General features: G+C 37.1%; 3 protein-coding genes and 1 pseudogene across 3 annotated transcripts; 3 read left to right on the top strand and 1 right to left on the bottom strand.

Annotated features, from left to right (window-relative positions):
- The first annotated feature begins 25,961 nt into the window (after window positions 1–25,961).
- On the top strand, window positions 25,962–26,063 carry LOC112787705 (small nucleolar RNA R71; annotated as a pseudogene).
- A 12,319-nt stretch (window positions 26,064–38,382) lies between these two features.
- On the bottom strand, window positions 38,383–39,222 carry LOC140182927 (uncharacterized). Its single transcript, XM_072230898.1, has 3 exons — window positions 39,159–39,222; window positions 38,621–38,804; window positions 38,383–38,557 (listed from the first exon to the last, which is right to left on the bottom strand). The coding sequence occupies exons 1-3, from the start codon at window positions 39,220–39,222 to the stop codon at window positions 38,383–38,385; spliced, it is 423 nt and encodes a 140-aa protein (XP_072086999.1).
- A 17,603-nt stretch (window positions 39,223–56,825) lies between these two features.
- LOC140182925 (uncharacterized) lies at window positions 56,826–57,143 on the top strand. Its single transcript, XM_072230897.1, has one exon. It carries the CDS (start codon window positions 56,826–56,828, stop codon window positions 57,141–57,143), a length of 318 nt encoding a protein of 105 aa, XP_072086998.1.
- A 69-nt stretch (window positions 57,144–57,212) lies between these two features.
- On the top strand, window positions 57,213–59,860 carry LOC140182924 (uncharacterized). Its single transcript, XM_072230896.1, has 3 exons — window positions 57,213–57,923; window positions 58,020–58,100; window positions 59,030–59,860. The coding sequence occupies exons 1-3, from the start codon at window positions 57,213–57,215 to the stop codon at window positions 59,858–59,860; spliced, it is 1,623 nt and encodes a 540-aa protein (XP_072086997.1).
- Window positions 59,861–72,089: the final 12,229 nt, after the last annotated feature.

Here is a 72,089-nt window from a genome sequence, read left to right as displayed (position 1 = left end):
TGTGGAGTCTTATATATGTGAATATAGAATACATTATTACAAATTAAAAGAAGAAGATAAAAATCATTATCTTAGCATGTATATAACAAAACTTCCATATCCTGCTAATGAATTTATAATGGGAAGATTTATAAGAGAAATAAATAGAGGAACAATTGAAAATAACTTTGGTGGAGCAACCTCTGCAATAAGAGAGGAAATAAAAGAACGTTGTATGCAAGAAGCAACTCAAAAAAGATTTGCAAACATAATTAGAATTTGCTGTCAAGATAATGAAGAGATACCTCAAAAATATGGTCTTAATAAAAATTTTCAAAGAAAAAGAAAATACTATCCAAACTGGAGAAAAAAGAGATATTTTAGAAAGAAAAATAATAATAAAAACAAAAGACAAAGAAATAATTATTGCCCGAATAAAAAAGAAAATTGTAAATGTTGGTATTGCCAAGAAGAAGGACACTATGCAAATGAATGTCCGAAAAAGAAGGATAAAAAGGATCTTACTAAACAAATAGAAATTGCTAAGTCTTGTTTCATGGAACCTTTAGAAGAATCTGATGATAACTTAGACTATATTTTTGAATATGTTTCGGAAACAGACTCAGAGACTGAGTAATAATACTACATTTATTACTATAAAAATAACAGAAAAGTTTATAAATGCTTTCATAGATTCTGGAGCAACACAATGCTTTGCTAGTTCAAATATAAAACTTGATTGAAAAAAATTAAAGAAACCATTAAGAGTTAGAATAGCTGACAAATAAATACATAAAATTGACCAAAAAGCAGAGATGGTTGAAATTTTTATTCAAAATTATAGGTTCATTGTTCCATCTATATATATGTTAGATTCTGGAATGGATTTTATCATAGGAAATAATTTTTTAAAGCTATATCATCCATTCATTCAAGAATTAACATATATAGTTTTAAAAGCTCCATACGATTCTTCAATAAATCAAAAATCAAAACGTATAAAAATACCGACTACTACTATAGATAAGATCTTAAAATTTAAAATATTTTCTATATTAGAAACATGTTATTTAAATTTATACTTTCAGATAAATATCCCAAAAAATAATCTTGAAATAAAGATAGAAGAACTTTTAGATGAAATTTGTGCTGAAAATCCTTTAGATATTAAAAATACAAATAACGAATTAGTAAGTATTAAATTAAAAGATTCTATAAAAGAGATAAATGTTCCAAATAAAATTCCTTATTCCGCAAGAGATAGAGAAGAGTTTTCACTAGAATGTAGAGATCTTTTGGAAAAAGGAATTATAAGATTAAGTAAAAGTCCTCATGCGGCTCCAGCTTTTTATGTTGAAAACAATAATGAAATTAAAAGGGGAAAACGAAGAATGGTTATTAACTATAAGAAGATGAATGAAGCAACTATTGGTGATACTCATAAACTTCCAAGAAAAGATTCTATTTTAGAAAAAATCAAAGGAGCAACTTGGTTTTCATCTCTTGATGCAAAATCAGGATATTGGCAACTTCGTTTAGACGAAGAAACAAAGAAATTAACTGCTTTTACTTGCCCAACAAAAGAATCAACAAGTGTGTTGCTCTATGAATGGAATGTATTGCCATTCGGATTAAAACAAGCCCCAGGTATTTATCAAAGATTTATGGAAGAAAATCTAAAAGAGTTAAATGAATTTGTTTTAGTGTACATTGATGATATACTAATTTTTACAAAACAGGATAGAGAAGATCATCTTCAAAAATTATTAATAGTTTTAGAAAGATGTAAAGAAAAAGGATTAGTTCTTAGCAAAAAGAAAGCAAGAATAGTAAAACAAGAAATAGAGTTTCTTGGATTAATTCTATCCACTCATGGAAAGCTAAAACTTCAGCCAAATGTCCTAGAAAAGGTAAATTTATTTCCTAGTAAAATAGAAGATAGAAAACAATTACAAAGATTTTTAGGGTGTATAAATTATATTTCTGATCAAGGGTTTTTAAAGAATATAACAGAATACACTAAAAGCTTATTTCCAAAAATAAGTACTAAAAAAGAATGGAAATGGGATGAAAAAGATAGTATGCAAATTCAAAAGATTAAAGAATTATGTGAAAAACTTCCAGAACTTTATATTCCAGAAGAAAATGACTACTTAATAGTAGAAACAGATGCTTCAGACATAACCTGGTCAGGATGTCTAAAAGCTAAGAAAGCTATAAAAAGTTTGGAACAAGAAAAAGAATCACTAGATTCTAAAGATTCTCCAAAGGAATTACTTTGCAGGTATATTTCAGGGACTTTTACTCCAACAGAACAGAGATATACCACTCATGAAAAGGAAACTCTAGCAGCAATTAGATCTCTTAAGAAATGGAAAATTGATTTACTACCCAGAGAATTTACATTAAGAACAGATTCAAGTTACCTAACAGGTTTCATACGATATAATTTAAAAGTTGATTATAATCATGGACGATTGGTAAGATGGCAATTATTTTTGTTACAATATCCAATAAAAATTAAATATATTAAGGGTGACAAAAATGTTATTGCAGATACATTAACAAGAGAATGGAGTTCGTCTACAACGCATTAGATCAAGAAATTCAAAAATATGAGCAAGAACTCGAAAAATGCAAGCATTGTCAGCAAATAAGGACACAGATCCAATCTCTCAAGAAGGCCATCGAAGCAATGAAATCAACACAACAAGCAAAACCATCAGAGTTCAGCCAGCTAAGCGTGGTGAACAAATCAGGTGAAGAAAAAATTTCAGAAAATAAAACAATTGCTGAAATCATTAAAAAATCCACCCAAGATAAAAAATATTATGTAATTTATAATGGCCCCATGAAAGGAGTATATGATGCCTGGGAAAAAGCAGCACCATTCACACATCAATCAAGGATAATTCATAAAGGAGGGTTTCTAACACTGGAAGAAGCAAAGGAATCCTTCAGGGAATATGAAGCTCTCCATCCAGAGCAAACCCTAAAAAGAGCAGATAAAGCTCCAATTTAAACCCAGAGAACAGGGATAATCAGAAACATTCCTACAAGGGCTGAAATCAAGGAAAAGAAAAGGGTCTGTAGATTAAATCTCAGAGAAACCCTTAACATAGTCCTGAATTGGACTGAAGAAAAAAGGGCAATTTTGGGATATTCTCCTATTGCCAAAGAACAGCTAACAAAGCTGGTTATATTTCCAGATGCTTCCCCATCTGACACCTATCAGTTTTTCCAGTATGGATTAATTGATACAATCTTAATTTTTAATGATCTAAAAATTATTAGTGAGTTTCCTGCAGGATTCGTTGATGCAGTAAAGAGATTTAAAAATATGATTGACAATGTAAATCCAAGGGATATATCCCTAAAATTTACAAACAGTCAACCTATTTTTAATGAAGAAGAAGAATGCTTGGTTCCAGCACACCAAGTAATATTCATGTCCGTCTTCCCAGGAAATTTTCAACCAATTGATCATATTCAAGATTTAACAATTTACAGTCATGAGGGAAGGCTAGCCAGCACATTAGCAAGGGTCTTTGAAAGAACTCAAAAAATAACGAAGGAATCTCACACAAGGATTAATTATAAAAGTAGAAATACTCTGCTTGTGTCCAGTAAAAGAAATGAAATTGAAGAAAGAGAGATGAGACTCTTGGTGGAATTTGAATCAGCATTCTACAACTTATCTGGACTTTTAGAAAAGTTCCCTGAAAGGATAAAGAGGAATCTCTGCTATTTGATAAAAGACAGAGAAGACCACAAGTGCCAGCTATGTGCCTCAGAGATATCTGAAGAAAGCAATAATGAAACGGAATCAACTCACATGATGAAGGAAGAAGACAATGCATCTGACGGTCACATGATAAAAGAAGAGGACAGCGCATCTGAAGCATCTCTCAACATTATTGCATAGTGACGTAAGCAATTAGGTTATAGAGCACCAACAATGTAGCTGGTAAAAGAGAATAAACAATGACGTAAGCAATGACGTCATAAGAAGGGTAAGGATGGGAATTGTCCATCAAACCCAACTACTATAAATAGGTTGCTTAGGCAATTGTAAAGGATGAGACAATAGGAAGCAGGAGGCTAAGAGTACTCATATGCTAGGAGAGCAAGGAGGAAGCTGCCGAGGCGATCCTATAGTCTGAGGAAGAATCCCCTTAGGGAAAAATAGTTCTAAACTCCCTTCTGGAGTTAGTATCTACAATCTCCCCTCTGGAGATAAAAATCCCTTTATGTGAAATATACTGAATAAAGGAAGTTTTTCTCCAGAAAGGTACATCTTCATTCTAGTCTTTCAATTATGAATTATTTAGAAAGTTTAGAATTAACAGAAGAATCTGATTATTATAGATTAACTGCTTTATTAGATAATGAAAAGCAGGGTGTTCTAAAAACAGAATTAAATCTCAAATCAAATGAAAATTTTAATAAACAAAATCTTTTAAAAGAAGTTTTTAATAGAAAAAATATAATATACTATGGAAAAATTCAACTTGAAGCTCCTATAAAGATAAAATCTGCCAATGGAGAACTTGAAATAGCTTTGATAAATAATGAAGAATTAAGTAAACAGATTGAGAAAATTAAGGATCAATAAAAAAGATCTAAAATTGGATGGATTCATATTAGTACTATACAAGTCTTAATCAAATCTACATATATGAAAGGAATTAATTCACCAATAAGTTTAGCAATCTGTGACAAAAGAATTACTGATGACCCGATAGATCAAATAATTGGAATTGTTCATGGAAATTTGGCAAACGTAAATGTTAAATTTAATGCCCATCTTGGATATGCTATGCCTTTATCAACTGAAAATATTAGAAGATCTATAAGTTTGGCTTATAAATTTCATAGAAAGAATCTAATGGAACAAGATGATGAACCATTTTCAATAACATATGCAATAAATTATGCTTTAACAAATAGCCATCATAGTATAATATTTAAAAACAGAGAAAGAATTTATGTCGATGAACTATTTCAGAAAATTGTAAAAACAGAAATATCAAAATATAAAGCTATTGAAAACTCAGTTCTAAAAGAACCATCAGAAAAATTGGTTTCATCAAATTTTCAAATAAGAGAATTTAAAATTAATAGCCCTTTAAGTTTATCTAAATTAAAGATTAAAGAAGAAAATTCTGAAATAAAAGAATTAACAAAAAAGCTCGAAAAATTAAATGAAACCCTAAATACTAAATTATGACAATAAATAAAGAAGAAATATATGTAACTTATCAAGATAAGAAACAAGAGCTCTTTGAAAGAGAAAATCGTTTGAATTATTTGCAGTTTTCTGAAATAAATCAAAGAGCATTTGAAGCTCTAAAAATAATCTATGACAAGTTAAAAAGAGAAGTTGAAGAGCTAGAAAATTAATAGAATTTCTAGAAAATAGTGATAAAGCGATGATAGAATTTGCAGAAATTCTAAAATAAATAATGAAGCATACAAAGATTGAAAGATCAGAAAATAAAATAAAAAGAAAAAGAGCGAAAAAATTAAAAAGTAAAATAAAAGAGTATAAAAGGGAATTAAATAATCTTCAGATCGAAATTGATGACCTTATAATAAAAAGGATAGAAATAAGAATAAATATAAACAAGTTGGAGTTAAACTTAAAAAATTTATAAATGCCTGGAAAACCATATTATGACTTAAAAGAATTAAAGCTGTTGAAAGAAAAAATGGAGAATGAGGTTGAAAAATTAAAAAGATATTTAGAAACAACAGAAAGTGTAGAAATAAAAGAAGTTCTTGAAGATTTGAGAAATTATATTAAAGAAAAAGACAAACAGATAAAAGATTTTATATACAATAATCCTTGCAAAAAAGAATATTATAAACTAAAACAAGATTAAAAAAAAAAAACTATACAAATGAAATCAGAATTATAAATACTAGTAGAAATGGTCAACATTTTTTATGAATTTGCAAATTATAAACTTATTCGAAGTAAAATATGAAGAGTAAAATTGGTATCAGAGCCAAATTAACGATTAAGGGTAACACTTTCTCTTTAAGCAACACTTTTAGTGATACGCTTTTAAACCAAATAAAAACAAAAATCTATAAATCCGTACCAAAATGTATCTGTACACTAGATGGACCTTTGATTAAATTTGATTTTATGTTCAACTATATTATTTTAATTATAGATTTTGGTCGGCCACTTTATGGGAACACACCATGTAAACGGCGTTATGTATTGAATCCTGTACGCCAAGTAATATCAGGATGACATATATAGATAGATTCGATTTGTTGGCTTTATGAAGTGCCACCTAGGAACTTTATCTCCCGGGTATGACACACTCATCAAACCTAAGGCCACATTTCTCCACGTTCCTTACACACACTTTTTACTTTGTATATGGTTGGTAATTTTTATAAAATTAGTGTAATATCATTTTTATTAAATTATGATATTCAAAATTTGTTATTGACGTATTATACTTTTACAAAAATCCTTAAAAAATGAAAAGACAAAAAGATATTTCGGCATCAGCAAATTCACTTTCTAAAATTTAAAATAAAAAAAATAAATTTTTATCAACAAATTTATTTTTTAAAATTTATAATTTGTTCGGGTAAATTCTATTTACTTTCATATTTTTAAAAATAATAAACAATTATCCATGCTTTAGGATTTGACCTCCCAAGGAATCATATAAAGATTTTTTTCCTCCTTACACGTAAATTCATAATCCTCTCGCACCATCTCTCAATCATGCTGTTTTGATACATTATATTACTAAAAAATATTAATCGATCTAATAATTTTTGTAATAATATAAGTTTATGAATTTAAAAATTTAAAAATTATTTTATAAAATGTGAAATTTTAATAAGTAATAATGTTGATTATATTATTTTAACTTTAAAAATAAATATGATACTAAGTACTAATAAATAAAATTGTCCCAAGTAAATTTTAATAAAGACAAAAGTTCATAAGTATTGTTATTAATGAAAAATTAATCTATTTTAAAGACAAATATAATTTTTTTCTACGGATTGCCTAACTCAGCAAATCGATGACTAATCCATCACATATTGATACTCTATTTATTAAGGGTTTGTTGCTAACTAATAGATTATTATACACACAAGACGAAATTTGAATTTCAAATACTTATTTAAACAAACAAATAAGATGATCATTCAACTAATTTAAATTAATTAAAATAAATATTAATTATTTTTTATTTAAATTTAAATAAAAAATTTTATATAATTTTATGTAATAGCTCGTGGAGGTACCGGAACATACACTAATTTAATTAATTGTAATTGAAAATCGAAGAGTTAGACACAAACAAGTATCACGGGTTTACTAATTACTATCAATTACAAAGTCTTAGAGAGAATTATCACCGACCTTTTTCATTTTTGGTTAAAATTTTTAGCATATAATCTTTTTCAGTTAATATGAGCTTTCAACAAAAGTAATAGATGAGATTTTGTGAATTTGAAAGAATTATCACTAGTTTTTATATATAAAAAATCTAAAATTTTATTAAATTCTTCCCCCAGATTATGACTATTTTAATTATATTTTTTTTGTGCAAAAGTAAACTAGTGTTAACTTAATTATTCTGTTAATTTTTATAATTTTATCAAAATTTTTTAATTAGATTTTTATGAAATTTGTCATTGAATTGAATCTTTATAATAGATAAAAAAATATTAATTAAGTATTTTTAATTATTTTTTTAAAAAATAAGTTTTTAAAATATTTATTTTTATATTTAATATAAGATAAATTATAAAATATTTTATAATTATTATATTTTTATGAAAAATAAGAGAGAATTCAATTACAAATTTTAAATTATAAAATTTTAATTAAAAATTTAATAAAATTATATATAGAAATTAACATGATAATTAAACCACTAATGATTTTACTATTGCAGATTGCAGGGGAGTGCTAGGGGAACAATGAAAATTTTGAACAATATGAACAATCACCAATTAAATAAAAATACACTACACCCTAATTTAATGCTACTAATTAAATTTACTCTTTTAACCCTATTAATTCACATTGTTTACACATTATTCAAAAATCTTGTTGTTTATCTATACTTTTCCTTGCAGAATATGGTAGAATTTCCGCCAAAAGCAACAAGTACTCTGTATATATACCGACCTAGCAACCTTTCATATACCTGAATTAACTAAGCCGTGTTGAGCTATTTTATAGTATTAAGAAGTGAGAAATCATGATGTTGCAGGTTCTTCCCCAGGCCAATAATCTGCACGAGGAAGAAGTTGTTCCTTACCATCATCATGAATGGTGCACTTCCAACCCCGTAATAGTACTGCCTGAAGGAGATGATGACGACGACGACGACGATGACGGTGGCTACGATTACGCTCCTGCAGCTTAAACTATAACAGATCACCTGCTATAGTGATGATTACTGACATAATCCTATGCTAATACTGTATATATATATATATATATGTCAAACCCTAGCTAGTTGTTGTTTGTTTAGAAACATAGGGTATGTATATATATAAATATATAGTTTGCTACCATAGTCAACAATCTTCAATATATAGAGAGTAGTGTGCTTGAATTGTGGAAAATAAACTTGTATTGTTGTGCTATAATGTAGCATATAATCTTGTTACAAATTAAATATAGGAAAAGTCTAGGGCCAGCAACTTTGTTCAATTTTGGTCAACATGTAACCAGTAAAGAAAAGTGAGACATTGGATGAAACTTCACACCAATTTCACACCATTAAAACCATCATTGATGGCTATTTGATGGCTACAAATGACAAAAATTGCTGATCTCCTAGCATTCCTCTTAAATATAATATGCCACATACATGCGTGCGTCTTTATAATTTTTTCTTAATTAATTATTTGTTGATAGTTCTGTTTAAAAGTAAACTGCTTGCGTTTCCGTCAAAATAAAACTGATAGAATTGAAATAATATGAAGTGAGGTAATCAAATTAAGTTTTGTTAATTTTTTCTTATAGAGGTCTAACTGATGATGATGATGATGATGATGAGTGGAACGCATTATGTGGAACGCATTATGTAGAATAATACAAGGTTTCTGACCTCATCAGCAAACACCACTTATACATAACTAGGGCATACTTACATGCAAAGTGTATGTCGCCATATTTATTAACTAGTGTATATATTATTAGTTTCAATCATTTACCAATATATTAAAAACTGATTCTCTATTTCTTTATTAGGAAAACAACAATTTTTTAGTTAATATCAATTAATTTTTTAAAATTTATTTATTCTTTTAAATTTTAAAACTTAAATCCTAAGGCTAAATTCTAAAATTTCAAAAAACATAAAGGTTAAAAGTAATTTTGTAATAAAAAATGATTAATTAAAAATTTGTTTTCTATATTTATTTTATATATAATATGTAGATGCTAAAATTGTAGTAGTGTAAGTTCATCAATAACTTGCCTCCTCCTTTTATAGCAGTATATAATGTAATAATCTTTTTTGATATTCTGTATTTACAAAAATTAAATATTTATGAAAACGTTTTGAATATAATCAACAAAAATACATTATGTATATATAAAAAATTAATTATAAAATCAATTATTATATATTTATAAATAAATATATATTATTTATTTTATTTTATTATATATAAATTTTAATATATATTTTATATCCATAATTAATTTAGCGGATGATTGTTTAATGATATTACAAAGCGGAGAGATGTCTTGTCAATCATGTGTGAGAGAGAGTAATTCACTTGTGCTTCTCACTTCTTCTATAACATGGAAAAAAGTGCAAATTTTGTTGTCCCTCTCTTCTCTAATCTAAAAGTCAATTTAATTCAAGTAATTTTCCTTGTCTTGTGTCCCCAAAGATTGAGGCTGACACAAAAGACTTGATGCCTTAATTTATTATATTGTTATTATTTCTTATTTCATAGACTTAGTTCCACTCATTATAGGATCCATGGCTTGAATGTTAAGTTTCTGAATTTTAAGGTGGCTTGAAAAAAAAAAGTATTTTATGATTAATTTTATGTACTTTTGATGTATTTTTATTATGATTAATTATTATTAATATTAAACTAATAAAAAAATATTCTAGATAACAAGAAGCAATATACAATATTAATAACTAGTGACATAGTTGAACAAAAAATGTTGAAGGACACTAATTTTCATATAAAAATTACATAATATTATTTATATATTAAAATAAAATTTATAAATATAATTTTTTTAAAATGTATTATTAATACAATAATAAAAAAATACTTTTATAAATAAAAATTATAAAATACTTTATAATATATAGTATTTTTCAAGTCTTGAGTGATTTAAAATCTTTAATTATTGAATGAGAACCAAATTTTTTAACAATATGTTTTTCAATAATCTAAATAACAAAACTATCCATGAAAAAATAATTTTTTATTTGTTCTTTAATCTTGTTTATTCATTATTTTCATTGCTAAAAATGATCATTTTGTAGTATCTATAAAAATTAGAAGAGTTAATATCAGACGAATTAATCTATTAATCAAGTAATACATTTTTGACTTTTTTTCGTTTCTCCTAAGTATATACACAATTCATGAATAGTTGATAGATTTTTCATTTTTGGAAGTTGATAAGCACTAAGAATAAAATATTGAAATTGAAAAGGCAAATTAATCTTCTCTTGTTATTTAGTAAAATTCTTGGGATAATAACGATCAACAAGAGTAAAAATCTTAGTAATGTCAAAAATTTTGTAAGCATCCTTAGGCATGAGAGTAGAGCTCATTCTTAGTAAATCCATGCATTGCTTGATCATTGAATTTGTTATTCAACTCCTGTAATTGCTTATCAATTATGACTAAAAATATCTCCATTCTAAAATAATACTCAACTGTAATATGATCTGTTTGATGATGTGAGTGTCCACGCTTTACTACATAAGAAGCATTTAAATAAGGAATTAGAATATCATGTTGCTCACAAAATAATTTCACATTTTTCAGAGTTAATGATATATGTAGTATCTTTAACATGTACAAGATAAAAAAAATTAAAAGAAAATCATACATATCAACAAATCTCAAAATAAGTATCATTTGTTCTTTTTTGGATTTACCACGAGTTTCATCTACTACAATGCAAAATTTAAAATCTTCAATTTCTTCACAAATATACTTTCTCATCTTATCTAAAAGAATATGCAAGATTTGTTTTTGAATTTGATGTGAAATATACTTAACATTATATGAAGTGTTTTCTAACATAGTTTTTATAACTTTATCATTATAAAATATTATGTGTTCAGTTGCTTGCTGGGATGGATGGTCAGTTGGATGGTTAGGTGTGAGCAATGGTAGGATGTAAGAGATCTGGACCTGGGCACGAGCTGGTCGAGGAGAAGTGAGGCCACGATTGTCGGTAGGTCTAAAATAAGTGTCCGTACAATGAGGGAACTCATTAAGGTAAAAGGATGACGTATTTGGGGAGGGGTAGGTCCCCTCCCTTTATCTATAATTGTTGGGTGGACCCTTTTGTTTGGGCCCCTGTGTCTGGAAGCATCCACCAGCTGTCCAGACCGCTAGCTGTCCATACCCTCACCGAGGATGACCACACGAGAGGTGAGTTCGTTTGGGCAGGTTGGGGACCCGCCGAGTTCAGGAGTAGGTCGGGTGGACCTCCAGCCCTTATTGGGCTGGACCAGAATAGTGCTCATAATGCGGCAAGTTGTGAGAATCGTGGTTGGCGTATTAATACTGGGCCGCTGTCTTCTTGTGGAGTTGCTCCCCTTTAATTACGAGTTCGGCTATCCGAGAAATGCTTCTAGTACCTTCCTCGTGCACGTGAACTGCCCCTTGCCATTGCTTGGAGAGGATGCTTCGGTCGAGGGCATTAAATGCTCTTTATGAGTGATTTGAAAGTGGAAGGAAAGGTCAATTTTGGCCTTAGCTTTTCACACTCCCCCCTCGACGATTACCATCTTCTTAATCACATTTCACTTTTATTTTTCACTCACCTCATAACTGCTACTCTCATCTATTACCATTTATTCTTCTTCCTCCTCTGGGATTTATTGCTTCTTTCCCTGGGTCACTCGTGGATCTTTGCATTGCTACAATTTTTCATTTCATCCTTCCCTGTTTCATTTACTAGTAAGTGGGCCTTTTTCGTGCTTACTTTGATCATTTTGATGCTTCCTTTGTTGTTATTGTTGCATTTTGTCACTGTTTGCTTGCACTAAACTAGTGTCTGTTAGCTAGCTCATAGGGGTGCCATAAGTGTTTCTTTTTTGAATTTTAGGCCTAAATATAGTGTGGTATGGTGTAGGACAATAATAACGTAAAACTTAGTTTAGTTTTGGCTTTCGCCAAGCTTTCGACTTCCTATTTTAACTTAAGTGGTGACCCTACTATAGGTATAGCGCAACATCATCCCGTAAATCGTTACATCTGGGTTACTTTTGTCGTTACGAACAAGTCCTCCAGGGTGACCGAGGAGGATTTACATGAGTTTTGGAATTTGGGAGCACTGTGTGGGGGTGGTCCTGAGGAAGCCAACTACGACATCTTCGTACCGGGTGCTTGGGAGCGTATTTGCCAACTTAATCTATCGTCTCCCCGAGTCTCCGATTGGCTATGGGTGTACAAGCCCATATTTACTATACTGGGCGTTCGAGTTCCATTCTCCCCCTTCGTCATGGCTTTCCTAAGCTGGTGCGATGTTCTACCTTCATAACTCCATCCTAACAGCTGGGCTGCCATCTGATGCTTTGAGATGGTATATGAGTATTTGGAACTCTCGGCTTTTGTCGAGGTCTTTGGTGCACGAAATTGTGATCTCTGAAATGGCGCCAACAACTTGGTACGCACGACCGTAATCTCAACTCTTTTCACAACTCTGCACAACTAACCAGCAGGTGACTGGGTCATCCAAGTAATACCTTACGTGAGTAAGGGTCGATCCCACGGAGATTGTCGGCTTGAAGCAAGCTATGGTCATCCTTGTAAATCTCAATCAGGCGGATTCAAATGGTTATGAGTTTTGATAATTAAAATATAATTAAAACAGAAAATAAGATAGAAATACTTATGTAATTCATTGGTGGGATTTCAGATAGGTGTATGGAGATGCTTTGTTGCTTCTGAACCTCTGCTTTCCTACTACCTTCTTCCAACCATGCGTTACCTTCTTCCATGGCAAGCTGTATGATCCTCTCGGATGAAAACAAATCCATCTGCGCTGTCACCGCAAGGCTAATCATCTGTCGGTTCTCGCTAGCGTCGGAATAGGACCATTGTCCTTTTACGCACTGTCACTTGCGCCCCACATTCGCAGGTTTGAAGCTCATCATAGTCATCCCTTCCCAGATCCTACTCGGAATACCACAGACAAGGTTTAGACTTTCCGGATTCCAGGAATGCTGCCAATGGTTCTAGCCTATACCACGAAGACTCTGATTTCACGGAATGGAAGGCTCTGTTGTCAGGAGAGGCAACCATGCGTCGTGAACCAGGAGGCTAAGAGATACACACTCAAGCTATTGCAGATAGAATGGAAGTGTTTGTCAGGCATGCATTCATAAGTGAGAATAATGATGAGTGTCATGGATCATCATATTCATCAGGTTGAAGTGCGAGTGAATATCTTAGAACAAGAAGTGGGCGTGAATTGAATAGAAAAACCGTAGTAATTGCTTTAATTCATGAAGAACAGCAGAGCTCCACACCTTAATCTATGGGGTGTAGAAACTCCACCGTTGAAAATACATAAGAACAAGGTCTAGGCATGGCCGTGAGGCCAGCCTCCAAACGTGAACATACAAGTTCCAAAGATGAAAAGGTACGAAAATACACTAGTAAAAGGTCCTATTTATAATGAATTAGTAGCCTAGGGTTTACAGAAATAAGTAAATGATGCAGAAATCCACTTCCGGGGCCCACTTAGTGTATGCTTGGGCTGAGCATTAAAGCTTTCACGTGCATAGGCTATTCTTGGAGTTAAACGCCAGCTTTGGTGCCAGTTTGGGCGTTTTACGCCAGAAATTTTAAGCTGACTTTGAACGCCGGTTTGGGACATTAAATCTCGGGTAAAGTATGGACTATTATATATTGCTGGAAAGCCCAGGATGTCTACTTTCTAACGCAATTGAGAGCGCACCAATTGGGCTTCTGTAGCTCCAAAAAATCTACTTCGAGTGCAGGGAGGTCAGAATCCAACAGCATCTGTAGTCCTTTTTCAGCCTCTGAATCAGATTTTTGCTCAGGTCCCTCAATTTCAGCCAAAAAATACCTAAAATCATAGAAAAACACACAAACTCATAGTAAAGTCCAGAAATGTGATTTTTAAATAAAACTAATAAAAATATAATAAAAATTAACTAAAACATATTAAAAACTACCTAAAAATAATGCTAAAAAGCGTATAAATTATCCGCTCATCACAACACCAAACTTAAATTGTTGCTTGTCCCCAAGCAATTGAAAACAAAATAGTATAAAAAGAAGAGAATATACAATGAATTCCAAACTTATCAATGAACTTAGTTCCAATTAGATGAGCGGGACTTGTAGCCTTTTTGCTTCTGAACAGTTTTGGCATCTCACTTTATCCTTTGAAGTTCAGAATGATTGGCATCTATAGGAACTCAAAATTCAGATAGTGTTGTTGATTCTCCTATTTCAGTATGTTGATTCTTGAACACAGCTACTTTATGAGTCTTGGCCGTGACCCTAAGCATTTTGTTTTCTAGTATTACCACCGGATACATAAATGCCACAGACACATAACTGGGTGAACCTTTTCAGATTGTGACTCAGCTTTGCTAAAGCCCCCAATTAGAGGTGTCCAGAGCTCTTAAGCACACTCTTTTTGCTTTGGACCATGACTTTAACCGCTCAGTCTCAAGCTTTTCACCTGACACCTTCACGCCACAAGCACATGGTTAGGGACAGCTTGGTTTAGCCGCTTAGGCCAGGATTTTATTCCTGAGGGCCCTCCTATCCATTAATGCTCAAAGCCTTGGATCCTTTTTATTTTACCCTTGCCTTTTGGTTTAAAGGGCTATTGGCTTTTTCTGCTTGCTTTTTCTCTCTTTTTTTTTCGCCAATTTTTTTTTCTGCAAGCTTTTCACTGCTTTTTCTTGCTTCAAGAATCAATTATATGATTTTTTCAGATTATCAAATAACATTTCTCCTTTTTCATCATTCTTTCAAGAGCCAACAATTTTAACATTCATAAATAACAAATTCAAAAATATGCACTGTTCAAGCATTCATTCAGAAAATAAAAGGTATTGCCACCAAATCAAAATAATTAAACTAATTTCAAGATATAATTCGAAACCATGTACTTCTTGTTCTTTTGTAATTAAAAGCATTTTTCATTTAAGAAAGGTGATGGATTCATAGGACATTCATAACTTTAAAGCATAGGCACTAGACACTAATGATCATGTAATGCAAACATAGATAGCACATAAGGCGGCATAGTAAACGAAAAACAGAAAATAAAGAGTAAGGAAATTAAAGAACGGGTCCACCTTAGTGATGGCGGCTAGTTTTTCCTCTTGAAGATCTTATGGAGTGCTTGAGCTCCTCAATGTCTCTTCTTTGCCTTTGTTGCTCTTCCCTCATGGCTATTTGATCCTCTCTAATTTCATGGAGAATAATGGAGTGCTCTTGGTGCTCCATTTTTAGTTGCTCCATATTGGAACTCAAATCTCCTAAGGAGGTGTTGATTTTCTCCCAATAGTTGTGTGGAGAAAAATGCATCCCTTGAGGCATCTCAGGAATTTCTTGATGAGGGACTTCCTCATGCTCTTGTTGAAGTCCATAAGTGGACTCTCTTGTTTGCTCCATCCTTTTCTTAGTAATGGGCTTGTCCTCTTCAATGAGGGTGTCTTCTTCTATGACAATTCCAGCTGAATTGCAGAGGTGACAAATGAGATGAGGGAAGGCTAACCTTGCCAAAGTAGAGGTTTTGTCAGCCACTTTGTAGAGTTCTAGAGATATGACCTCATGAACTTCTACTTCCTCTCCATTCATGATACTATGGATCATAATAGCCCGGTCTATTGTAACTTCAGACCGGTTGCTAGTAGGAATGATAGAGCGTTGGATGAACTCTAACCATTCCCTAGCCACAGGTTTGAGGTCAAGCCTTCTCAATTGAACTGGCTTGCCTTTGGAGTCTTTTTTCCACTGAGCTCCTTCCACACATATGTCCATGAGGACTTGGTCCAACCTTTGATCAAAGTTGACCCTTCTAGTGTAGGGGCGTGCATCTCCTTGCATCATTGGCAAGTTGAATGCCAACCTTACATTTTTCGGACTGAAATCTAAGTATTTCCCCCGAACCATTGTAAGCCAATTCTTTGGGTTTGGGTTCACACTTTGATCATAGTTTTTGGTGACCCATGCATTAGCATAGTGATGCACGGAAAACTTGTCTCTCAAAAAATTTTCTTCGGCAAGTGTACCGAATTTGTCGTCAAGTAAAAACTCACAATAGAGTGAGGTCGAATCCCACAAGGATTGATTGATCAAGCAACTTTAGTTAGAGGAATGTTCTAGTTGAGCGAATCCAGAATTTGAGTAGAGAACTGCAGAAAATAAAATGGCGAGAAAGTAATTAACAGAAAAGTAAATTGCTAGAAATAAAGAACTGAAAGTAAATTACGGAAAGTAAATTGCAGAATTGTAAATGGGAATGGGGTAATTGCTCATAAAAGTAAATGCAGAAATTTAAGAGAATGGGTAAGATCAGAAATGGGGAGTTCATTGGGCTCAGGAGATGTTGCATTCTCCGGATCAATTTCATTTTTATCTCTTCCTCAATCAATGCACTCATTGATCTCCTTGGCAATCTTAAGTGATTGAATTACAATTTCTTGTAATTCAATCTCTCAAATCTTGATCAATAGCCAATTCCTTGGTCAATTGCTCATGAGAAGAGATGAAGTATGGTCACTAATTATACCACATGCATTTCCCAAATCAAGTGTTGAGAGGATTATAGTCACATATCCATCCAAACCCAATTTGGTCCAGCATGAGAAAGCATTTCTAGCTTGATCTCTTCATTCCTCTTTCAAGGTTCAGAAGAGATCCAAGTATGAATAGCTCTTTTCCAAGATAACTACCCAATTGGATGAAGATCGAAAGCTTTCAAGTAAAATCAAGAGAAAAGATAGAAGAAGAACAATGAAAACTAGTATTGATCCATCAAATTACAACAGAGTTCCCTAACCCAATGAAAGGGGTTTAGTTGTTCATAGCTCTGGAAAATGAAAACAAAGATGGAGAATACATGATGATACTAGAAGTGCAGAGAAAGTAAATACAGAGAGTAATTCTATGCCAAGAGGCTCCCTATATTTTCCCACTCCCTATTGAATTCAAAGCTACTCCTATATATACTACTCTTCTACTCTTCTAGTTGGTTCTTCAAGTCTTGGGTCTGGGCCTTTGGATCTTGAGTTTGAAGCAGTTATCTTCTTCATTGGGCTTGGCTTTACTTGCAGAGAGAAAGTGTGAAGTGGGCAGAGACTTCAGCTCAGGACGTTAGTGGTGTTAACGTTTAGTGAAAATATGGGTTCGAGAACGTTAGTGACATTCAACTTTTTCACTAACGTTCCTTACCCAAGTAAGAGCCACGTTAACCTCAACGTTAGTGGCACAAACTTTGCTGGGCACGTTAACTAAGTTAACGTGGTGACTAACGTGGCCACTCATGAGCTTGGTCCAACGTTAGTGATAATGTTAAGTGTCACTAACGTTGGCTCCATTTCCTTTCTTCCACGTTAAAGTTCACGTTAAGTTAGTTAACGTGACTCTTAACGTGGGCAATGATGGCTTCGAGAGCGTTATTGGCAATCACTTTTCTCATTAACTTTGCAAGTTACTCCCATTCCACGTTAGTGTTAACGTTAGTGTAACTAACGTAGCCACTAATGTGGTTCTTCTTTGCTTCCTTTGTCCTGAAATCAAGCAATAAAGTGCATCAAAGTTTTAGTCCAAGTCATGGGAAATGCAACATCCAATTTGTCCTTAAATTCATGCAAAATCCTCATGAAATCATGTAAAGTGCACAATGTATGCTTGAATCAAGATGTAAGTGAATATCTACCAAAAACTAGCTTATTTCCTAAGGAAATGCATGAAACTACCCTAAAAACAGTAAAGAAAAGGTCAGTAAAACTGGCCAAAATGCCCTGGCATCACAACACCAAACTTAAAGCTTGCTTGTCCCTAAGCAAGTACTGGAACAAGAGAATGATGAATGGAATGCCAAGAGAAATGAGTCATTCTTGTGGAAGTCATGTCCCTGGTTTTATGGTGGTTTCATGCATAGCATCTTAGGTTCATTCCTGGCTTTCAGATCTTTATCATGTCCTAGAATACACACTGTGATTGCATCCCATGAAACTTTTATTTAATGATCCTTTTGTTGTTATTTCAGGGCTTATTTGTGTTCTTAGGCTAAGTGTTCTGTTAGGGGGCAACTCTTTAAAATAAGCTTTCAGCCAACACTCCCGAACCAGTTGGTTCAAGGTGCTAGGTGTTGAAGCACCCCTAAGGACTTACTTGCTCAAGTCTCTCCCCCATACATACACACCACAGGCACATAGTTTATTTATTTTCTTTTCTTGAGACCTTGGTGTCCAGCACCTCTTTGAGTTACTAAATGCTCTGTAGTGAGGGTTACTCTTGATAGTGGACTTTCAGCTGATAATCCCGGGTTAGTTAACCCAAGTTACCAAGTGATAAGGCACTCCTAAGAGCTTATTCATCCAAGTAGATCCCTCACACAGGAGCACTGATGCGCATAAACTTGTTATGCTACGATTTAGGAAATTTCACGATCGGCAAAATTCCTTCCGGCAAGTGCACCGGTTATCGTCAAGTAAAAACTCACAATAGAGTGAGGTCGAATCCCACAAGGATTGGTTGAGTGAGCAATTCGGATTGAAAGTGTGTTCTAGTTGAGCGGAATCAAGATTTAGATGAGAATTGCGGAATGTAAAATTGGCGGGAAACGTAAATGACAAGAAATTGAAATGACAAGGAATTTAAATGGCGGAATCTTAAATTGCATGAATTAAAGAGCAGAAGCTAAATTGCTGAAAATTAAAAGGGAGTGGGGGTGATTGCATGAATTGAGTTGCAGAATGTAAAAGAAAGTGGAAATCAGAAATGGGGGATTCATTGGGTGTTAGGAGATATTGAGATCTCCGAATCAAAACATGTATATCCCTTCCTCAACCAATGCGTTCATTGAATTTTGCTTGGCAATCTTATATGATTGGATCCCAATCCCTTGGCTCACCAATTCTCTCTAAAAACAAACAAATTCCCAATCCCTTGGTTTAAATGTTCATAAGAAGAGATGATGCTCGATCACTGATTATACCACACAGTTTCATGAACCACAATTTGGTAGGATTACATGTCACAATATCCATCCAAACCCCAATCCAATTCACTGTGAGAAAGCTTCTCTAGCATGAATCCTCCATTCCTTTCCCAAGGTTCCGAAGGATTCCAATTATGGGTAGTTTCTTTCCCAAGACAACTACCCAATGGAATTGGAACGAGAAGCTTTCTAACAAAATTCAAGAGAAAAGATTGAAGAAGAAGATAAACTATTATTGATTCATTGAATTACAATAGAGCTCCCTAACCCAATGAAAGGGGTTTAGTGAGTCATAGCTCTTAATTCAACTACAAAGATATGAAAAATCGCTCAAAATTAAAAGTTCCGGAGGTACTTCTAACTTAAATTCTATCCTATTTATACACTTTCTATATTGAGCTTCTGTTGTGCTTCTTGGGCTTTGAGGCCTCTCCCTGCTTTCCTTTTGCCTTGGGTTTATGATCCATAATCTTGATGAGGTTGCTGATCCAAATTCTGTAACATTCATTGAGCCAACTTAGTGATAATCAAATAATGACACATGACTCAATAAATTGAAATTTCAAACTCATCAATCCTTCAGGCCCAATCCCATAAACCATGATATTCAATTGGGTTTCACACCAGAGTAAGTTTAAGTTAATGTTTGTGCTCAAAGACTAACTTAAACCGAAATATTTTTGGCCCAGGAACCTTTTTTCAAGAGTGGCGTTTAAGTTGCAGTTTAAGCTTAAACTGCAGCTTAAACGCCAGACACTTCCAGTGAGGCCTTTTGTAGAAGCACGTTTAAGCTTCAGTTTAAGGTTAAACTGAAGCTTAAACGTGGAAATGGAAGAATGTAGCCCTGGAGAGTCATGTAGTCGAACACGTTTAAGCTTCAGTTTAAGGTTAAACTGAAGCTTAAACGTGGATATAGGAAGGGCAGCCCTGGAGGTCGAACACGTTTAACCTCCAGTTTAAGGTTAAACTGGAGGTTAAACGTGGAAATGGAAGGAGGCATCCTGGAGGTCGAACACGTTTAACCTCCAGTTTAAGGTTAAACTGGAGGTTAAACGTGGAAGCTTAGAAGGGTAGCCCTGGAGGTGTCGAACACGTTTAAGCTCCAGTTTGAGGTCAAACTGGAGCTTAAACGTGGAAATGGAGAAAGCAACCCTGGAGGAAAGTTCTTGGTCGAACACGTTTAAGCTCCAGTTTGAGGTCAAACTGGAGCTTAAACGTGGAAATGGCTCCCTGGTGCACTTCCCATTTCTGGCGTTTAACCTCCAGTTTAAGGTTAAACTGGAGGTTAAACGTGGAACTCCTTCCTGAGTGGCATTATCATTCTGGCGTTTAACCTCCAGTTTGAGGTCAAACTGGAGGTTAAACGTGGAATGCTTCTTTGGTGAGACTTTTCATTCTGGCGTTTAACCTCCAGTTTAAGGTTAAACTGGAGGTTAAACTTCAATTCTAGCATTTCTTAGCCTTCATGATTCTGGCGTTTAAGCTCCAGTTTAGGCTTAAACTGGAACTTAAACTCCACATGTGATATTCAAGCTTCCTTTATTGATTTTGTTGCTTCCTTGCTTAGCCTCTTCTTCCCTGAAATCATCCAAACAATTGCATCAAAGTCTTGCAAAAATTCATGAGAAATCTTCCATTCATAGCATTCAAGTAATATACTAAAACTCATGGAATTTGCATCAAAATCATACTGTTTGGATGGTTCATTGCTTTGTTATTCATTTACCCATTCTTGGTTACTTAAAGCTCAAGAAAATGCATAAAACAACTAAAACTAACAGAAAAATGCTAGTGAAACTAGCCTAAGATGCCTTGGCATCAAGCACCACATACACATGCCTCAAGATTAAAACTATTGGTGCCTAGCCTTATTGCTTACTCTTTTTCTTTTATTTTTCAACTTTGATTGTTCTTTCCCTTTTTCTTATTAGGATCTTCTTATTTAGCTAGTCTCATGGGGTGTGTCTCAAGCATAGTATTCATGACAGATAGTTGTCCTCCCACCTTGTGGTTGAACCAACTTAGCTAACTTATGACTATACCATAAACTCATGAACTTAATCCATAGTATGAACTCTTCTCTGGTCTTTAAAAACACTCATTCTCTTTTTCATTTGATTTAAAGGAACAGGCATACAAATAAGCAAAGTAAGGATGCAATGACATAAGGACTAGCAATCATAAACCTCTTCAACACAAAAACTTTAAAAGACAGAATTTAAAAAGGTTTAAACTAACATGGAAGCAAGTTCTATTTCATACAAGATCTTCCTTATTTAAAGCATAAAAAAGGATGGACCAAAGAAGGAACTCCACCACCTTTTACTCTTGTGGATGCCCATGCTTTCCTCCTTGCTTGTCCTCTCTGTGTCCTCTTGCATTCCCTCGCATCCGTGCTAATCTTGCTTGCTTCCAATCCTCAAGTGCCTTTCTCACTGACTCATGACTCTCTTCCACCCTTTGTCTTTCTTCTCGTGCTAATTCATCCCTCATTTCTTCATACCTTGTGATTTCTGGATGCAATATAGGCAGCTGTCCTACCAAGTAACCGAGCCTGGCTTGAGTATTTATATGATGTCCAGTCTCGCTCATGTAAACTCCTTCTGTGAATGCCCTTTGCTCGTCCAATAGTTCTGCCGGTTCTATTTGTCTTCGATGCATCTTATGTATATGTGCACCTTGATGTGCTTGGATGTTGATTAGCCTCTGGATGGATTCTTGTTGCTGAGCAGGTGTAGTATAGGCCATACGCTGGGTTGTCATTAGCCTCCCAGGGTTCACCCAGTCTGGATTGCTATCCTCAAAGACCACCTTGGCCTTTGTGCATAATCGGAGAATGGTGCTGGGGTACCAAAGCCTGGCACCTGATTCAAGCTTCTCAGCTGAATCTTGAATTCCCTCAGCTATAAGTTCATGCACATTGATTTCTCCACCTTGTACTAGGCAATGTACCATAGTTGCTCGATTAATATTTACCTCTGAATTATTTGCAGCTGGGAGAATAGACCTCCTCACGAGTTTAAACCACCCCTTGGCTTCTGGGCTAAGGTCTCCCCTCTTGATGAACTGGGGTCTTCCATCTCCATACCTCTCCCAGTCAGCTGCTATAACACAGATGTCAGTCACGATCTCAGTGAGCTCATCATTGTCTTGGCTTTTACTTATCCTTGCATGATAGCTGGGCTCATCAAAATGTAGTGATTTCAGGTGAAGAGTTCTCATTATAGCATTTGGGCTGAAGTCCACCTCCTTTCCTCTTACATAGCTTTTGAAGGTTGGGGCCCTGGTTTTGTCTTCTCTGACCACATTTGCGTAGAATTCTTTGATGAGGTTTGCATTGATCTTCCCCTCTGGGTTGGTGAGCAATTGCCACCCTCTTTCTTCAATCTTCTCCCAAATCTATGGGCAGTCGTCTTCATTGATTTGGAAGGTTAACTCGGACAGTATCTTTTTGAGCTTTATCCACTCAAATTCTCGTTCATGGAAGGCAGTCTTGAATCTCTTCTCGTCGAAAGGAATGTTCTCTGTTGGTTCCTTCCTCTTCTGCCTCTTGGAGTTTGATGATGCCATGAATGAAGTTAATGCGAAAAGGGTGTAGTGAAGGGAAGAAATGTGGGATTTAGAGAGTGGGAAGATGAAGAACTAGTTGCTGAAAAGTGAAGTACAAGGGATATGAATTTCGAATGTGGAGATGGTACGGATTGGATCCACTTATATAGAGAAGTGATGAAGAGATGAAAGGTGTGGATTGATGTGGTTGGTGTATGATGAACGGATGGGGTTTTGTATGGAGTAAGCACGAGGATCACCAATCTTTATGATGGAGTTGGTTCAGTTTCCAAGTTTGTTCTTCCTCCAATGTTGCATGGCAACCATTCCCAATGCATTCCCCCTTGAGGCACGTGTGTAGTACCCTCTTCATAAAGTGGCCAAACCTTTTTCATTAAATTGTCTAATCAATCTCCTTCAATACTCCTTTCCTTTCCCTATAAAGATCAAATAAGAAAAGTAGGAAATATCATAAAAAAATCAATTTAAATTTTACGGCTAGAATAATAAAAAGAAGAAAAGATTTTGTTTATTCATGAACTTCAACTAACTAATTAACTGTGTATCCTTATATGCTCATTGGTGGCACCATGGGGTGACACCAAACTTAGTTTGTAGCACTGTGATGAAAAGTTCTGTTCAAAGCTCCAAGACTAGCATGCTCTCAGTTGCATTCATGCTTTCTTGGAAAGCTTTGAACACCAAACTTGTTTTTCACTATATACTGCAATATAAGGACTTCACCAAGTTTTTGTCAAGTTTGGGTTGGAATTCATGAATATTGACTTATTCACTAGTAAAAGCTAATAAAACATGGGTTGCCTCCCATGAAGCGCTTCTTTAGCGTCACTAGCTTGACGTTTCTCCTTCATTAGGGAGGTTGATAATGCTTCAAGTCCTCCCCTCTTGCCTTGGACTTATATCCATTGGTTGTATCAATGATCTCCACATGTTCCAAGGGGAGAACTCTGTTGATAGTGAAGACCTTAGGTAACTGAGATGGTACAGTTGGGAGATTAGGGGGGATATCTGGGAAGTAAGCTGAGATCACTTTATCCCCTGGAGAGAAGCCTTCCGTAGGGATCTTCTTGTTCCTCCACCCCCTTGGTACCTTCTTCCTTGTCCCTTTTGATGTTGCCTTGCTCTTGGTGACTTCTTCTTCTAAGGAAATTTTGTTGTTGTCTTCACATGTCTCTGGTGGTTTAGGTTCCTCCAGCTTTTCCTTGAGCTGTGACAACTGCTTATTTCCTTGTTCATCAACGAAGTGTTTTCCTAGGTGGGCTGGTTGTGCTTCAGTGCTTGCTTCTTCTTTCAGTATCTCATGATGATCTTTACTTGGTTCTTTGCTTTCTTGGTCTGCTTCTTGTGAGAGTTTTAAGACATTAAAGCTGAGTTGTTCATCATGGATCCTCAATATTAGCTCCCCTCGCTCCACATCTATGAGTGCTCTGGCTGTAGCTAGGAATGGTCTTCCCAATATGATTGGGTGAGTGTGACTCTCTTCCATGTCCAAGATGACAAAATCTGTGGGAAGAAAGTATTTCCCCACCTTTAACAACACGTTTTCAACCGCCCCTCTTGCTTGTTTTTGAGTTTTGTCAGCCAGCCTGATGACTACATCTGTGGGCAATATCTCATTGATCTGCAACCTCTTCACCAGGGATAAGGGCATTAAGTTGATGCTTGCTCCCAAATCGTAGAGTGCTCTATCAAACATTGTTTCCCCTATGGCACAGGGGACATGAAAACTCCCTGGATCTTTTCTTTTTGTAGGCAACTGTGGTTGAATAAGGGCACTGCACTCCTTGTTCATCACTATAGTTTGGCCTCCCTTAAGTGAGCTTTTCCTGGGAAGCAGCTCCTTCATATACTTAATGTATGCAGGCATTTGTTGAATAGTCTTGATGAATGGTATGTTGACATGCAGAGATGCAAACAAATCTAGAAACCTTGAGTATATTCTCTTCTCCACAGCACCATTGAGCAGTTGGGGAAAGGGTGCATAGAGTCTCAGCAGCTCCTGTTTTGAGATTTCTGGTTCTTGGTAATCTTTTCCCCCCTCCTCTACTGAGGTATCTTCAGATTGTTCTGACAGCTTGCTTGGCTGTTCCTCAGTCTCCTTATCACTTATAGTGACCATCTTGCAATCTTCCCATCTTACTTTCTTTGTTTCACCTCTCAGATTCTTCTCTGTGTCACTTGGGAATCCATCTGTGGGTTTGGGAATTTGTTCAGAGAGATACTCCACTTGAGATTCCAACCTCTTGATTGTGTCTCCCTGGTTCTTGAAACTGGCTCGCACTTCCTCCTTGAACACCTTGTTGTCTTGAATCTCCTTACTTATGCCTTCAAGTAGATTCTCAATCCTTGAGATTCTTTCATCTAATGATGATAGGTCAGGCTGAGGAGGGTTATTCTGGCCTTGATATGAATTTTGAGAGGTGTTGTTATAGGGGTGTTGATATGGTCTAGATGTGAAGTGTTGGTGGGCTGCATTGTTTGGATTTGGGCGTCTTTGATCAAGGCTTTGGTCTTGTTGATTTCCCCACCCAAAGTTTGGGTGATTCCTCCATCTAGGGTTGTAGGTCTTGGAGTATGGATCATGGTTTTGCCTAGGTGAATTCCCAATGTAGTTTACTTGCTCCTGACTTACTTCTGCTTCTTCATTCACTCCCTCTTGGGTTGTTGACGAAATGGAGATTGCTGCTACTTGGTTCCTCTCCATCTTCTTGGTGAGGTTAGCCAGCTGCTGGGTAATGAGCTTGTTTTGGGCCAGCAGAGCATCTACATTGTTTAGCTCCATTACTCCTCTTGTGTTCCCTCTTTCGGAAGCATAGAAATAGTCATTCTCTGCTACTGTTTCAATGACATCTATGGCCTCCTCAATGGTCTTCTTCTTGTTCAAAGATCCTCCGGATGAATGGTCTACGGCCTTCTTTGACTCATAAGAAAGCCCTTCGTAGAAAATGTGCAGCTGCACCCATTCATTGAACATATCTGATGGGCACCTCCTTGTTAGGTCTTTAAACCTCTCCCATGCTTCATATAGAGTCTCACCATCTTGTTGCCTGAAAGTTTGGACCTCAGCTCTCAGCCTATTGATTCGTTGAGGAGGGTAAAATCTTGCTAAGAATTTTTTCACCATATCTTCCCAAGTTGTCAAGCTCTCCCTTGGGAAAGACTCCAGCCACTTGGCTGCCTTATCCTTGAGTGAAAATGGAAATAAGAGCAGTCTATAGGCGTCAGGATGAACACCATTAGACTTCACTGTGTCACATATTCTCAGGAAGGTGGTTAGATGTTGATTGGGGTCCTCTTGGACACTTCCTCCGAACGAACAGTTGTTCTGAACAAGGGTGATGAGCTGTGGTTTTAGTTCAAAATTGTTGGCATGGATGGTTGGCTTTTGAATGCTACTTCCACAGTTTCCTGGGTTTGGATTGATGTAAGAGCCTAAAACTCTTCTATCCTCCCTAGTATGATTTGCTCGACCTCTTCCGCCATGGTTGTGAGCCTCTTCTTCGTGATGGTTTTCCATGTTTTCTTCCATGTTTGGTTCAAAGTATTCCTCAAAGTGTTCCTCCTCTTCTTCAGCACCAACTACACGTTTTTCTTTTGCCTCCCTCCTTAGTCTAAGGAAGGTTCTCTCAGGTTCAGAATCAAAGGAAGTTGAAGCTCCGCTTCTTCTCCCTGTCATACAACCAACAAGTACAAGCAAAGAGAATAAGTGCAGAAAGTATATCTGTCAGAATTACTGTTAGTGTGAGTGATGCAATATATCAAACAGTTAGTGGGTTAGTGAGATGAATGGTAAATAACAAAGAAAAAGTAGGGGGAAGGGAAGAAATTAACTACAACAGGAAGTAAATGGCTCAAATAGAAAATTAATCAAACAAAAATAAAATGCTCAATCTAGTTATCCTCCAATCTAATCATTGTTGATGCACAATCAATCCCCGGCAACGGCGCCATAAACTTGATGCACTAAAAACTTGTCTCTCAACAAATTTCCTTCGGCAAGTGTACCGAATTTGTCGTCAAGTAAAAACTCACAATAGACTGAGGTCGAATCCCACAAGGATTGATTGATCAAGCAACTTTAGTTAGAGGAATGTTCTAGTTGAGCGAATCCAGAATTTGAGTAGAGAATTGCAGAAAATAAAATGGCGGGAAAGCAATTAACAGAAAAGTAAATTGCTAGAAATAAATTACGGAAAGTAAATTGCAGAATTGTAAATGGGAATGGGGTAATTGCTCATAAAAGTAAATGCAGAAATTTAAGAGAATGGGTAAGATCAGAAATGGGGAGTTCATTGGGCTCAGGAGATGTTGCATTCTCCGGATCAATTTCATTTTCATCTCTTCCTCAATCAATGCACTCATTGATCTACTTGGAAATCTTAAGTGATTGAATTACAATTTCTTGTAATTCAATCTCTCAAATCTTGATCAATAGCCAATTCCTTGGTCAATTGCTCATGAGAAGAGATGAAGTATGGTCACTGATTATACCACATGCATTTCCCAAATCAAGTGTTGAGAGGATTATAGTCACATATCCATCCAAACCCAATTTGGTCCAGCATGAGAAAGCATTTCTAGCTTGATCTCTTCATTCCTCTTTCAAGGTTCAGAAGAGATCCAAGTATGAATAGCTCTTTTCCAAGATAACTACCCAATTGGATGAAGATCGAAAGCTTTCAAGTAAAATCAAGAGAAAAGATAGAAGAAGAACAATGAAAACTAGTATTGATCCATCAAATTACAACAGAGCTCCCTAACCCAATGAAAGGGGTTTAGTTGTTCATAGCTCTGGAAAATGAAAACAAAGATGGAGAATACATGATGATACTAGAAGTGCAGAGAAAGTAAATACAGAGAGTAATTCTATGCCAAGAGGCTCCCTATATTTTCCCACTCCCTATTGAATTCAAAGCTACTCCTATATATACTACTCTTCTACTCTTCTAGTTGGTTCTTCAAGTCTTGGGTCTGGGCCTTTGGATCTTGAGTTTGAAGCAGTTATCTTCTTCATTGGGCTTGGCTTTACTTGCAGAGAGAAAGTGTGAAGTGGGCAGAGACTTCAGCTTAGGACGTTAGTGGTGTTAACGTTTAGTGAAAATATGGGTTCGAGAACGTTAGTGACATTCAACTTTTTCACTAACGTTCCTTACCCAAGTAAGAGCCACGTTAACCTCAACGTTAGTGGCACAAACTTTGCTACTAACGTTGCCTCTTTGTCCTTCGCGCACATTATTGGGACTCAACTTTCCCAATAACGTTGAGAAGCCTCCCCTTCCCTACGTTAGAGTCCACATTAACTTAGTTAACGTGGCTCTTTTAACGTAAGCTTGCCTTCCTTCGAGAATGTTAGTGACACTTAACATTGTCACTAATGTTCCAATGTGCCCCTTAGCTCCCACGTTAGAGTCCACGTTAACTAGGTTAACGTGGCTTCTAACGTGGCCATGCTAGCCATCTCCAACGTTAGTGACAATGTTGAATGTCACTAACGTTGGCTCATCATCCTTCTCCTCACGTTAACTTCCACGTTAACTAAGTTAACGTGGGAGTTAACGTGGCTCATGGTGGCATGTGTGGGCTCTTTCCAACGTTAGTGACAATGTTGGGTGTCACTAACGTTGGCGTCACCTCTCTTCTTCACGTTAACTTCCACGTTAACTAAGTTAACGTGGGAGTTAACGTGGCTTATTGGGGCTTGTGTGGGTTCCTTCCAACGTTAGTGACAATGTTTAGTGTCACTAACATTGTCGACCACATTGTTTCCTCACGTTAGCTTCCACGTTAACTAGATTAACGTGGGAGTTAACGTGGCCTAGTGTGACTTGGCCAACGTTAGTGATAATGTTGAATATCACTAACGTTGGCTTCCCCCCTTTCTTCTTAACGTTAGAGGCCACGTTAACTAAGTTAACGTGGTGACTAACATGGCCACTCATGAGCTTGGTCCAACGTTAGTGATAATGTTAAGTGTCACTAACGTTGGCTCCATTTCCTTTCTTCCACGTTAGAGTTCACGTTAAGTTAGTTAACGTGACTCTTAACGTGGGCAATGATGGCTTTGAGAGCGTTATTGGCAATCACTTTTCTCATTAACTTTGCAAGTTACTCCCATTCCACGTTAGTGTTAACGTTAGTGTAACTAACGTAGCCACTAATGTGGTTCTTCTTTGCTTCCTTTGTCCTGAAATCAAGCAATAAAGTGCATCAAAGTTCTAGTCCAAGTCATGGGAAATGCAACATCCAAGTTGTCCTTAAATTCATGCAAAATCCTCATGAAATCATGTAAAGTGCACAATGTATGCTTGAATCAAGATGTAAGTGAATATCTACCCAAAACTAGCTTATTTCCTAATGAAATGCATGAAACTACCCTAAAAACAGTAAAGAAAAGGTCAGTGAAACTGGCCAAAATGCCCTGGCATCAATAGAACTCTTGAACCATTAAGATTCTGACTTGTTGAATGGGGTTGGTGAGAACTTCCCAACTTCTTTTTCGAATCTCATGTCGGATCTCCGGATACTCATTCCTTTTGAGCGTGAAAGGGACCTCAGGGATCACCTTCTTCTTGGCCACAACTTCATAGAAGTGGTCTTGATGGACCTTTGAGATGAATCTCTCCATCTCCCATGACTCAGAGGTGGAAGCTTTTGCCTTCCCTTTCCTCTTTCTAGAGGTTTCTCTGGCCTTAGGTGCCATAAATGGTTATGGAAAAACAAAAAGCAACGCTTTTACCACACCAAACTTCGAAGGTTTGCTCGTCCTCGAGCAAAAGAAGAAAGAAGGGGGTAGAAGAAGAAGAAAATAGAGGAGATAGAGAGGTATGAGTGGTTCGGCCAAGAGGGGGGAAATGAGTGTTTATGATGTGTGAAAATGAAGGAGGGATGAGGGGTTTATATAGGAGTGGAGAGAGGGGTAAGGTTCATGTATTAGGGGTTGGGTGTGGGAGGGAAAGGTTTTTGAATTTGAATTGTGAGGAGGTGATTGGTGAGGGGTATTTGAGGAAGGGTGTTATGGGAAGGTGTGAAGAAGAGAGAGAGAGAGTTGAGATAGGTGGGGATCCTGGTGGGTCCACAGATCCTGAGGTGTCAAGGATTTCTCATCCCTGTAACATTTTGGCGTGTAAATGCCCCTTGGAGTGCCAATCCTGGCGTTAAACGCCAGGTTGCTGGCCATTTTTGGCATTTAACACCAGCTTTTCTTCCTTTTCTGGCGTTTAAACGCCAGTTTGATGTCCTTTTCTGGTGTTAAACGCCAGTCTGGTGCCATTTTCTGGCGTTAAACGCCCAGAATGGTGCCAGACTGGGCGTTTAACGCCCATTCTGCTACCCTTACTGGCGTTTAAACGGTAGTAAGCTCCTCCTCCAGGGTGTGTTGTTTTTAATGCTGTTTTTTATTTTGCTTTGATTTTTGCAGTTGTTTTTGTGACTCCACATGATCATCAACCTAAGAAAACATAAAAGAACAATAGAAAATAAAATAAATATAATTAATTATCATTGGGTTGCCTCCCAACAAGCGCTTCTTTAATGTCAATAGCTTGACAGTGAAACTTTTAGAGAGCTTCACAGAGACTTAGAGCTTGATGTTGGCCTCCCAACACCAAACTTAGAAGTTGAGTGTGGGGGCTCTGTTTGACTCTGCGTTGAGAGAAGCTTTTCATGCTTCCTCTCCATGGTTACAGAGGAAGATCCTTGAGCCTTAAACACAAGATAGTCCTCATTCACTTGAAGGACCAACTCTCCTCTGTCAACATCAATCACAGCTTTTGCTGTGGCTAGGAAGGGTCTGTCAAGGATGATGGATTCATCCTTACTCTTCCCAGTGTCCAGGAGTATGAAGTCAGCAGGGATGTAAAGGGCTTCAACCTTTACCAAGACATCCTCTACAAGTCCATAAGCCTGTTTCCTTGAATTGTCTGCCATCTCTAGTGAGATTCTTACAGCTTGCACCTCAAGGATCCCTAGTTTCTCCATTACAGAGAGAGGCATGAGGTTTATACTTGACCCAAGGTTACATAGAGCTTTCTCAAAGGTCATGGTGCCTATGGTACAAGGTATTAAGAATTTTCCAGGATCCGGTTTCTTCTGGGGTAATGTTTGCCTAATCAATTCATTCAGTTCATTGGTGAGCAAGGGGGGTTCATCCTCCCAAGTCTCATTACCAAATAACTTGGCATTCAGCTTCATGATTGCTCCCAGGTACTTAGCAACTTGCTCTTCAGTGATATCTTCATCCTCTTCAGAGGAAGAATACTCATCAGAGCTCATGAATGGCAGAAGTAGGTTCAATGGAATCTCTATGGTCTTTGTATGAGCCTCAGATTTCCTTGGTTCCTCAAAAGGGAACTTCTTTTCGTTCAGAGGACATCCCATTAGGTGTTTCTCACTGGGAATCACGTCTTCCTTACTCTCTCCAGGTTTGGCCATGTTGGTCATGGTTATGGCCTTGCACTCTCTCTTGGGATTTTCTTCTGTATTGCTTGGGAGAGTGCCAGGAGGAGTTTTAGTAATTCTCTTACTCAGCTGACCCACTTGTGCCTCCAAATTTCTAATAGAGGATCTTGTTTCATTCATGAAACTTAGTGTGGTCTTAGATAGATCAGAGACTATGTTTGCTAAGCCAGAACGATTCTGCTCAAAGTTCTCTATCTGTTGCTGAGGAGATAATGAAAAAGGTTTGCTATTGCCAAACCTGTTTCTTCCACCATTATTATTATTAAAGCCTTGACTAGGCTTCTGTTGATCCTTCCATGAGAGGTTAGGATGATTTCTCCATGAAGGATTATAGGTGTTTCCATAGGATTCTCCTATGTAATTCACCTCTGCCATTGCAGGATTCTCAGGGTCATAGGCTTCTTCTTCAGAAGAAGCCTCCTTAGTACTGCCTGATGCAGCTTGCATTTCAGACAGACTCTGAGAAATCATATTGACTTGCTGAGTCAATATTTTATTCTGAGCCAATATGGCATTCAGAGTATCAATCTCAAGAACTCCTTTCTTCTGAGTTGTCCCATTGTTCACAGGATTTCTTTCAGAAGTGTACATGAACTGGTTATTTGCAACCATTTCAATGAGTTCCTGGGCTTCTTCAGGCGTCTTCTTCAGATGAAGAGATCCACCAGCAGAGTTGTCCAATGACATCTTGGACAGTTCAGACAGACCATCATAGAATATGCATATGATGCTCCATTCTGAAAGCATGCCAGAAGGACACCTTCTGATCAACTGCTTATATCTTTCCCAAGCTTCATAGAGGGATTCATCTTCCTTCTATCCGAAGGTCTAGACTTTCACTCTAAGCTTACTCAATTTTTGAGGTGGAAAGAACTTTGCCAAGAAGGCATTGACCAGCTTTTCCCAAGAGTTCAGGCTTTCTTTAGGTTGTGAGTCCAACCATGTCCTAGCTCTGTCTCTTACAGAAAAAGGGAAAAGCATAAGTCTGTAGACCTCAGGGTCAACCCCATGGGTCTTAACAATGTCATAGATTTGCAAGAATTCAGCTAAAAACTGATGAGGATCTTCCAATGGAAGTCCATGATACTTGCAATTCTGGTGCATTAGAGAAACTAATTGAGGCTTAAGCTCAAAGTTGTTTGCTCCAATTGCAGAAATTGAGATGCTCCTTCCACAGAAGTCAGAAGAGGGTGCAATGAAGTCACCAAGCATCTTCCTTGCATTGTTGGCATTGTTGTTATTTTCGGTTGCCATGTCTTCTTCCTTTTCGAAAATTTCTGTCAGGTCCTCTCCAGAGAGTTGTGATTTAGTTTCTCTTAGCTTCCTCTTCAAGGTCCTTTCAGGTTCAGGATCAGCTTCAACAAGAATGCCTTTGTCCTTGTTCCTACTCATAAGAAAGAGAAGAGAACAAGAAAGTATGAAATCCTCTATGTCACAGTATAGAGATTCCTTGAGGTGTCAGAGGAAAATAGGAATAGAGGGATGAGGTAGGTAGATAAGAATTCGAACATATGAAGAAGGAAGAAGAGTCCGAATTGCTAATTGAGGAGGAGTGTTAGTCCTTAAATAGAAGAAGGTGAGGAGGGGAAAAATTTTTGAAAACAAATTTTTAAATAAAACTAAAAATTTTAAAATAATTAAAAAGAATTTTAAAAAAGTGGTTGATGGTTTTTGAAAATTAAAAATGAGAAAGTGGTTATGAAAAAGATAAGAAATAATAATTTTTGAAAAGATAAGAAATTAGAAAGAGATTTTGAAATTGGAATTTTAAAAAGATGTGATTTGAAAAAGATATGATTAAAAAAAAAGATATGATTGAAAAACAATTTGAAAAGATTTGATTTTTTTAAAATTGATGACTTGACTAACAAGGAATTTAAAAGATATGATTCTAAAATTCAAATGTTGAACCTTTCTTAACAAAGAAGTAACAAACTTGAAATTTTTGAATTAAATCATTAATTGGTAGTCAGGATTTTCGAAAATAGTGAGAGAAAAATGGAAAAAGATATGATTTTGAAAAAGATATGATTTGAAAAGGATTTGATTTTGAAGAATTATGAAGATTTGAAAAAGATTTGAATTAAAAACTAACTTACCTCCCTTGTGTTGTTCTAGAGTTAAACGCCCAGAATGGTATCCATTATGGCGTTTAACGCCCAAAATACTACCCTTTTGGACGTTTAACGCCCATCCAGGTACCCTGGCTGGCGTTTAAACGCCAGAATTCCTTTCTCATTGGGCGTTTTGAACGCCCAGCTTTTTCTTTGCAATTCCTCTGCTGCATATTCTAAATCTTCAATTCTCTGTATTATTGACTTGAAAAGATATATTTTTGAATTTTTTTTTTGGAGAAAAGAAAGACATGCAAGACACCAAACTTAGAAATTTTCATATTAGAGACACTAATAAATTGAGAATGCACATGAGAAACAACAAAAGACACAAAACAAGAGAATTTAAAGGTCAGACCCAAGAAAATCATCAAGAACAACTTGAAGATCAACGAAGAACAAAACTTAAATGCATGGATTTTCGAAAATTTAAAGAAAAAATCAAAATATGCAATTGACACCAAACTTAAAATTTGACATTAGACTCAAACAAGAAACACAAAATATTTTTTGTTTTATGATTTTGTAAATTTTTTTGAATTTTTTGAAAATTATTTTGAAAAAGAGAAAATAATTAAATTCAAAATTTTTAATCGGAATTCCAGGAATCATGCAATGTTAGTCTAAAGCTTCAGTCTAAAAAGATTAGACATGGCTAGCCAAGTTTCAGGAGGACATTACATACAACAGTCAAATTGATGGGAAAGCTCCTGTGATGATAAAACCATTATCTGAAACTCTAGAATTCATTCTTAAAATTCTGAAGAACATAGAATAATTTATTTTTTTTTTGAAAATTTTTCGAAAATAAAAAGCTTTAAAAATAAAATAAAATTACCTAATCTGAGCAACAAGATGAACCGTCAGTTGTCCAAACTCGAACAATCCCAGACAACAGCGCCAAAAACTTGGTGCACGAAATTGTGATCTCTGAAACAGTGCCAACAACTTGGTACGCACGATCGTAATCTCAACTCTTTTCACAACTCTGCATAACTAACTAGCAAGTGCACTGGGTCGTCCAAGTAATACCTTACGTGAGTAAGGGTCGATCCCACGGAGATTGTCGGCTTGAAGCAAGCTATGGTCATCCTTGTAAATCTCAGTCAGGCGGATTCAAATGGTTATGAGTTTTGATAATTAAAATATAATTAAAATAGAAAATAAGATAGAAATACTTATGTAATTCATTGGTGGCATTTCAGATAAGCGTATGGAGATGCTTTGTTGCTTCTGAACCTCTGCTTTCCTACTGCCTTCTTCCAACCATGCGTTACCTCCTTCCATGGCAAGCTGTATGATCCTCTCAGATGAAAACAAATCCATCTGCGCTGTCACCGCAGGGCTAATTGTCTGTCGGTTCCCGCTAGCGTTAGAATAGGACCATTGTCCTTTTGCGCACTGTCACTTGCGCCCCACATTCGCAGGTTTGAAGCTCATCACAGTCATCCCTTCCCGGATCCTACTCGGAATACCACAGACAAGGTTTAGACTTTCTGGATCCCAAGAATGCTGCCAATGGTTCTAGCCTATACTACGAAGACTCTGATTTCACGGAATAGAAGGCTCTGTTGTCAGGAGAGGTAACCATGCGTCGTGAACCAAGAGGCTAAGAGATACACACTCAAGCTATTGCAGATAGAACGGAAGTGTTTGTCAGGCACGCGTTCATAAGTGAGAATAATGATGAGTGTCACGGATCATCATATTCATCAGGTTGAAGTGCGAGTGAATATTTTAGAACAAGAAGTGGGCGTGAATTGAATAGAAAAACAGTAGTAATTGCTTTAATTCATGAAGAACAGCAGAGCTCCACACCTTAATCTATGGGGTGTAGAAACTCCACCGTTGAAAATACATAAGAACAAGGTCTAGGCATGGCCGTGAGGCCAGCCTCCAAACGTGAACATACAAGTTCCAAAGATCAAAAGGTACGAAAATACACTAGTAAAAGGTCCTATTTATAATGAACTAGTAGCCTAAGGTTTACAGAAATAAGTAAATGATGCAGAAATCTACTTCCGGGGCCCACTTGATGTGTGCTTGGGCTGAGCATTGAAGCTTTCACGTGCATAGGCTATTCGTGGAGTTAAACGCCAACTTTGGTGCCAGTTTGGGCATTTAACTCCAATTTTGGTGCCAGTTTGGGCGTTTAACTCCAATTCTGGTGCCAGTTTGGGCATTTTACGCCAGAAATTTTAAGCTGACTTTGAACGCCGGTTTGGGCCATCAAATCTCAAGTAAAGTATGGACTATTATATATTTCTGGAAAGCCCATGATGTCTACTTTCCAACGAAATTAAGAGCGTTCCAATTGGACATCTGTAGCTCCAAAAATATCACTTTGAGTGCAGGGAGGTCAGAATCCAACAGCATCTGCAGTCCTTTTTTAGCCTCTGAATCAAATTTTTGCTCAGGTCCCCCAATTTCAGCCAGAAAATACCTGAAATCACAAAAAATACACAAACTCATAGTAAAGTCCAAAAATGTAATTTTTAAATAAAAACTAATAAAAATTAACTAAAACATATTAAAAACTACCTAAAAACAATGCTAAAAAGCGTATAAATTATCCGCTCATCAGTCTTCCTCTATTTCTTCCTTCTTACCAACCCTCCCGGGAAGGTAAACATAAAAAAGGTTATCTTTCTTTTCGAGTCACGCAGAACCAACGGATCTTTGGTCTGTTCGAGGATTCGTTCCACGGATTCAAGGAAACGTTCTTCAAAGTACGTCCGGCTCGAGGTCGTCACCCCTTTTGGCTTACTCTCGAGAGGGGGAGAGGCGCATACTGACCTACTGGAGCTTCGGGACTGGTCCCAATTACTTGATTAAGATGACTTATGATGGGTTAGTTCGGCAGAATCAACAAATCGCTGACATCTTGTTAACAATTTTTGGTTCTAAGAACCTCAACCCTCATCTTCTGATAGGTGACCGGGCAGCCGTTCATGATTGTGTGGGTAAGACCCTGTCTGTTACTATTGTTTTTTCATTTTCTCGGTTTATGCATTGATGTACCCCCCGATTTCATAACTTATTTTTTTATGCATCTGTATTTTGCCGTAATTTGCTTTCCCCTAATCTCTTTCTCCTTGTTCTATTTCAGTTGGGATGGCAGCGGGGTACATTTTCTCTTACTTGTTTGATGACTCATCTTTTCCCAATGAATAATAGTGAAAACGACAGCTCGACAACCCCCACCGTCGAACCCAAGGTTCCTCCGACCGGCGAGGGTGAAGCTCAATTGCAGCCTTCGACCCAGACACTTCCCGTGAACCTTGCTGCCGACGAGGCTGATCGGGGTAATGGGGTTGATATTGAGCCTGAGGCAGAGGTGATCGTCATTTCCAACCCCTAGAAGAGGAAAATCGATTCCAACTCGGGATAAGTTCTCACGGTGATGGAGAAAAATTTTGACGCAGGGCTCTTTATTGACTCCCAACTCTTGCAGAGCACTGAAGAATTCTTCCAGTTTGAGGACCTAGCCGCTCAAGCGAGGTGGATGTACCAGAGCCTCCTCTGGGGTGCCGCCATTGCCAGAAAAGTGGAACCCGTCTTGGCTCAGTGCTAAGTTTTGGATGGGAAATATATAGCTGCCCAAAGGGATATTGCCAGCATGAAGGCCTAAGGGGAGTCCCTGAAAACCCAACTTGCCGAGGAGGAGATGAAGGTGAAGAAGACAAGTGAGGAGATCAACTGCCTCGTGGAATAGGACCTCTCCCTCTCCAAACAGCTTAATGAACCTTAAGGCCGGGCCACCGCAGCAAAGAGTAAAGTAAAGGAGCTGGAAAAAGCTTGCGAGGTCCGTGAAGTTGGCGAACTCCGCTCGTCAAGAGGCCGTCAGCAACTCAGCATGAAGAAGAAGAACAAGGAGATTCTCAAAGACTCCCGGGATGCCATTGTTGCTACCGAGGAGGTGATCAAAGCTTAGGTCTCTCTCTTTTCTCCCGACTTTGACACTTCTACTGTTGGTGCCTTTAAAATGGTTCAAGATGGCAAAATTGTTGATATCCCGAGGAAGTGATGTGTTTTAGAATTTGTAATATTTTTTGAACACTTTTCATTATTGGGCCGATGTGATGCCCCTTGTGTTTCTAAAGTTGTTACTTTTCCGTTGTTGGGCCGATGTGATGCCCTTTTGGACTATTGTTTTAATGATTTTGAATCTTATAATTAGAATATTTGCATTATTTTGGTCACTTTACCGCTATATTGCTTCTTCGTTTGACCGTTAGGCTGTAATTTGATGGATATCTGTATATCATTGCATCAGGGTTTTCGGGGTGACCAGTCCCGGGAAGCCGGCTTTGTGACATGGAAACAATGAATAAGTCAAAAATAAATTTCAAATATCAACACATAATTGCTTTCCAACAATGGACCTCGTAAAACCCCTTGCCGCTGTTCCATTCAGACGACAAGGGGAAAGAGTACCCCTTATTTAACAATATATAATGATACAAGTAAATTGGTAAAACAAAGTAAATGAAGGTAAATGAAAGTACATACATTAAACGAGCTTTAGAGAAAAGGAAGATAACTGGTTGGACGGGAGGTTGTCAAATCTTTAGGAGTAAAATCTCCTAAGGTTCGTTGTATTCCAAGTCCTCGGGATCTCCTTTCCGTCTAACCGCTCTGACTTGTAGGTGCCATTTTCGTGCACTTCTTTTACCCTGTAGGGTCCTTCCAAATTAGAGGAGAGCTTTCCTTCCCCCAGAGTCGACCGATATTGTTGCGTCGTAGAACCAAGTCACCTTCTTAAAACCTCCTGTTTTGGATACTGCGGTCGTAGTGCAACGCTAACCTTTGCTTCAGTGCCACTTATGACAAGTGGACCATCTCCTTGGTCTCATCTATCAGGTCCTTCTTAGTCACTTCGTCACTTCCGTTGAGGAGTAGCCTTGAGCTCAGTTCTCCAATTTCCATGGGAATCACCGTATCCACACTATAAGTAAGCTGGAAAGGTATCTCTCCGGTAGAAGATTGTGGTGTTGTGCTGTAGGACCACATGATCGAGGCTAACTCATCTGCCTAGGAGCCCTTCCTCTAATTTAGGCACTTTTTCAGCCCATTCAGGATGACCTTGTTCGCCGCCTCAGCTTGTCCGTTGCTCTGGGTGTGTTCCATAGAAGAGAACTTTTGTTTGATTCCAAGGCCTGACAGGAACTCCTCAAATTTCTTGTCGGAAAGCTGTGTTCCATTATCCGACACCAAGACCTCTGGAATCCAAAGCTCACGATCACCTGTCACCAAAGGAATTTTCGACAATTCACAGATGATATTCTTGCCAACGGTTCAGCCTCCACTCATTTGGTGTAATAATCAATGGCTACAATTAGATACTTGGCCTGCCATGGGGCCATTGGGAAGGGACCCAGCAAGTCAACTCCCCATTGGAAGAAAGGTTGTGGGGACAGAACGGAGCTGAGCTCTTCTGCTGGTGTGTTGTGAAAGTTTGCATTTTCTTGGCATTTCCTGCATTTCTTAACGAACTCGCGAACGTTAGCCATCATGGAAGGCCCATAGTAACCAGCTCTGACGAGCTTCCGAGCTAAAGATTTCCCCCTAATGTGGTATCCGTAGCATCCTTCATGTACTTCTCTCAGGACATACTCTGTCTGATCGGGCTACAAGCACTACAGCAAGGGTTGCTTGAGCCATCTCTTGTATAGCTGCCCTTGTACCACAGCATACTTGGTAGCCTCTCTTCTCACAATCTTGGCTTCTTGTTTTCTGGCAACTCCTCTTCCTCGAGAAAATGTTGGATCAGGCTGATCCAAGAAAGAGGTTCCTCTTGACCCTGTGTCAAGCAGAGGGTCACCGACGGCTCCTTTACCAAGCCTTGGATGAGAGATCGATTTCCCGTTTCTGGCTTGGAGCTCACCAATTTTGTCAAAAGGTCTACTCTAGCATTTCTCTTTCTGGGTACATGTTGGACCACTACCTCCTCAAAATCCTTGCACAACTGTTTGGTTCTTTCCTGATATTTTTGCAATAATGGGTCCCGAGCTTGGTATGTCCCGTTCACTTGGGCTGTCACGACCTGAAAGTCGCTGTTAATTTCAAGCTTTGCCACCCCGACCTCCTTGGCTCGAATCAAGCTATCGATTATATCTTTGTATTTAGCTTGGTTGTTCGAAACCAAAAACTTAAATTTTATGGACTGCTCGTAGGTTTTTGAGCTTTCTAAAATGATCCTGGCTCCTCTGAATGCTTGGTTGGAAGCTCTGTCTACATGGAGCTTCCACCGTGTGCTCGAGACTTCGGGAACATCTCCGGTCACTTCAACTAAGAAATCAACCATCACTTGCACTTTGATAACGTGACGGGGTTCGTACTGGATATCATAGTAAGACAGTTCTATCGCCCAAGTCATCATTCATCTCGCCAGGTCAGGCTTTTTTCAAGATTTGTCGAATTGCCTGGTCAGTTTGTAGGATGATCGAATGCCCTTGAAAGTATTGCCTTAACCTCCGAGAGGAGATTAACAAGGTAAAAGCTAATTTTTCTAGCATGGTATATCTCAGCTCCGCTCCTTGGAGTACCTTACTTATGAAATACAGGTTGTTGTTGCCTGTCCTCTTCCCAGACCAGGGCAGCCGCCATGGCCTCGTCTGTGACTGCTAGGTATAGGTGCAAGGTTTCCCTTTCTTTTGGTTTACCGAGAACTGATGGCTCCAACAAGATTTTTTTGAAGTGGTTTAAAGCTTCTTCGCAAGCCGTGGTCCATTCGAAGGCCATCCCCGTCTTCATCAAGTTGAAAAAGGGTAGCGCTTTGGCTGCCGAGGCGCCGAGAAACTGAGATAAGGCCGTCAGTCTTTCCGCTAGCCTTTGTACGCCCTTCACGCATCCAGGGCTTGTCATGCGAAGAATAGCTTCACACTTATCCAGGTTGAATTCTACTCCTCTCTGTGTGATCATGAATCCAAGGAATTTCCCCGCTTCCATGGCGAATACGCACTTCAGGGGGTTCAACCTCATGTTGTGCTTTCAGAGTGAGTCAAAAATGACTCTCAGGTCTTTACCAGCATGTCATCTATGTAGACTTCTACCGACTTGCCAATATGGTCCTTGAAGACCTTGTTCATCAGTCTTTGGTATATTGCTCCAGCGTTTTTCAGCCCAAACGGCATGACCTTATAACAATAAGTCCCTCCTGGTGTTATAAATGTTATTTTGTCTTTGTCAGGCCGATGCATCGGGATCTAATTTTATCCCAAATATGCATCCATGAAACTTAAAAATCTATAGTGCCATCGCATCCACCAGGGCATCAATGTTGGGAAAGGGGAGCGAGTCCTTGGGATAGATGAAGAGTCCATATTTGTTGGTGTATTTTGACTCAAATTAGATGGATTCTAGCACATAAACTCACACTTAAGCACCAAAATAGCATACTTTTGTATTTTGTCCCCAATTTGATCCTAAATGTGAAAACATACAATTTTGTGCTTAAATGAGTAATTTAATTCCACTTTTATTCTATTTGATGCCATGACATGGTTGCTGAGTGTTTTCAGGCCTTAGAGGCAAGAATGGATAGCCAAAAGTGGAAGAAAGCATGTACAAAGGAGAGAACATGAAGAAAACAAGAAAAAGCACACACAGTAAGGTGTGCGGGCGCACAAGCAAGTGTGCGTGTGCACAAGTACCTGTGCGTACGCACAGGAGCCAAAACAGCAAAGTGTGCGGACGCACACATCTGTGTGTCTGCACAGGACCCAACACGTGATTTCATTAATGAAACATGTGCAGCGCATTTTCTGAGGCCTTTTGGCCCATTTTGGAAGGCTGAAATGGTGAATTGGGGTGCTATATCAAGGAGAATTCAACACATATGAAGGGGGATTCATTAGGTTGTAGCTTGAGTTTTCATTAGGTAAAACGCTTCATTAGGAGTAGGAGTAGTGTAGAGTAAATTGCTCTCTTAGGGTTTCATTTCAATTTCCATTGTAGCATTTTATTGCAAGCTTTGATTTTTGGATTTTGCTTCTTTAATTGTAAGTACTCTCAATTTCCTCTTTGATTACATTGTCTTCATTTTCATTTCCTTTGGTTCAAGTTACTTTGTTTATAATTGCAATTTTGAATTTCTTGAAGTTTTGATTAATGAATTTTATATCTTATGCTTTCTTTATGCTTGATTGTTTGTTTATGTTTGGTTTTGTGAATAGTTGGTTTTGGTTTGCTATTTTACTTTACAAATTTCCATGTTTTGGTTTTATGCACATGAGGTGTTTGTGAAAATGCCAACCTTAAAAATTGAGTAGATTTTCACACCTTGGCTTGGGATTTGAGTTCCTAGGATACTAGAGTCATAATGTCCGATATTTAGTGGTAATTCTTGGGTAGTTAGTCGACTCTTGTTTCCATTGACGCTAGCCTTTTATCAACTAGTTTGGTAGGTTGGTTAGGACTTATGGATTAAGGTCAATTATGCTTGCTTGACTTACTCCTAGATGGTTAGGGTTAACTAGGCGAGATTGACTCATCATAATTATCATAGTTGTGGTTATGGCAATGATAGGATTCTTAGACTTTCATTCCCAAGTCAAGGTTCTTTATTGCATTTATAGCATTTTCACTAGTTTTGTCCTTATCTTCTCCTTAAATGCATTAATTACAATTTTGCTAATTCCTTAGTTCTTTTATCGCTTAGTTCTTTTAATCTTTCATTTCTTGCTTGAAAACCCCCTTTTCCTCACAACAAAAAGAGAGACACTTCCAATTGCGTCCTAGGGAGAACGACCCGAGGTTGAAAGACTCTCGGTCTATATATTTTGTATTTGAAAATACTAAACTTTGATGTTGAGAGTTAGTTGTTGATTTAGCTATACTTGCAACGAACATATTCCAGTTTGAGAAATTCTAGATCGACACTAGCTCTCTCGTCAAGTTTTTGGCGCCGTTGCCGGGGATGCAAACGGTGTTATATCTTTTGGGTGTTGTGAATATGTTAATAGTGTAAATAGCACTTTTTGGTTGTTTATTTGCTTTTGTTAGTAAGTTTTGTTTATACTTTCTTTATGACTTTTTCACACCATTACCACAATGCACCCCAATGGAACCCAAACACTTACCTTTCTAGTCACCAATTCTATACACCCCCACCTCACTACATACAAAACCATAACCCTTACCCTCATGAGTTTGTTTGTCGACCTTCATCACCACAATCTTCATCTTCAAACATGGATCAAGCCACACAAGAAGAACTTTTCATGCTCATTCAAGAACAACAAGAGTTCCGGAAGAAGCAAGAGCAAGTCATATCTACAGTAGCGAAAACTCTGGACCAGTTAGCCTCATTGCGTTCATGCCATGACCAAGAAATTTTAGTCAATGAATTCGTAGAACCAAGTGAAAAGCATGGAGTGAGCGAAGAATTACAAAATCAAGTAGAAGATATCAAGTCACAACATGAAGCACAAGAGGAGATAAATGAAGAGTTCGTAGGTAGTGATCAAGAGGATTCCATCATTCAAGATTTTTTGTCCAACTTGGTCAACCCCGCCAATGACCTTTCATGAACCTCCCTTATTGGATTTTGAAGGAGATGTTGAGGTGGACTTCACACAACCTCCAATTTTCGACTTGAGTGATGATGAGGAAGGTTTAGAGGAGATTGAGGAAAGTTCTATTCACCAAGGAGCGAAGATAGTTGTGCAAGAATGAATTGAGTGGGTGAAGACCTCTCTAACAAGCTTTCTAGGCCCACATCAATATGCCGTCTTGGAGATAGATTGTCAACTTCAAACCTTTCTTAGAGTAGTGGATGTTGGAGATAAGAATGTTATGTGGCAAGAGAATAGAAAGTTCATCAAAGGAGCCATCTCAACATTTGGAGCTCAATTTTGGTGCAAGAGTCAATTTAGCGGATTCCGGGGAGCGCACAAGTATGTCAATGGTGATAGAGGAACTCAAGTATGGGATCCGGGCATTAATTTCAAGGATCAACACTTAAGGATCCTAATTGCTAGCTTGAAGTCTCTTAGGAGTTTGATGCAATTCATTTGGGACCCCGGAGGTCAAATCAAGAGCAAACTTGGTTGGAGATTCAAGGAGGAGTGGAAACGCAAGCCACCCTAACAAGGATCCCCTCACCAAGTCCAACTTAAGGACTTTAAACCAAAGTGCTAGGTGGGAGACACCCACCATGGTAATATCCTTCTAACCTTCTCTCTTTTAGCTTTTGTTTCATGAATAATTGGTTATTTTTGCTTGCTTGGTTAGTTTTATTTTAAATTCTGTTGGGTAATTTTAGTAAAATAATGTGTTTTTGGGAGTTTTATGATGTTTTAGAACTTGAAAACCTGTTTTGGATGTCAAGTTTGGTGCCTTAGAGGCAAAATTTTTGTTACAGGAACAGAGTCCTGTGCGTCCGCACAGCCTTGTGCGCGCGCACGGCTCCCCTGTTTTCCCATCCCTGTGCATCCGCACAGCAGTGTGCGCTCGCACACCCCTCAACACACCCTCTGTTCACAGCACACGCACGGCTTGTGCATGTGTATACTACCCTTATTTTCTCCTTGTGCGACCGCACACCCTGCGTGCGACCGCACAGGTCACCCTGTCTTTGCAAAAAAAAAAAAAAAAAAAAAAAAACTACTTGTGCGAGCGCATAGCTGTGTGCGCCCGCACAGACCTTGGCAACCCCTCTGGTCGCAGCAAACGCACTCCTTGTGCATCTGAACGCAACCCCCTATCCCCTTTTGTGCGTTCGCACTACCCCTTGTGCGTCTGCACAGGCTTCCATTCACCTTCTGTCCGCAGCGCTCGCACGCCTATGTGCGCGCGCATAACCCCCTCTCTTCCTTTTATGCGTCCACACAGGTCACTTTTCGAACGTTAAACCAAAAAGAGAGAGTCGCGCCTCATCAGTTCCCAAAACCCTTTTCTTCTTTCCTTCTCCTTTTCTCTGAAATACCCCACCACCCCTTTCTCTTCTTCTCCAAAACACCACCAACCACCACCTCCTTCCAACCGCTTCACTGCCGGCGACCACCATCGCCCCTATCTCTCTCTCTTCCTTTTCCTCTCTCCTCTAGTTCCCCATTTTCTTCTTCTTCTCTTCCCTATCTCTGTACGACAGTAGCCCTAGCTAGTTCCCAGTCTTCAGTCACGTCCTTCCAGTCTGGCGACCAGCCATAAACGGCGGCTAACTTCTGTGCCGCCAAGACCGCACCTCACCGCCCTCCACCCTCATTTCTTCCTTCCCCCATTCCTCTCTTCTGCAACAAAGGTTCCACTTTCTTTCTTATTCCCTGCCCTGTTGCATTTTTTCTACTGCTTTAATTTACTTGCTTTTAATTCTGTTTTTAATCTCGTTTTAGTGATTAGGTGGCATTAGGTTAGATGACTTCTGTTCTTTGGATTGAATGTTGATGCTGGATTGATTGTTTCTGATTTTTGCTGGATTGGTTAACTGCTACATTGAACTATAAACCCTGCTGTGGCTGAACTAAGCATGCTGTTTTTGGAATCTGCACATAACATGCTTGACGAATCGCCTGAATGAGTATTTTTGAATTTGATTCTCTTGTCTGATCAACATGGGCTTCAAATTTTGTTTTCATTTGGTATCTTAATGCATATTTGCGCAGTCCCCTGTTCATTGTCGATGCTACCTGAGCTTTGATTTTCATTATGCACCTTGTGTCGTTTGCTTGAACACCAATCTGAACTTAAAATTTATAACTGTGTTTATTCTGTTGATGTTACCTTAGCTGTGCATATTTTTCTATAGCATACTAATTAGCTGCATTATGTAATGACTGCTCTTTTCTTTTTGCTCAGACACCAAATTAGTTTTAGACTTGTACATTTTGAATTCTGTTTGGTGCCAATTGCAGCAGTACATATGTTGCTTTTCGAGTAAATTGATTAAATGCCTATTCATGTGTTTTCAACATTAATGACTATATACATAGCAACTTGTTCCTTCATGTTTTTGAGCAATGCATTTTGTTCTTCAATCAAGTATTGCTTTGGACAAGAAGTTATGTATATGTATTCATTTCTTATCCTCTCAACATGAATAAGTGCATACTCACACTGTTGCATTGATTATTGCTTTTTATGCCAATTTTTGCTATGTCTTCCAATTTCAAATGCAAAATTGCAATAATTAATTCTTTCAAATTCAATTTATTTCCATTGCACACCTAAGTCATATGTATGCTTTAATTGTTGTTCATTCCTTCATTTATCACTTAGATTACTTGATTTTGGGAAAATACATTTCCTTTTCAGCATTTCACTGTTTTATACATGTTTTTCCTTAATTGAGTGTTTGTTTATCTTATTGGCTCTTACTTTAATTGTTTGATTATAACCTTCTTCTTTCTGTGATTTTTATCTGTTTCTCCTGAGTTGTACTTTGTTTTTGTCTTTTTCAGGATGGCCCACAAAGGAAAGGAGAAAGCCAATCCTTTGGCTCGTCCTCCTCCTGTGCCTCCGAGTAACCAACCGGACACATTCATTAACGCTAAAGCCCAAGAACAATATAAGAAACTGGAAAAATGAGCCTTTTACTATGAGAGAAAGCTAAACCTGCCTAAGAAATATGTGGATTAGATCCTTAATAGATTAAGCTTTTACCATTGAAAATTCATAGAATTCGATCCGGTGGAAGTCAATGACCACCAGGTCAAAGAATTCTACGCAAATTTCCTAAAGAGGGATGCCCCAACTGTTTTTCTAAGAGGTGTCACACTGGACACCTCTGATACTACTTTAGAGGCCCTCTTGGATATTCTGCATATTCCTCTGGCTTGTGGTGCTTATACTCAAATAATGAAGGACGTGATAACCGGCAAGCTGTCATTGGATATGGTCCTGGAAAAGATTGGCCTGCCTGAGGCCGGATGGGAGTACAGTAAGGGAGACAATGTGGTTCCATTAAGCATTGCGTGCACGGACCTAAACCCTGAGGCAAGGATCTGGCAGCAGATCATTGCTGACTACATTCTACCGAGCACGCATGCCACGCACATTAGAGTCCATGTGGTAGTTTTGCTGTGGGCTATTCTGGAGGGGAAGAGGATCTCTGTTCTTCCCCTTATCAGAGAGTCAATGTGGAAGGTGAACCAACAGCAGAAATACAACATTCCCTTCCCATCATTGATCACCAGATTAGCAGCTCTATCTGGAGTAGAGAGACGCCCAATAGACCGGACGTCTGTCTACATCAGTAAGCAGCCATTCCTACCATACGGCGACTACGACAGACCGCCGCAGATGAAGAGGAAGACCACTGAGCCTCCATCATCAGCAGCAGAGACTTCAGCACCTCCTACAGCTCCCGCACCCACACCCCGACCCCAGACACCATATGAGTTGTGTCGGGAGATCCTTCAGGCCGTCCACCGATACGAGCACCGCAACGCTCGTCGCTTCTAGTAGATAGTGGCAAAGTTCGAGGATAGAGACCCTGGTCCACCTCCTCCAGATACACCAGAGCCTGAGGCCGAGGAACCTGCATCTGAGGGGCCAGCAGCTGAAGCTGGCCAGGTAGTCGAGACACCTGAGCGGAGACCGGCGGAGCCCACGGTTAAGGAGGTAGTAGTTCAGAGAGATGAAGAGCCTAGAGTTGAGGAGCCGGCAGTTGAGACCACCACAGAGACATCCCGCGCCATTATTGTTTATTAGCGTCACCACCACCCACCACCATCTGACGGTGGAGCTTCTCATGGTTGATTCCCCCCCCCCCCCGATTGATTCTTTTGGCACTGAGGACAGTACATGATTTAAGTGTGGGGGAGGTTCTACGATTTTTGGGTGTAAACATTCTCTCCTTAACACTTGTCATTTAGTTTACTTTAAGCTTTATTATGTCTTTTTGCGGATATTTGTAGTATTTTCACTTATGCACTATTGTTTAGTACTTTTGCATATATATATATTAGCTTGCTTTCAGTTATCTTTAATATTGCACTTTCATTTTGGTATATATATACATATTGCATCTTTATATTGCTTGGTATATAGTATAGATATGGATTGTGATTGGATGATGTGAATAGCATATGCCTAGTTTATTTTGATCCTAATTGTTCATGTTACTTTTTGCTTATTGAAAATTAGAAAAAGAACTAAGAAATTTTGAAAAATTTGCATCCATCACATCATACATACATATAGGAAATAAGTTTTGGTGAAAATTAACAAGGATTTTCCAAGAATTTTGTTTTAGGACATTCTATTGAATTGATTTGGAAAATTATTTTTACACTTGCTTGAATGATTTCATGGAACATAGAAGAGTAAAGAACAAATGCCTTGTGAGTTTTTGAGCTTTAATGAGTGGTTACACATTTTTAACCACTAATTTTGTTCATTGAGTGTTATATCTCTTCTATGATTATATATTGTAATCTCGGTTTTGCTTGATTCTTTATTTCCAATAATTGATATTTTGAGTTGCATTGAGCATAATTGAGGCCGTTTTTGATATTAAACTCACACACCCATATGGACTTACCCTTGCATCTACCCTTGTTAACCCCTCTTGAGCTTTTTAATCCCTTTTGTTCTAATTGTTAACACATCACAACCCTAAGTGAAAAACCATGAATTACCTTGAATTGCATCTTTGATTAGCTTAGGTCGAGCTGTGTGTGTCATTTAAGTATGGGGAAAAATTTTGGGAAGCATTGGTAGAGAAAAATTTTGTTTTGGGTAATTATTGAAAAATTTGAAAAATGGGTGCACATTCACGTTTCAATTTGCTTCAACCATATGCATTTGTCATAAAAAAAAATGAAATGAAAGAAAAACATATAGTAATAAAATGGGACAAATGTTTCCCCAAAGAGAAGAAAAAAAGAAAAAAATGAATAAGGAATGCATATGTGTTTTGAATAGAAACTAAGGCATGAATGTGTGTGAAAAGAAGTAATGGGTGGTTAGAATGCATTTTTTTGTAATTTGATTGATATAGGTTGAGTTGGATACTTAAACTAATCAAGGATTCAATCATATTAGTCCACTTAGCCATATTTATCCTATCTCAACCCTAACCCCATTACAAACCTATGAAGTCCTCATGATAATTGTATTCATGCATCCATGGTTGTTGATTATTAGATGAAAAGCAAATCCTTAAAAGCTTCATTAGGAGGAGACTTGAGTGATTGAAACACTAGACACCGAGTGATTAGAGTGCATACACACCTAGTGAGGGTTCGATCACTCAATTCTATGATTCCATACCTTCTTATCATGCATTCTTGCAAGTTGCTTCTTTTTGATGAGTTGAATCAATTCTCTAGATTTTGCTTGTATTGAATTATCTCTTTGCCTTACCCCATTTGTCCATACTTGCTTGGGAGTTTGATTGTTTGTTTTTCACCAATTTCATATAGATACTATAGATAGATACGTAGATAGTAAATAGTATACTTGCATGCATATAGATAGTTGCATTTAAAAGTTGAACCCCTCTTGATTATTTTCCTTGTTGGTTTAGCATGAGGACATGCTATTGTTTAAGTGTCGGGGAATTGATGAGTCCATATTTGTTGGTGTATTTTGACTCAAATTGGATGGATTCTAGCACATGAACTCACACTTAAGCACCAAAATAGCATACTTTTGTGTTTTGTCCCCAATTTGATCCTAAATGTGAAAACATGCAATTTTGTGGTTGAAATGAGCAATTTAATTCCACTTTTATTCCATTTGATGCCATGACATAGTTGCTGAGTGTTTTCAGGCCTTAGAGGCAAGAATGAATAGCTAAAAGTGGAAGAAAGCATGTACAAAAGAGAGAACATGAAGAAAACAAGGAAAAGCACACACAGCAAGGTGTGCGGGCGCACAAGCAAGCGTGCGTACGCACAAGACCGAATCAGCCAAGTGTGCGTGCACACAAGTACCTGTGCGTACGCACAGGAGCCAAAACAGCAAAGTGTGCGGACGCACACATCTGTGCGTCCGCATAGGACCCAACACGTGATTTCATTAATGAAACACATGCAGCGCATTTTCTGAGGCCTTTTGGCCCATTTTGGAAGGAAGAAATGCTGAATTGGGGTGCTATATCAAGGAGAATTCAACATATATGAAGGGGGATTCATTAGGTTGTAGCTTGAGTTTTCATTAGGTAAAAAGCTTCATTAGGAGTAGGAGTAGTGTAGAGTAGATTGCTCTCTTAGGTTTTCATTTCAATTTCCATTGTAGCATTTTATAGCAAGCTTTGATTTTTGGATTTTGCTTCTTTAATTGTAAGTACTCTCAATTTTCTCTTTGATTACGTTGTCTTCATTTTCATTTCCTTTGGTTCAAGTTACTTTGTTTATAATTGTAATTTTGAGTTTCTTGAAGTTTTGATTAATGAATTTTATATCTTATGCTTTTTTTATGCTTGATTGTTTGTTTATGTTTGGTTTTGTGAATAGTTGGTTTTAGTTTGCTATTTTACTTTACAAATTTCCATGTTTTGGTTTTATGCACACAAGGTGTTTGTGAAAATGCCAACCTTAGAAATTGAGTAGATTTTCACACCTTGGCTTGGGATTTGAGTTCCTAGGATACTAGAGTGATAATGTCCCACATTTAGTGGTAATTCTTGGGTAGTTAGTCAACTCTTGTTTCCATTGACGCTAGCCTTTTATCAACTAGTTTGGTAAGTTGGTTAGGACTTATGGATTAAGATCAATTATGCTTTCTTGACTTACTCCTAGATGGTTGGGGTTAACTAGGCGAGATTGACTCATCATAATTATCATAGTTGTGGTTATGGCAATGATAGGATTCTTAGACTTTCATTCCCAAGTCAAGGTTCTTTATTGCATTTATAGCATTTTCACTAGTTTTGTCCTCATCTTCTCTTTAAATGCATTAATTACAATTTTGCTCATTCCTTAGTTCTTTTATCGCTTAGTTCTTTTAATATTTCATTTCTTGCTTGAAAACCCCCTTTTCCTCACAACCGAAAGAGAGACACTTCCAATTGCGTCCTAGGGAGAACGACCCGAGGTTGAAAGACTCTCGGTCTACATATTTTGTATTTGAAAATACTAAACTTTGATGTTGAGAGTTAGTTGTTGATTTAGCTATACTTGCAACGAACATATTCCAGTTTGAGAAATTCTAGATCGACACTAGCTCTCTCGTCAACAGACCTTGTTAAGATCTGAGTAATCGACACACATCCTCTACTTCCCGTTCGCCTTTTTTACAAGCACCACATTTAAGAGCCATGTGGAGTAGTCGAGTTCCCTGATGAAGCCAGCTTCCAACATGTTAGCCGTCTACCTGGCTACGTCATCCGCTCTCTCTGACGACATCTTTCTTCTTCGCTGTGCGACCAGCTGGGCCTCTGGCTTTACGGCAAGATGATGTGACATGAACCCGGGGTCTATCCCTGACATGTCGGCTGGAGTCCAGGCGAAAAGGTCTCCATTTACTCTAACAACATCAATCAAAGGTTCCTTTAATTCATGGGGGAGGTCACGGTTCGTGAACATGAACTTATCCTCTGTATCCCCTACTCGAAATTTCTCCAAGTCTCCTTGTAGTTCAGGCCTAGGGCGCTCGTCAACTCTAGCATCGAGGTTCGCCAAAAACACCCCAGCTGCCTCCTTTGATTTCTTCCTCAGTTTTAAGCTAGCGTTGTCACAAGCAACCGCCGTTCCCCAGTCTCCCTGGATCAATCCCACCGATCCGTCATCCACCACGAACTTCATTGTAAGGAGCTTTGTGCAAATAATGCTTGACAGTTCGTTGATGGTCCTCTTTTCAAGAATGACGTTATACGCCATAGAATACCTCAGGACCATGAACTCAGCCTTTGCTAACTTTCTGCTCGCCCTGGAGCCTATGCAAATCGAAAGGATGACAAAGTCGTTGGGCTTGATGTAATTGTCACCCAACCCTACGGCCCCATGACGGTGGTCCTTGAGGTCGCTCTCTTTGAGCCCCAGGGTATTGAACATGTTTTGGAACATAATTTTCGAATCCGCCCCAGTGTCCACCAAGATTTGTTTGACCAAACCAGTCCCGATCCTCGTCGTGGTTACCATTGGCGGGTCCTTGGGTAGGTCGTCACATTAGCGATCCCCAGGGCCAAACGATATCTCAGGGAGTTCTCTGGGATGAATCTTGGTGTTTCCAAAAGACATGGCAAACACCATGGCGTCCTTCTTCGCCGCCGATCTTGACTTAGGTGGGGTGTTCCTTCCAAAAACTACATTTACCACCACCGTTGAAGTTGTGTCCAGGTTCTCAGGAGGACCTTGCATTGGCTTCACAGTTCGACTTCGATCTTCCTCGGAATGCTGTCTCTCCCTCCTCCTTGGTTCACGGATGAATTATGAGAACTCACTTAACTTTCCTTCCTAGATGGCCTGTTCCAACGCATCTTTCAAGTCGAAATAGTCCTGCATTTTGTGCCCGAAGCCTTTGTGATAATCACAGTAAAGATTTTTGTTCCCTGAGTCCTATCTTTTAACTGCCTTAGTTTGGCCAGGATACCCTTCTCTGCGATCTGCTGGTAGACCTCAACTATGAGGGCGGTAAATGGAGGTGTAATTAGTGAACTTGCCCACCCGGAGAAACGATTTTCTAGATATCCCTTCTATCAACACTTCTCTTGGATTTTCGGCGTTGCCGGTCTAGCGAGCTGGCGGGTTGGTTAGCTGTCGCTTGTTGGCGGCTACCTCTTGGCTAACCTCCTCATCAATGATGTACTCCCTCGCCATGTTTTGAATTTTCTACATCGTCCAGACTGGTCTGGTGGTAAGGTGCTTCCTAAAGTCCTCATTTACCAGACCGTTAGTCAGGCACAAACTGGCCACCGAGTTCGTAAGGCCGTCAATTTCCAGACATTCATCATTAAATCAATCAAGGTATTTTCTCGTCGGTTCGCCGACCTGTTAGGTCACTCCCAGCTAGTTAATCGTGTGTTTTGCTTCGGCGATTCAGGTGGTGAATTGTGCCAGGAACTTCTGCGTGATACTCGCAAAGGCCGTATTGGAGCAGAAGGAAATTGAACCAACGAATCGTCGGTCCTGCCAAGGTTACCGGGAACACACGATATCTAAAGGCATCACCCACGACTTCCAAGTTTATTCTGGCCTCAAAGGCTGTTAAGTGCTCTTATAGATCCTTAGTTCCATCATACCTCATGTTCGTTGGCTTGTCGAAGTTCTTTGGCAGCCGAACCTTAAAGATGGATGGATGGAAAAGAGTGGCCCCATTATGATGGGATCTCGCCATTTCTTCTTCCGATCTCCCCATCGTTCTCCACGGGTTTCTGATCTGCTGTGGGTGTAAGTGAGGGAGTGAGCATCAGTTTGATTGTGCCCCTCGTCCCTCTTAGTGCTTTGTTGGCAATCTTTCGATCTTCTTGACGGGGATCGAGTGCGTGAAAGGCTCGGACAAACCTATGAACGTGAGCGAAAGTCCCGCCTATGCTCGGGATGGTAGCGGTCTCTTGCTGTTAGTTTTCTTTCCAAGTTCTGGACCTTGTGGCTGAGCTCCTGCATGATTCGAGAGCTATCACCGCCAGTGTCGCCAAACGGGTGCTTTTCCGGAGATCAGGCATGGGAGTCTCCTTGGTGAGAGGGGGGTCCTTCGACGTTCCTGGGAGGTTTCTGAGCTTACTCTACTCTTAAGGCGGCCCCCTGGACGCCTGGTAGCTCCTCCCTCCTCTCATACTTTCTCCATACGAAGGATAGGCTCCATGCTCATGTCAGGTCCCCACAGACGGTGCCAATGTTCAGTTACTCGCTGGGATGGATGGTCGGTTGGACAGTTAGGTGTGAGCAACAGAGGGATGTAAGAGATCTGGACCTGGGCACAAGCTGGTCGAGGGGAAGTACGGCCACGATTGTCGGTAGGTCGGCGGGTGGGGCCACCTGTAAGGACACTCCGATGTTAAAGTAAGTGTTCGTATAATGAGGCAGCTCATTAGGGTAAAAGGTTGACGTACCTGGGGGAGGAGTAGGTCTAGGTCCCCTTCTCTTTATCTATAGTCATTGGGTGGGCCTTTTCGTTTGGGCCCCTGTGTCTGGAACCATTCACCAGCTGTCCAGACTCTCACTGGGAATGACCTCACGAGAGGCGAGTTAGTTCGAATGGGTCGGGGACCCGCCAAGTTCGGGAGTAGGTCGGGTGGACCTCCGGCCCTTATTGAGCTGGATCAGAACACTATAAGTTTTATTATTTCAAAAAAATTATCTCGATTCCTTAATTCCAAATCCATTGAGCTTTGACTTATTGACATTGAGGTTAGAGAAAATATGACAATTTATATATCAAGTAATGCACTTATGCCACATTGAATGAGTGAAATATAATATATAAAGTGACATTTTATATGCGAAAATGCTAGATAATAAAAAAAAAACTAAGCGAAAAATATTTAGGAAAATTAACATACTAGGACTGTAAAGAGAAAAGGTCAAGACATAAAGAAGAGAATCCAGAATCACTAAAGATTATAGAACGTACAACAAGCAAACAGGAGAAAGCTTGATTAGTTAGTGTTCTAGTTCAATAACAAAAAGTAGTTAGTCTTATAGCGATATATATATAAGGTCTATGGTGTAGTCAATGGATATAATTCATTCCTATCAATTCTAGTCATAAAATATTACTCAATCACTTCTTCTCTGCACTCATATCTCAGCTAGCCTAACATCTTGCTGCAGAATTCATCTTAGTTATTTGCTGCATTAATCTAATCAACTCATATTGGGTAAACTTCACATGGTATCAAGAGCAAAAGGGTAACACCATGGCTATGATCCTCAATTTCACTGCATCATCTTCCAAGTACTACCTTTCAGTCATCACAGACGAATTGGATGCAAATAATTTTATCCCATGGCACCATTCAGTCACCATTACAGTTGAATCTCAAAATCTTGAAGATCATTTTCACAAGGATAAAGTTCCTCAACAATTCACTGATCCTACTGATGTCTCTAACCAGGAAAGATTGAATCTGAAGATTATAAAGAATGGAAGTTGCAAGATATTTCTCTACAAACATGGCTTCTTGCTTCTATCAATACCAATTTCAAAAACAAAGTGGTAAAATGCAAAATCTTCTATGATATGTGGGAGAAGCTTCAAGAAGTCTTTACAACATCATCAAGGGCACGAATTCACAGTGTAAAATCTCAATTGAGATCTGTCAAATATGAAAAATCAGCAAAAGATTACATTGGTAAAATTCAGACTCTTGTTGATTCATTAATTGCAATTGATAGTCATTATCCAGATGATGATCATATTCAAGCAATCCTTGATGGATTAACTGAGGAGTACCAAGGATTCATCTCATCTGTCGTGTCTAAGATGGGACAAGTCACTGTCATAGAGACAGAATCATTTCTTATTGCTTATTAAGAAATGCTCCAAAGATTCAAGAAACTGCAACACTTGATTCCATTAGCTAATCTGTCACAAGCATCAAGTTCTTTTGCTTCTAATTTCCAAAGAGGCATGAATACAAGAAGAGGAGGAAGGTTCTCTCAGAGAGGAGGAAGATTCAATTCCAATAATACAAGGCTCTTTTGTCAAATCTGCAATAGACCAGGTCATGCTGCTTGGAATTGTTATTTCAGATTTGACCAAAATTATGAATCTCCAAATGTTATCTCTTCCATCCAATCTACGAATCATCCTCCACCTGCACCTCCACCCTTATTCCATCAACCTAGACCTTATCTTGATGCACCAACTTTGTTGAATGAATCACCATGGTATGCTGATTCAGGAGCTTCTCATCATATCACTGCTGATCCCTCAAATCTTTTACAACCTTCAAAAACTCAAACAGGTTCAGACCAACTTTATATAGGTAATGGACAAGGTATAGCCATCTCTAAGTCAGGTTCATCTCTGTTACATGACTCTAAAACTAATCTCACATATAAATTGAATAATCTTTTGATAGTTTCTCAAATTTCACAGAATATTCTCAGTGTTTCTAAATTTGCAGTTGACAATTCAATTTTCTTTGAGTTTTGGCCTAATCACTACCTTGTTCATGATCAAGTTACCAAGAATTTTCTTCTACAAGGAATAACTAAAAATGGCATATATTTGTTTCCCCATTTGTTTTGTTCTATGGCCAAAATGCACAAATTGCCATTTGATGACTCTAACTCTGTTTACTTAACACCTTTAGAATTGGTTTATATAGATAATCAGGGACCAGCCCCATCTATTTCCAGAAATGGATACAAGTTTTACATATGTTTTGACAGTTTTGTTGATACTTGCACTAAGTATACATGTATTTCCTTATTTATTAATAAATCTGAGAGTCTTGTTACATTTCAAAATTACAAAAAACTACTTGAAAATCAAACTGGATGTACAACAAAATCTATACAAATTGATCATAGTTGAGTTTTTATTAAATGCTTTTAGATCTTTTCTCTTGGATTGTGGCATTTCACATAGACTAGCTTGTCCTTACACATACTAACAGCAGGGTAGTGTTAAAAGAAAACACAAGCATATCACATAAATTGAATTATCTCTTTTGGCCATAGCTGGTTTAACTTTAAAGTTTTGGGAAGATGCATTTATTACTACTGTACATCTTATTAATAGATTACCAACTCCTCTCTTGAACAATTCTTCACCATTTGAGGTTTTGCATCATAAAGAACCAGATTATACTACTCTCAAGGTATTTGGTTGTGCTTGTTATCCATGCCTCCAACCATATAACAAGCATAAATTGGATTATAGATCTCAGTTATGTTTATTTTTGGGTATGATAGTCAACATAGAGGGTATAAGTGTTTATCTTCAAATGGTAGATTATATAGGTGTTAACTAGATCAAATCAATATCAGATCCTTAATTTATTTCATGAATCTTTTCTGTAAATAGAATTAATTATAATATCCTTTCCAGTTTTAGTTTAGCTTATTTTTAGGGATTTTATGATTAGAAATCTTTCCTTATTTTAGGCTAGTATATTTCCCATTTTCTAGTTATTTCTATTTCTGTAAATCCTCTATAAAGAGATGATTTCCTGTACATTTGAATATACATAATATTCAGACACTTCAAGTGGGTATCAGAGCAGAATCTCTGCACTGTGCCTCTGATTTGTAGATATGGCTGATAGTTTCTCAGTCATTAATCATGAACAAAAGGAGAACACCACTCCTACTCCATCAGATTTAAAATCTGAGTAGTGGGTACTAGTTAGTGGTGACTCCCATTCATTTCAGATCACCACATTTCAACTCAATGGGTCAAACTACCTTAGGTGGTCTCAATCAGTTTAGATGTACATTCGTGGAAGAGGAAAAATTGGATATCTCACCGGTGAGCGAAGCCAGCCTAACGTCACTGACACACAATATAATGTGTGGGATACCGAAAATTCCATGGTGATGACATGGCTGGTGAACTCAATGGAGGAGGATATCAGTAGTAACTATATGTACTATACCACTGCCAAAGAATTGTGGGATAGTGTCAAGGAGATGTACTCTGATCTTGGGAATAAATCCCAGATTTATGAACTTACTCTAAAAGCTAGAGAAATTCAACAAGGGAGTGACAACGTCACCAAATATTTCCACACATTGAAGCAGGTGTGACAGGACCTTGACCACTTCAATAACTACAAGTGGATTTCAGCCGCTGATGCCAAACACCACCAACAAACAATGGAAGAAGGGAGGATATTTCAATTTCTTGCAGGCCTCAATGTGGAGCTAGATGAAGTTCGTGGCAGAATTATTAGAAGAGCAATCCTACCCTCAATTGGAGAAGTTTTTGCTGACGTTAGAAGAGAGGAAACTCGTAGAGCTGTGATGATGGGAAAAGGCAAGACTGAACAGACTTTGGAGTCTAATGCACTCTTAGTGGCACCTGCTACACTTAAAAGTTCATCAAATCAGAAGCATCCCTCCAATCTTTGGTGTGACCACTGCAATAAACCTCGTCACACCCGAGAAACCTGCTGGAAGATTCATGGGAAACCAGCACATCTTAAAGGCAGCAAATTTGGTCCCAAAATACGTGCTACCCCAAGTGCTCATGAGGCTGAAAAATCATCCTTGAGTAAGGAACAGGTTGAGCAGCTCATAAGGCTGTTAAATTCCAGTTCTTTATCTAGTACTCCTAGTGGTTCTTTGGCTCAAACAGGTAATTTTAATATTCCTATGTCCCTTAACTGCACCTCAAACTTGAATGCACCATGGATTGTCGATTCAGGTACATCTGACCATATGACCAGTCTCTCTCCTTTATTTAAAACTTATTCTCCTTCTTTTGAAAATGAGAAAATTAGAGTTGCTGATGGTAGTTTTTCATCCATTGCTGGAAAAGGTACCATTAAGTTGTCCAAAAACATTGACCTAAGAAATGTCCTACATGTACCAAAGCTTTCCTGTAATCTTCTCTCTATTAGTAAAATCTGCAAGGATTTCAATTGTGCTGTGACATTCTTTGACACTCATGGTATTTTTCAGGACCGGACCTCGGGGAAGATGATTGGCAGTGCTAAGATGATGGACGGGCTCTATCATTTTGAGGATATTTCGGAAGATAAAGTAGGTCAAGGATTTAGTGGTATTAGTTCTATGCCTATAAAGGACCAAATAATGCTCTGGCACAATAGACTAGGACACCCTAATTTTCCATATCTCAAACATTTGTTTCCAAGTTTGTTTAAGAATATTGCTTCTTCCTTACTTAAATGTGAAAGTTGTATTCGTGCAAAGAGTCATAGAGTTCCTTTTTACTCTCAACCTTATCATGCATCTAAACCTTTCCAATTGATTCATAGTGATGTATGGGGTCCATCGAAAATAACAACTCAATTTGGTAAGAAATGGTTTGTGACTTTTATCGATGACCACACACGACTATGTTGGATCTATCTCATGCATGAAAAATCTGAGGTTTCTAAAATTTTTCAGTATTTTTCAAAAATGGTAGAAACTCAATTTGACACAAAAATTTCAATATTAAGAAGTGATAATGGTACTGAATTCTTTAACAAAAATCTTGATGAATTTTTTCAAAAAAAAAAGGTATTCAACATCAATCTACATGCCCCAATACACCCCAACAAAATGGCATTGCTGAAAGGAAGAATAAATATCTTCTTGAAGTAGCACGTGCCATTATGTTTGAGGGTAATGTTCCAAAGTATTTATGGGGAGATGCTGTCCTAACAGCAGCCTATCTCATAAATCGAATGCCTACGCGTGTGTTAAATTACTGCACACCGTTGGATATTTTCAAAAAGAATTTTCCAGCATGTAGGTTGCATTCTGATTTACCTTTAAAAGTATTTGGTTGTACTGTTTTTTTGTATACACCTTTCTCCCAAAGTAAACTTGATCCAAGGGCAGAAAAATGTATTTTTATTGGCTATTCTCCAAGTCAAAAGGGTTATAAATGTTTCAATCCACACACAAAGAAATGTCATGTAAGCATGGATGTTACTTTTTTGGAACATGAAACATTTTTTCAGAAAAAATTTCTTCAGGGGGAGAGTTTAAGTGAAGGAAATTTTTTGCATGAACCTTTACCCACTCCTATCTTACATATTGAGGATACAACTTTCACTGATCAAACAAATTCTAAAATAATTACCAAAAAAGATGTGGAAATCAATTCTGAAATTGTGCCAAAATTAGTTGGAACACAAACAGAAAAAGAAATACCACAATCAGAAAAGGAGCTTCGATGTTATATTCGGAAATATCCCAAGAAGAATAGAGACCAGCCCATCATCTCTGCACCAACCCAATCTGAAAACCCGGAAGACGGCCCAACTATAGTACTTGAGGATCTTCCAGGTAAATCTGATATTGCTACTTCTAATAATAATTTGCCAATAGCCCTTAGGAAAGAAACCAGAACCTGCACCAAAAAGGTACTCAAAACCAGCACCAACCATCCTATTTCCAATTATGACTCTTACCAAAATCTCTCTCAAAAACATCGAGCTTTTACTTCTAAAATTACAAATCTGTTTGAGCCTAGGAATATGGAGGAAGTACTAGATGATCCTAATTGGAAATTAGCAGTGATGGAAGAGTGGCATGCACTCAAGAAGAATGAAACTTGGGAGATTGTAGATCTTCCACAGAATACAAAATTGGTTGGCTGCAGGTGGGTTTTCAACATCAAGTGCAATGCTGATGGAAGCATAGAGAGGTATAAGGCTAGGTTAGTAGCTAGGGGATTTACACAAACCTATGGAGTAGATTATCGAGAGACATTTGCTCCAGTTTCTAAACTCAACTCTGTGCGGATTCTCTTATCTCTTGCTGCGAATTACAATTGGCCTTTACATTAATTGGATGTAAAGAATGCTTTCTTGAATGGAGAGCTAGAGGAAGAGGTGTTCATGAAACTTCCACCTGGATTTGAGACTGAACTAGGGAGGAATAAAGTGTGCAAACTAAAGAAATCTCTCTATGGATTGAAACAATCCCCAAGAGCTTGGTTTGAACGACTTGGAATAGTGGTGAAGGGACTTGGTTATACTCAAAGCCAAGCTGACCATACACTTTTCTATAAAAATTCAGCAGTTAATAAAATTGCCATCTTAATTGTATATGTGGATGACATTATTCTGACAGGTGATGGTAGCTTGGAGCTAAAAGACTTAAAAGAAAAGCTTGCCAAAGCTTTTGAAATCAAAGAACTTGGCTCATTAAAATACTTCCTTGGAATTGAATTTGCAAGGTCTAAGGAAGGCATTTTTATGAACTAACGAAAGTACATCCTAGATCTTTTAAAAGAGACAGGATTACTTGGTTGTAAAGCTGCTGAAACACCTATAGAGCCTAACTTAAAATTGAAGCCAGCTGAACCAGAAAATGTAATGGACAAAGAGAGATATCAGCGCTTAGTGGAGAGGCTAATCTATTTATCCCATACACGCCTGGATATAGCCTTTGCTGTGAGCATGGTAAGCCAGTTTATGCATTCATCTGGCTGAGAACACATGGATGCTGTCTTTAGAATCCTAAGGTACTTGAAGGGGTCGCCTGGGAAAGGGTTACTCTACAAAAACTATGGACATCTTCAAGTAGAAACCTATACAGATATAGATTGGGCTGGGAATGTCATGGATAGAAGGTTAACATCTGGGTATTGCACCTTTGTTGGAGGAAACCTGGTTAGTTGGAGGAGTAAAAAGTAGAGTGTTGTGGCACGAAGTAGTGCAGAAGCTGAGTTTAGAGCAGTGGCTCATGGAATATGTGAAACACTATGGGTAGAGAAAATCCTATAAGAACTAAAGGTTCCCATTTCTCCACTAATAAGGTTGTATTGTGACAACAAATCTGCAATTTCTATTGCCCATAATCCAGTTCTGCATGATAGAACTAAACATGTTGAAGTTGACAAGCATTTTATAAAGGAAAAGATTGAGAGAGGACAGATTTGTATCCCATATATTCCGACCACGGAACAATTGGCAGATGTTCTAACTAAAGGATTACCCAAGAAGACCTTTGATAGCATAATAAGCAAGCTGTCAATGAAGGATATCTTCAAGCCAGCTTGAGGGGGAGTGTTAACTAGATCAAATCAATATCAGATCCCTAATTTATTTCATGAATCTTTTCTATAAATAGAATTAATTATAATATCCTTTCCAGTTTTAGTTTAGCTTATTTTAGGGATTTTATGATTAGAAATCTTTCCTTATTTTAGGCTAGTATATTTCCCATTTTCTAGTTATTTCTATTTCTGTAAATCCTCTATAAAGAGATGATTTCCTTTACATTTGAATATACATAATATTCAGACACTTCAAGTATAGGTGTTAGGCATGTTCTCTTTGATGAAAGGAAATTTTCATATTCTATCATGTTCCCTACTAATCAAAATACTTCTCAAACAAAGGCTACTAACAATGATTTTGTGCAGGTCATAAATATTCCTTTTTAACACTAATTCTATTGATCACCTCCATATTACACAACCTCAACTCCCATCTTCTGACTCTCATATATTGTCCTCATCCACACACATGACACAAGCCTCATCCTTAACATTAACACCTATAGTACACACTACATCAGAAACAATACCTATCAATTCTTCAAAATAGCAGCATATTACTCAAAATCTCCCTCATGGCCATATTCCTATTTCCAAATTATACCAACTCAACCTTCCAGTGTCACTACCTTCCCAAATTATACCAACTCAACTTCTCCCACTCCCACCCCTACCCCCTTCTCCAACTAATACACATAAAATAATTATTAGATCTAAATCAATTAAACCTATAAAATCTACACTAACTGTGATTATTAATGTTGATGATGATACTGAATTTCTATATCATATACCTAAGAATGCTACTGAAGCTCTCAAGCATCCCCACTGGGCTCATGCTATAGAACAAGAATACAAGGCTCTTTAAAGATATCAAATTTGGACTCTCACAACTCCACCACCTAATTTTACTATAATAGAAAGTAACTGGGTGTTTGCACTCAAAAAGAACCCTCAAGGACAAATAATTGGATATAAGGCCAGATTTGTGGCAAAGAAACTTCACCAAAGAGAAGATTTTGATTTTGATCAAATTTATTTAGTCCTGTAGTTGAGCCATAAACTATTCATATTGTTATCACTTTAGCTCTTAATAAAGGTTGGCAAGTGAGACAATTTGATTTTGATAATGCATTTCTTAATGGTATTTTACATGAAATAGTTTTTATGAAGTAGCCACAGGGGTTTATTCAACAAGATTCCACACATGTTTACAAGCTTAACAAGGCTATATATGGTCTTAAACAGACACCCAAGGCCTGGTTCCTAACTCTAGCTTTTACTCTCTCTCATTTTGGATTTAAAAATACTAAATCAGATCCATCTCTTTTCATTAGAAAAACTGCAACTTCTATTACTCTTCTTCTAGCATATGTAGATGATATTTTATTCACAGGAGATAATTCACATGAATTGAAGACTTTGATTCAATAGCTCAATACAATTTTTTCTCATAAAGATTTAGGAAAATTTAACTATTTTCTTGGACTGGAAGCTACATACCAAGGTGACAATTAGATTTTCTTCATCAAATGAAGTATATCAAGGATTTGTTAGATAAAACAAAGATGTCAACATCGAAAACTGTACCACTTCGATGGTTACATCTACAAAATTACATATTAATGATTCAGAACAGTTTGATGACCCAAAATTGTATCGGTCTATTGCGGCTCTGACCAAACCAGATATCGCCTATTCAGTACACAAAATTTGTCAATTTATGCATTCTCCAACTGTCAATCAATAGAAAGTAATCAAGAGAATTCTGAGATACATTATTATTTTCTAAAAACACTGGCTTGAGGTTACTTTCCTTTTCAGATGCAGATTGGGGAGCTAATGTTGATGATAGAAAGTCTATCACAGGGTGTTGTGTCTATTTTGGATCAAATCTTATAGCTTGAAAAAGTAATAAACAACAAGCAGCCTCAAAGTCTAGCACAGAAGCAGAATATAAAACCCTGACAGCAGCTCAAGTTGAATTAGTATGGGTGCAGAATTTACTTTTTGAGCTAAATGTGACATTGAAGACCTGACTAGTCATCTACCCAATTCTGCACAGCAAGTCTAGGTATTTTGAACTTGATCTATACTTCGTGAAGGATCATGTCAGCAGAGGCAAATTGTTTGTAACTAATATTTCAACTCAAGAACAAGTTGCTGATATACTTACGAAACCTCTTACATTGCCTCTCTTTGTGAAGTTTAAGCACAAACTTCGGATTTACTCAAGTTTTCCCTTCAATTTGAGGGGGAATGTAAAGAGAGAATGTCAAGAAAATAAACAAGAGAATAAAAAATCAGTAAAAATTATGGAACGTACAACAAGCAAATAGGAGAGAGTTTCATTAGTTAGTGTTCTGTTTCAATAACAAAAAGTAGTTAGTCTTATAGCTATATATATAGAAGGTCTATGGTGCTATCAATTTTAGTCATAAAACATTACTCAATCACTTCTTACTTCTCTGCCCTTATATCTCAGCAAGCCTAACATCTTGTTGCAGAATTCATCTTAATTTTTTGTCGCATCAATCTGTTAAGTATCTAAGAAAAGTGAAAAACCACACCTTAAAAGTAGCTGATAAGCAACCATGCTCTGATACCAAAAAAATTGGGAAACTACACCTTAAAAGCTAACTGAAAAAAGGAAAGAATCACTCTCCTTATATACAACATCAAGCATCCCATACTACTCGATGTGGGACTTTGAGCACTACCCCATAATACCAAGTCCCTAACATAATCTAATCAACTCATTAGGTAAACTTCACAGGGATAATATTTTTAGTGAAAAATAGAGTTAATTTGTGTCAAATGCAAAGATTTGGTCACCTACAAATTTTCAACTAATTTCTATATGTTTATAGAATATATTTAATGAATAGTTTATAAATATTTATAATTAATTTTTTATTTTTTAAATAATTTTTAAGCATTAAATGAAAATGAATATAATGAATATATAAATTAGAATTAGCTAATAAGTATCTTAAAGGAACTCGTTAATTAGATAAAATTAGTAATTTTTAAATCTTAAATGCATTTAACATATAAAAATGTATTTAAAAATTTAAATTTTTAATATGCTTTTATCACAAATATTACAACCTAAACATTTTTTCTTACATTTGTTTTATATTTGAATCAAATCAGTCAAATGTTTTTTTTCCCTCTAACTTCTAACATTGTCTTATTATAGCATTTGTTAACCAAACCATTTCAATAATTAAAGAGGAGTACTAGGAGTGAGTATTTTTGTTAAATTTTGGCCAACACTTAACCATAAAAAAAAATTGAATGATTCTACACCATTAAATGCAATCTCACACCATTAAAAATATTATTGATGACTAATTAATGGCTAAAAACCACAAAATATGCTGTCCTCCTAGACTTTCTCATAATTAAACTAGTACGATGCATGTAAGTAGTTCTAAATATGGGAACTTCAAACAAAATTATTTTCTAACTATTAAAAATAAATAAAATAAGTTGGCTAAATGATTGAATTGAATTACGGTTTAGTTACTCTGTTGGTCCTATAATTTCGCAAAATTTTTAGTTAGATCCCTATTCTTCTTTTTTCTTTTAATTGAGTTCTTGTACCAATTTTTTTTAATTGAGTCCCTACACTTTTTTTTCTTTTATTTGAGTCTCTGCACTAATTTTTTTTTTAGTTGGGTTCCTATACAATTAAGCCAATTACTACCAAGAAAGATCTAATTGAAAAAAACAAAAATTGGTGCAGGGACCCAATTAAAAGGAAAAAAAAGTATAAGGACCTAATTGAAAATTTTGCAAAACTATAAGGACTAACAGAGTAATTAAACCTTGCATTACTAATAATCTAACAATGTAAGACAATAATTTCTATTTTCTCTTTCTTTTTCATTTCCAAACTAACTGTTTCCTTTTAGTTTTTAATTCATTAAAAATTTAGCATATATATATCGACAAAGTGTGTTTGGATATATCAATTCTTTTTAAACGTGAAAAAAAAAATAATTTGATAAAAAAAAAGGTGATATAATTCATATATATACATAAATAGATTACAGTTTTGATTGGTGACTTTAGGTCAGCAGGTATGTATATATTAACCTCCTCGATCTTTCGATAACCGATAAGTTGGACCTTTGAGTCTTGGAAGCCCTTCTATCTTATATCCATCCCTACGATGATTCCAAAAGCCTAAACATTCGGTGCCACACAAGAAAGATCTAAAAGCAAAAAAAAAAAAAAAAAGTAGTGTTTTCCCGGAGAAAAATAAATAATTTATTTAAATTGTTAATTTCTTTTATTTGGTAATAAATAACAAGGAGCATCCAACAAATAAAAAAGAGGACATTGTTGTAAGGTTGGCTTTTGTATCATTCACATCTTGATGGCAATATCGAATAGTTATGTATGATGTTAAGTAATTAAAGTATATGAGTATGCTTATTCTTCTTACTACTCTATAGATGAAGTTGTAAGCAAAAGTTTTCGAAAAAAGAAAAAGCGTGGAAGCAAGGATAATTACCTACATGCGTTCATTGTTAGCTATTAAATTCCAACACTACTATACATATGCTTTAACAAACGATCAAAGTAATAATGTTAATGATAAAGATTCCATGCTACTTGATATACAAGCCAAACATTATTAATTACATTAAGTGCCAATGCAAATCTAGTAGTATTATACATATCTAATAACTAAGCTTACACTTTCACTTTTAAGTGGCCCAACCTTGCAGTGTTGGCACGCTCCAACAACATTAACAACCTGGCTTCTGTGTGTCCCAATCAAACGTGTATGCTGAGTTGTATGAATTGGTGTACGTGGACGCAGAAACCAAGCAGCATGCAGCATTGGAATTAGGGAGATGCTCAGGTCCGAACCCTAAATCCACATGCCTGGCTCGTGGCTAGCTAGTGGCCAAAATGATTGAGTCCTTCCACTTTCTATCTCCTTTATATAGAGAATAGAGTGGTCTCTCTTCCCACCAATTCACGCTAACCTCTTACAGAGAGATATAATAGTAACACTTTCTTGTTCATCAACTACTTACTCTAGAAATGTGTTCCACTTGCAAGGTTAATGTTGCCCCTTGCTGCAACAAGCCTGATTAAGTATATGCATATGTATGTTAATCACCGATTAATGTACTAGCTAGTTGATTAATTGATATCATCCAATTTGACTTTTTCCCTCTTATTGGGAACAGTGACGTAACTGCTTCACTTTGTATTAAAATGCAACTAATTAACATGATGTCACAAACTATTTTACTTGATGAGCCTTTGCTTGTTTCTCCTGAATTAAATACAACCATAGATGTTTTCGTCCTAACTAATAATGCAAGATGTTGATTTTGGACAACCTCAAACTTCTGCACATTTTTTTAAAAGTAACGCTGCATAACTACTAGTAAATATTATTATTTTTTATTAATATTTAATTATTATTAATAATTTGTATTTATATTTATAGAATTTTATATATAAAAAATATATAATTTGTATTTATATTTATTAAAATTTATATATATAAATTAATATAGTTTATATTCATATTTTTTAAAATTTACACACATAAATCAATAAAATTTATTTATTAAAAATAATTTAGTATTTATATTAGTTAAATAATGATCAAAACTACTAAAAATTACTGCCTTAAAAAATTTCTCTTTTTTTATTTAAAAGCCTACAAATAAGAGAACTCAACACAATGCAAATACACATCTATAGAAAGTTTTAGAGATTTCATTATTTTATTTGATAAAACTAAATATTTAAATATTATGATAAAGAAATTTAAAAAAAATAAACTAACAATATCTAGTAAAACAATATCTAAAAGTATCTAAGACAATATTTAAGAAGTATTATCTAAAAATTAATTAAATAATAATGATCTATCTAGTTATTTTAAGTTGGTTGTATTGCACCAATTCGTAAAACTTATATATAAGCCACTATAGAGTTTATTATATCAAGCTAAGAGAGATACATCAAGTTTTAAAATGCAAACTTTCATAAAGATATAGTAAAAATGTATTTGTAATTTTTACTTAATCTATAAATAATATAATTATTAATTTTTTCTATCATTTATTTAAATTATTTTTTCATTAAAACTATCTCTTTTACTTTACTTGTTATAAAATTCAAGTTCAAACTATACTAAACTAACTGCAAACTACTATTTCATAAAACTAACAGCGATACCATAAATATATTTGATCTATTGGGTTTGAAATTTTTTTTTTTAACCTATCAACTATACATGTATATGTGCACTACATTATAATTCACTCAAACAAATTCATAATTATATGGCTATCTAAATTATAAAATATTTTGGTTCTATATTATTGTCTAAAAGACAATTATACGAATTGGCATTGATAGTTGAAAATTTTTCTATACAAGTACAAGATTAGCTAATGGGAGCTTGTCCACGAATGATTCACCATTTCAGATAATCAAGCAATCTTTTTCATTGCAAAAAAGAAGAAATTAAAAGAAGCTTAATAAAAAAATATATATATTACTCTATGTTTTTTAACTCCAACAAACTAAGACCACCAAGACAATTTTCTCAAAGTTAAAAAGAATATCATTAGCTAAAGAAGTATAGAAAACTTAGAGTAAAAATTCAAAGATAACATGAAGGTAAGAATAATTTTCCTCCAATTTCTAAGAAATCAATATGCAAATATAAAAATGAAAGATTTTGAGAAAATAAAAAAATAACTATACAAGATTAATAAGCTTAGTAATTAAAATAAAAACTTATAAAAATTATTTGTCAGATAAAAAGAGTAGTAAAGAAAAGAATAATGGTAGGTAATAATTTTTTTTAATTAACATTAGCCAATTTTTTTTAAAATTATTTTGTTTATTTTAAATTTTACATCTTAAATCATAAACACTTAATCTTACACCCTAAATTATAAAGTTTAAAACCCTGACTAATCTTGACTAACTAAAAATTAGTTCTCTATATATTTTTTTAAAGAAAGTACTAATTAATTTGCATCCAAATTTGATACTAAAATTAAGGATTTATCAAATAAAGCTAACATTAATCGATTTAATAAGCTCATTATATGCTTTTAATTTGAACAAAAATTGATAAATCTTTATCTCTCATAGAGTTTCCCAAGTTTTGTGGAATCCAGTTGCGGTTTCTAGGAATGGACCACGACTCTCTCATTTGATGTTTGCAGATGATCTTTTGCTTTTCTGTAAGGCATCAAAAGCTCAAGTAATAGAGGTCATGCATTGTTTGGACTTGTTTTCTAAAGCGTCAGGTTTAAAGGTAAATCTTCATAAGTCAAAGGCCCAGTGTTCCAAGAGGGTGTCGAAGAGGAGAAAAGGGGTTCTCTCAGGGGTCTCTAACATCCGGTTCTGCAATGATTTGGGTAAATACCTGGGAATTAACATCGGTCATGCCAGAGCTTCCAGGAAGACGGCTCAAGAGATTATTGAAAAAATTTTGAGGAAGCTCTCCAGTTGGAAAGGACGTCTACTGAATAAGGCAGGGAGGCTTTGTCTTGTTAAATCGGTTATGGCCTCTATCCCAGTTTATGAAATGCAAATTTCTCTTCTCCCGAAGTATGCATGTAATAAAATTGATTCCTTGATGAGACAATTCTTGTGGAAAGGCCAAGCGACTGGAAAAGGGCTGCCTCTGGTCAGGTGGGAGGTCGCCATAACTCCTAAAAAGGCAGGAGGATTGGGTATTAGGGATACTTCCTGTGCTAACATGGCGCTTCTGGGAAAGTTGGTATGGGATTGTCTAAATAATAGTGAGAAGTTATGGGTGCAGGTTCTGAAGCATAAATATCTCAGGAATCAATCTAGTATGAACGGAAACAGTAGAAATTCTTCATCGACTACCTGGAAGAACATTGTTAGTGCCTATGAGCATCTCAAGGAAGGGCTTCATTGGAATATTGGAGATGTCCACAAATCAGTTTGGTATGATGAGTGGACTCCTTTTGAAAAGCTTTGCAACCTTGTTCCTTATGTACATATTTCTGAATCAGATTTCATGGTGGCTGACTTGTGGAAAGGGGTGTCTTGGGAGGTTGATAGTCTTACCACGCCTATTCCGCATGAGATTAAGCAGTTTATTTGTGGTCTGAGATATCCTAGTTTAACTGAGTTGGAGCCACAGTGGGAGTGGTGGCCTGCAGCAACAAAAAAGTATAGTGTAAGGAGGGTTACAGATGGTTATTAAAGAAAACATTAAATTGGAATGCCAACAGTAATTGGAACTGGTTGTGGAACACAAACATTCCAGAGAAGTTCAAATTTACTATGTGGCTTTGCTTACATGATGCTCTACCAACTGAGACCTTTCGATTCAAGCGGCATTTAGCTTCTTCAAATATGTGTGATGAGCGGATATTTTATACGCTTTTTGGGGATAATTTCATATAGTTTTGAGTATGTTTTTGTTAGTTTTTAGTCTATTTTTATTAGTTTTTAGGAAAAATTCATATTTCTGGACTTTACTATGAGTTGTGTGCTTTTCTGTAATTTCAGGTATTTTTCTGGCTGAAATTGAAGGAGCTGAGCAAAAATCTGATTCAGGCTGAAAAAGGACTGCTGATGCTGTTGGATTCTGACCTCCCTGCACTCAAAGTGGATTTTCTGGAGCTACAGAACTCAAAATGGCATGCTTCCAATTGCTTTGGAAAGTAGACATCCAGGGCTTTCCAGCAATATATAATAGTCCATACTTTGCACAAGGATAGACGACGTAAACTGGCGTTCAACGCTAGTTTTCTGCCCAATTTTGGTGTCCAGCGCCAGAAAAGGATCAAAAGCTGGAGTTGAACGCCCAAACTGGCATAAAAACTGGCGTTCAACTCCACAAATGGCCTCTGCACGTGAATTGCTTAAAGTATCAGCCCAGTACACACCAAGTGGGCCCCAGAAGTGGATCTCTGCATCATCCATCATAGTCCACTCATATTTTGTAACCCTAGGCTACTAGTTTAGTATTTAAACAACTTTTAGAGACTTATTTTGCATCTCATGACATTTTAGATCTAAACTTTGTATTCTCTGACGGCATGAGTCTCTAAACCCCATTGTTGGGGGTGAGGAGCTCTGCTGTGTCTCGATGAATTAATGTAAGTATTTCTGTTTTCCATTCAAACACGCTTGTTCCTATCTAAGATGTTCATTCGCGCTTAACTGTGATGGAGGTGATGATCTGTGACACTCATCACCTTCCTCAAATCATGAACGTGTGCCTGACAACCACCTCCGTTCTATATACGATTGAATGAGTATCTCTTAGATTCCTTAATCAGAATCTCCGTGGTATAAGCTAGAACTGATGGCGGCATTCATGAGAATCCGGAAAGTCTAAACCTTGTCTGTGGTATTCCGAGTAGGATTCAAGGATTGAACGACTGTGACGAGCTTCAAACTCCTGAAGGCTGGGCGTTAGTGACAGACGCAAAAGGATAGTAAATCCTATTCCAACCGGATCAAGAACCAACCGGTGATTAGCCGTGCTGTGACAGAGCGCGTGAGCGTAGTTTTCACTGGAAGGATGGAAGGTAGCCATTGACAACGGTGATCCACTAACACACAGCTTGCCATAGGAGGACGTGCGTGCGTGAATCAGAAGACAGAGGAAAGCAGAGATTCAGAAGACAAAGCATCTCCAAAACTCCAACATATTCTCCATTACTGCACAACAAGTAACCTTTAATTTATGCTCTCTTGGTTATTCGCAATTCAACTGATAAACATAATTGACTTCCTGACTAAGATTTACAAGATAACCATAAATTGCTTCAAACCAACAATCTCTGTGGGATTCGACCCTTACTCACGTAAGGTATTACTTGGACGACCCAGTGCACTTGCTGGTTAGTGGTACGCGTTGTGAAAAGTGTGATTCACAATTCGTGCACCAAGTTTTTGGCGCCGTTGCCGGGGATTGTTCGTGTTTGAACAACTGACGAACTATTTTGTTGCTTAGATTAGGAAAATTTTTCTTTTTGGTTTAGAGTCTCTTATTATTGTTCTTGGTTAAAAATATCCTTCTTTAAAACAAGTGTTACATTTACTGCCCAATTGGCTAGAGTGTTAGTCTAAGCCCGTGGCAGTTTGGTACACTCTTTTCAAAACCTTTTTCATAAATAATATTTTCTCTATTAAATTTTGCGCCAAACTTTAAGTTTGGTGTTTTCTTGTTGATTTCCCTTTGATTTTCGAAAATTTTGGTTTGGTTTTCTAAAAATTTTAAGTTTGGTGTTCTTTCTTCGTGTTCTTGAGTTTTCTTTGTGACTTGATCTTAAAATTTTTAAGTTTGGTGTTCCTTGGTGTTTTCCCTCCAAAATTTTCGAAAATAGGGAGCATTAGATCTAAAAATTTTAAATCTTGTGCTATTTCATTGTTTTTTCCCTTCCCTCTTAAAAATAAAAAAAAATATCTTTTCTCTCTATTTTAAAAACAAATTTTCGAAATATATTTCTAAAATTTAGAATTTTATTTCAAAATTTAAAACTTTTTTTTTCAAAATCATCATATCCTTTTCAAAACTTCCCAACCACTTTCTCTCTCCTCAATTTTTTGAAAATCTTCACTCAATTTTTATTTATTTTATTTCAATTTATTTCATTTTCGAAATAAATATATAAATAAATAAATAAAAATAATTTTTCTATTTTACATCATCTCCCTTTCTCCATCATGGACCTAAGCGGAAACGAACAGTCCAGGAGGACTCTAGGGTCATATTCTAACCCCTCTACTGCTTCATATGGGAGTAGTATCTGCATACCCTCCATTGGAGTCAGTAGCTTTGAGTTGAATCCTCAGCTCATTATCATGGTGCAGCAAAGCTGCCAGTATTCCGGTCTTCCACAGGAAGAACCTACATAGTTTCTGGCACAATTTTTACAAATTGCTGACACAGTACATGATAAGAAAATAGATCAGGATGTCTACAGACTATTATTGTTTCCATTTGCTGTAAAAGATCAAGC

This window comes from Arachis hypogaea, chromosome 20 (genome assembly GCF_003086295.3).
Source record: "Arachis hypogaea cultivar Tifrunner chromosome 20, arahy.Tifrunner.gnm2.J5K5, whole genome shotgun sequence".
Taxonomy (NCBI): Eukaryota; Viridiplantae; Streptophyta; class Magnoliopsida; order Fabales; family Fabaceae; genus Arachis; species Arachis hypogaea.
The sequence above is the reverse complement of the archived record's forward strand: the minus strand, read 5'-3'. Positions and strand labels throughout refer to the sequence as shown.

Coding starts and splice junctions, on each gene's coding strand:
- LOC140182927 (XM_072230898.1), bottom strand. CDS start 39,222: ATGGCTCAAGCAACCCTTGCTGTAGTGCTTGTAGCCCGATCAGACAGA. Junction 38,805..39,158: donor CAGAGTATGTCCTGAGAGAA/GTACATGAAGGA, acceptor CTTTGGTGACAG/GTGATCGTGAGCTTTGGATT. Junction 38,558..38,620: donor ATCCTGAATGGGCTGAAAAA/GTGCCTAAATTA, acceptor GTGGTCCTACAG/CACAACACCACAATCTTCTA.
- LOC140182925 (XM_072230897.1), top strand. CDS start 56,826: ATGTACATTCGTGGAAGAGGAAAAATTGGATATCTCACCGGTGAGCGA.
- LOC140182924 (XM_072230896.1), top strand. CDS start 57,213: ATGGAAGAAGGGAGGATATTTCAATTTCTTGCAGGCCTCAATGTGGAG. Junction 57,924..58,019: donor ACCTAAGAAATGTCCTACAT/GTACCAAAGCTT, acceptor GGTATTTTTCAG/GACCGGACCTCGGGGAAGAT. Junction 58,101..59,029: donor AGGATATTTCGGAAGATAAA/GTAGGTCAAGGA, acceptor ACATTTTTTCAG/AAAAAATTTCTTCAGGGGGA.